Source organism: Aegilops tauschii, chromosome 4 (genome assembly GCF_002575655.3).
Source record: "Aegilops tauschii subsp. strangulata cultivar AL8/78 chromosome 4, Aet v6.0, whole genome shotgun sequence".
Lineage (NCBI taxonomy): Eukaryota > Viridiplantae > Streptophyta > Magnoliopsida > Poales > Poaceae > Aegilops > Aegilops tauschii.
The window spans coordinates 159,589,283-159,661,371 of record NC_053038.3 but is presented as its reverse complement, the minus strand read 5'-3'; positions in this window follow the sequence as shown (position 1 = coordinate 159,661,371).

The following is a 72,089-nucleotide window of genomic DNA, read 5'->3' as shown; positions in this document are numbered from 1 at the left end:
CCCTTGTGATGGTGTGTTGATTTTCGACATCTTCTTCTTGTGAGTTGCCATAGTGAGAAAGTATTTTCCCTTCACCTTCTGAAGAAGATTCTTGACCTGCATTTTCAATCTCCATCTTTTCTTCATGAATGGACAGTAGCGTCATGATCTCAACATAGTGAAGTTCGGCATAATCTGGTCTTTGCTTGATTTCAGCTACGATGGGATCGAAGGTTTCATCAAGAGCACTCAGAAGCTTGTTGACCACACCTCTATCGGTGATATCAGTTATTCCTCATTGATGAAGTCTTTCGACAATATTTGTCAATTGGTCAGTGAGTTCCATAGCACTTCCCTTACGCAGACTTCTAAAACCAGCAAACATGGCATGAAGCATTTGAGTGAGGGGATCCGTTCTAGCGATGAATTTTTCATGAGTATATTTTATAGCATCCCAGAGTTGCTTCACGGTGTCGAGCTTTTGGTACCGAAGGAAAATTTCTTTTGAAAGACTGCTTCGAATGAGATCTTTTGCTTGAGCATTCAATCTCAGATTTGCTTTGTCATCAGAAGTAGGATCATCCGGTTGCTGAATGGTGTATCCGTTTTCCATAATCTCCCACAAGTCTATGTTAATGGCTTGAATTCTGATTCTCATTCTTTCTTTCCAGAAGAGATAATCATTTCCATCGAAGATAGGAAATCTTCCAGAGTGCGAGGATCTACCTGCATATGACATACTAAAAACTCCAAGGATGTTAGACCTTTAATAAACAGAGACAGGGAGAACCTGCTCTGATACCAATTGTTAGGACCGAGAGTATATCGACCAGAGGGGGGTGAATGGGAGATTAGATATTTCTTTTGAAAGTTTCGAACTGATCCCAAACACAGCAGCGGAAATAAGGTTTGGTAGATATGAACTCAATCGAGCATATTATTGAGTAACAAAATCATCGATTTAGGATGCAATAATGGTTCGAGCATAGTCTACATCAGGCTTTATGATAATGATAGTAATGTAATATGCCAGCATATACAGTGTCATGACAGAGAGCTGGTAAAGAAATGCGATAGGTAACTTCGAGGAATAATCATAGTGAGGTATAAGTTTACGACACAGAAGATGACAAGGACTAAGATAACATAGCAGAATGAAGAGGGTGCAACAGTGTGGGCATCGAACAATAATTGATGCGAGTGACAGATGAAATAAAAATGAATGATATGCAAAAGAGAATGAATGATCAGATAAACTATCGTCACAGAGCATGAATGTAAACCGCTGAAGGTATTGAAGTGAAGTAAATTGAACCAATGTTGCTCGGTGTCGACAGAGAGATTTAGTAGACCTGTTCACCCTTCTGCCAAAGGGCCATGTCTGGTTGGAGGGGCTGTGACTTAACACGGAAGATAAACTCTCTTCACCCTATTCTCCTTTAACTCGAAGTTGATTAGACTCTAGTTGATTTCACTCGTGGTAGATACTTGTCGGCGATCTCCAAACCTTCAGTCGACCTTCGCAAACCACAATCACTCTTGGTTGCTGAAGATCTTGCTCGGTGAAGACAACAACTATTCAACGCTCGAGCCGTCACCTATCCATCTAGCGAGTGTGCATCTCTCAAGAGTAATAGGTACAAGAACTCTAACTCAGAACTATTGTGATGCTAAACCACAGTCTAAGTTTGGACTCTTGATTTTTCTCTCGGTGGATCTTAAACTCAAATCACTCGGAGATGGGGTGCTCAAATCAATCTTCTCAGAAATCTTAAGCGGATCAGCCAACGAACAACGTTAGAGTGGGGTGTCTATTTATAGCCGCAGCCTTCCCTGATGGCAAATAACCAAATTGGACATGTGGAGCAGCCAATGGCCGAACTACATGAGTCCAACGGTCGAAAATTGAGCACAACGGTAACATTACTTGCGAAGCAAGTAATGCTAACTCCTCAGTCCGAAAGATATCTCCTGTAGCAGAAAGAACAACTTCTACTACTGCGAGGTAATCATTCGGAGCATAAATATATTTCTCTCATATCTTTCATGGGTTTTGGGCTAAGCATCATAGTGGATCTAAGCTTCAAGAACATATACCGCTCTTAATAGTATGGAGGTCCTATGACTTAAATAACTGAAAAAAGAACAACGAAATGAATACTACATCTTCACTTTGTCTGCGACTTCCATTCACTGCAGTCAATTTCTTCGGATGATAGTACCGAACCAAATGCTTTGCTTCAGCAGTAAACCTCTCGTCTACATGTGTTCAACAGATGTCGCTCTTTCTTCTCTGCAACGTAGATATACTTTGGTCAAGTTCCTCAAAATTAGCAACCAGAGACAACATTGTCTTCGGTTCTGTATGGACTATTTCTCTCTATATGCACTAGCAAACAAATCGGTCCATACTTGTTTCTACCAACAATCTCCAAAACACAGGATGGACGATATTGCACCAACAAGCCTCCTTCTCACCTTACCATGAGGAGAAGGGGGCGCCTCTCTATTGGGCCCTGGTGGCCCAATACTCCTTCCACCACTTGGTCTTTTAAGTCCATTTGATATTAAATTAAGTATAAAAGCCTCCTAATTAGCAATTACTCAAGCCTTTTATTTTCAATTTAACACCACCAGAAACATTTTCCACCTATATATTATTTATCGGCAGTATCCGGTATTGCCCGATAAACTCTGAAACCCTTCCGGTCACCCCGAAACGCCTCCGGTTCCTCTCAAAACTATTTCGAATATCAATGAAAGAATTCCACAAATAAATCCTCGACACTCTCATCCTACTATCACTCGGCAGATCATGATTACCTAAATCTTGTGACCTCGTAGGTTCGGTAAAACATCGATATGAAAGAAAACCCTTCATTCAATGATCAATAGCGGAACCGTGGACGTCCATATCGATCCCAATGGTTATACGAATGACATTTGAGTGAACCTTTAGTTATCATGTGAATTTACCTTTACTTCATGATACTTTAAAAAACTTGGGGTGCATCAATATCCTCCCGAATCATGCACATGCACAGTATACCGTTGGTCTTCTTGCCGGTTTTGTTCTTCATTCTCGTGGAAGTGTTCCGGTATTCCCGTGACGTAGTTACTTGTGTCTGGCCAGAAGATGATGGATGCCATCACACCGAGAGGGCCCTAAGAATATCTCTCCATCGTCGAATAAGCAAATCCCACTCTCGAGTTATCTAGTCCCTTGTCAAACTTTCCGATGAACCCGTAAGTTGTCGTTATGATCACCTAGTTACAGATGACATTTGACCAATCCCAAAGTCCACCGTATTGTATGAAGTGATTACGATACTCTTATGGTATGAGGAACTACAAACACATACTAACACTCCGTGTTATAACAATTGATTTCAGATGATATTATCTCAAAGTATAACAAAGAAGATTGGATCGATTCAATATGATCGTTCTTCTAATGTCATACTCTCAATGTTGTTTTAGGACTATTGTTACACTTAACAATATCCTAAGATCTGGAAAACATGATCACCAACAACACTTGAGCCAGTCTTAGAGGCAAGATAGGAACCTATTCTTTACCATTTATTATACCACTGAATCACATATTTCATGATCATAGCAGTTATAGCATGAAACGTAACTTCTTAATTATGAACACAGAAATATAATAATACAATATTATTGCCACTAGGGCATATTTCCAATATTCTCCCAGTTGCACTAGAGTCACTAATCTAGTGAGCACATCTTCTTTTACACGAATGGCAATCCGGTGTATTGATACGTCTCGAATGTATCTATAATTATTGTTCCATGCTATTATATTATCCCTCTAGGACGTTTTATATGCATTTATATGCTATTTTATACGATTTTTGGGACTACCTATTAACCTAGAGCCCAGTGCCAGTTTCTATTTTCCCTTGTTTTTGAGTTTCACAGAAAAGGAAAATCAAATGGAGTCCAATTGACCTGAAACTTCACGGAACTTATTTTTGGACCAGAAGAAGGCCATGGAGTAAAAGAGTTGGGCCAGAAGAGTCCCGGGCTGCCCACGAGGGTGGGGGGCACGCCCACCCCCCTGGGCGCGCCTCCCTACCTCGTGGACAGCCCGGAGACCGCCCCTGACTTGTTCTCGACGCCAAAACCTCTTATATATACAGAAACTTCCAGAAAGAAACCTAGATCGGGAGTTCCGACGCCGCAAGCCTCTGTAGCCAACGAAAACCAATCTAGACCCGTTCCAGCACCCTGCCGGAGGGGGGAATGCCTCTCCGGTGGCCATCTTCATCATCCCGGCGCTCTCCATGACGAGGAGGGAGTAGTTCACCCTCGGGGCTGAGGGTATGTACCAGTAGCTATGTGTTTGATCTCTCTCTCTCTCGTGTTCTTGAGGTGGTACGATCTTGATCTATCACGAGATTTGTAATTATAGTTGGATCTTATGATGTTTCTCCCCCTCTAATCTCTTGTAATGGATTGAGTTTTCCCTTTGAAGTTATCTTATCGGATTGAGTCTTTAAGGATTTGAGAACACTTGATGTATGTCTTGCATGTGCTTATCTGTGGTGACAATGGGATATTCACGTGATCTACTTGATGTATGTTTTGGTGATCAACTTGCAGGTTCAGTGACCTTGTGAACTTATGCATAGGGGTTGGCACACGTTTTCGTCTTTACTCTCCGGTAGAAACGTTGGGGCACTTTTTGAAGTTCTTTGTGTTGGTTGAATAGATGAATCTGAGATCGTGTGATGCATATCGTGTAATCATACCCACGGATACTTGAGGTGACATTGGAGTATCTAGGTGACATTAGGGTTTTGGTTGATTTGTATCTTAAGTTGTTATTCTAGTACGAACTCTAGGATAGATTGAACGGAAAGAATAACTTCGTGTTATTTTACTACGGACTCTTGAATAGATCGATTAGAAAGGATAACTTTGAGGTGGTTTCATACCCTATAATAATCTCTTCGTTTGTTCTCCGCTATTAGTGACTTTGGAGTGACTCTTTGTTGCATGTTGAGGGATAGTTATATGATCCAATTATGTTATTATTGTTGAGAGAACTTGCAATAGTGAAAGTATGAACCATAGGCCTTGTTTCCTAGCATTGCAATACCATTTACGCTCACTTTTATCATTAGTTACCTTGCTTTTTTATATTCTCAGATTACAAAAACCTATATCTACCATCCATATTGCACTTGTATCACCATCTCTTCGCCGAACTAGTGCACCTATACAATTTACCATTGTATTGGGTGTGTTGGGGACACAAGAGACTCTTTGTTATTTGGTTGCAGGGTTGCTTGAGAGAGACCATGTTCATCCTACGCCTTCCACGGATTGATAAACCTTAGGTCATCCACTTGAGGGAAATTTGCTACTGTCCAACAAACCTCTGCACTTGGAGGCACAACAACGTCTACAAGAAGAAGGTTGTGTAGTAGACATCAAGGAGTTTCTTGCGCCGTTGCCGGGGAGGTTATTGCTTGAAGGTATATCTTTAGATCTTGCAATCGAATCTTTTAGTTTCTTGTTTTATCACTAGTTTAGTCTATAAAAGAAAACTACAAAAAAATGGAATTGAGGGTGCCTCATATGCTTCATCTTTTTAATGTCTTTCGTGAAAATAAGGATTCCGATAATTGTGCTCAATTGCTAGAGGAAGAATGCAATAAAATGTTTGGCACTAAATCTTTGTATGATGAGCATGATTGCAATGTTGTTAGTATGAATTCTTTGAATACCCATGATGCTAATGATATGCAAAGCCACAAGCTTGGGGATGCTATGTTTGATGAAGATGATATGTTTAGTCCCCCAAGTTTTGATGACAATATTTATTATGATGAAAGCATGCCTCCTATTTATGATGATTATATTGATGAAAGTGGGTTTGGAAGAGTGTCAACTTTAGGAAGTAATGATCCCACTATTTTGGAGGATGTTCAATATTATTGTGATAATTATGAAAGTAGATTTGGAGAGGTCATGACTTTATTAAGTGATGAATCCACTATTTCGGAAGAGGTTCCAATTGATTATGAGAACAAAGTTGCTACTTATGATGATTATTGTGATGACTTGTCTATTAAGAATAATGATAACCATGAAACTTGTCCTCATGATTTTAATTTTCCATTGGATTATGCTTCACATGATATTTATTTTGTTGTGTTTGCTCCCACTACTATTGATGATAATACATTTGCTTATGTGGAGAGTAGTAAAATTTCTATGCAAGTAGATCATGAAAAGAATGATTTATGTGCTGGTTATATGGTTGAATTTATTCGCGATGCTACTGAAAATTATTATGAGAGAGGATCATATGCTTATACATATTGCAATAACTAGCACAAATGCCCGTGCGTTGCAACGGGTTAAAAACTTAACGTGATCCTGGTGAAAAACCCTTTATATTGGACATGCATTCGGACCCGCTAATTGCGTTCATGAAATTTGCTAAGTGCATAAAAAGCAAAATAAACAATATAACTTTATAAAATCTAGCTTACAAATTCTGTCCAATATGTGTGTGGTTTCTTGATCTTTTGTTTTTTAATCACACTGACTTTATAAATAATTAGTTAAGGTTTGAGAAGAACTTTCTGCATTAGTCATATCAAATACTCATCATAGTAGAAATAATCGAAGCATTATGAATTATGAATAAGCACAAATATAATTCGAAGAACATGGGAGATATCATGCACAAAGCAAAATTAATGAGTAGAGGAAGCACCGAGACGGAGCTAGACGTGGCTACCATGTTTGTGCTGCTGGAACTCACCACATGTAGTACTCCAACATCATCTGTTCACCGCCCCTCCATATGGCAGCCGGTGCTCTTGGTAGAAAGAAAAGTCCCGTGAAGACAGTCACCATGGGGCTGCTCATGTGACAGGCCAGCACATCTACACGTCGCCATTGAATCAGGACATGCATGTCCTCCTACTTCAGGAAGAATGCCTGCCATGGCCCAGAGGCAACCATCATGCTGTCGTTGACGTTGTACAGACAGATGAGTCCCAGGACCAAAGCATGTTGGAACAGTGCTGAAGGCTGTGTCGTGGAACTCCTTATTTTGAAAATTTTGAAAACCCCATTCCAAAGTTTCATTATTTTCTAAAAAAATCACACACGTTCATACGGATGTCTACTCCATATGTGTAAACTTTGAAGATGGCACACATTACGGTGAGAACTACAAAAAAGATAGAATCATGATTTTGAAAACGATGAACAATATATATACTGTTTAGTATGGAAAATGCATGAATTTGTCTTTTTGTGTTCTTCTGAACATAATGTATGTCATCGTCAAACTTTATACACATGTAAAGCACATCCATGATGTATGATTTTTTCCAGAATGTTTTGAATCTTCAAAATAGGATCCAAATGCTACATGGAGCTCGTCCATCCAAATGCCATACTCCTCCTTCGTTAGCTAGCTTTCGTATACCACGAGCTCAGTTTTTTTTTGTGATGATTTAGCTCACATTGCAAACAAAGGTAGAAAAGGCAGCCCGTCGCGTCGAGTTTCCTCTTTCTTATTTATTTATTCCTCATGTGTGTCTTCTCGTTTACAGCCACCAATTTATTCCTCTGTGAGGTCCCGTTTGATTTTAAGAGTCCCACCACACACAATATATAGCCTCTTCCTTCCTTATTAATTTAGTCCATATATTAGCCTCTCCCTTTCCTTTCTTATTTTTGTCACCGTCTCTTTGATTTCCTTATTAGTAAGCCCACAAGTTTGCCTCTCTATTTTTCTTCCTTATTCCTTCCACGTCTCGTTTAATTTCCTTCCTTTTTAGTATAGCCCACAAATTAGCCTCTCTCTTTTCCTTTCTTATTTCTGCCAACGCCCGTTTTGATTCATGAGACGGTTTCGTGATACCTGGGGAATTTAAAGACGTATATAAATTGGTTAGATATGGTCTAAAATAGCGAGGTGGGACTAAGTTGACATCTGTATCAACGTTAATAAGAGCACACAACAGGATCTAGGTGGTTGGCTGTGTTATGATATTATCAACAGGAGGTCTTGAGATTGATTGCATTGGCCAGCAATTATTTTTGCCTTATACTGTCGGGGCAAAAGAAACCTTAGCTGGGCCACGATTTGTGGGCCAATAATTCGCCTTGGCTTATTACAGGCATTTAACGTAATGATAACACAAATTGATGGCAGTTTAGATGGTACACACGTGCAACATTTATCCAAAGGCCTCAAGTTCGATCCCCAGCATGAAGTTCTTTATTTTTTTGACGTCGTGGCCAAGGGGAGAAGCTTACCGTCAATAGCGCTCAAAGAATACAACGCTCGGTTTGACTCTTTTTTTACCGGATAAAGATATAGATGTCTCTCAAAGATTAGGTAAAGAAACGCACTGTTGAAGAAATAGATAGTACCACCTCAGTTATTAAGAAAAATATCGAAATCAAGAAAAAACGGACATGAAAAAGCGTATTATGACATAGGAAGAAAGCGCATTGTGACGGTGAACACATGGAGTCAATCCGTGCTTTATTATTAGGGAGACATATCAAGTTTCCTCTCTATGTGTTGAAATTTTTGAAGATTTGCTTGTTTTACCTTCCTATTCTAGTTGTTTCATGTTCCCATAAGTTGTTTGCTCACAAAATCTCTATGCATAGGAAGTGGGTTAGACTTAAATGTGCTAGTCATTTTCTTCATGATGCTCTCCTTATGTTTCAATTCTTATCTTTTATGTGAGCATCATTGAAATCATCATGGCTAGCTAGGGGCGTTACGATAGCGCTTGTTGGGAGGAAACCCAATTTTATTTTTGTTACTTGCTTTTTGTTCCTGTTTAGTAATAAATAATTCATCTAACCTCTGTTTAGATGTGGTTTTATGTTTTGATTAGTGTTTGCGCCAACTAGAACCTTTGGGAAGACTTGGGTGAAGTCTTTATGATCTTGCTGTAAAAAACAGAAACTTTAACGCTCACGAGATTAACTGCCATTTTTTACTGGAGAGTGCTTTTACATTGATTCTTTTTGAAGATAATTAATATACAAATTACTCAGGTCCACCAATTTATTTCAGAATTTTTAGAGTTCCATAAATATACGTTTGATAGAGATTACTACAGACTGTTCTGTTTTTGACAGATTCTGTTTTCATCGTGTTGTTTGCTTATTTTGATGAATCTATGAGTAGTATCGGAGGGTATGAACAATAGAGAAGTTGGAATACAGTAGATATTACACCAATATGAATTTAGAATGAGTTCACAAAAGTATCTAAGTGGTGATTTATTTTCTTATACTAACGGAGCTGACGAGTTTTCTGTTGAGTTTTGTGTTGTGAAGTTTTCAAGTTTTGGGTAAAGATTCGATGGACTATGGAATAAGGAGTGGCAAGAGCATAAGCTTGGGGATTCCTAATGCACCCCAAGGTAATATTCAAGGACAACCAAGAGCCTAAGCTTGGGGATGCCCCGGATGGCATCCCCTCTTTCGTCTTATATTTTTATTCACCACATGATATGTGTTTTGCTTGGAGCGTAATTTTATTTTATTTTGTTTTGCTTGTTGTTTGAATAAACTACCAAGATCTGAAATTCTTAAATGTTATAGAGTCTTCACATAGTTACATAATTATTCAACTACTCATTGATCTTCACTTATATCTTTTGGAGTAGTTTGTCATTTGCTCTAGTGCTTCACTTATATCTTTTTAGAGCACGGCAGTGGTTTTATTTTGAAGAGATAGATGAACTCTCATGCTTCACTTATATTATTTTGAGAGTCTTTAGAACAAGACGGTAATTTTCTTTGGTTATGAAATTAGTCCTAATATGATGGGCATCCAAGATGGGTATAATAAAAACTTCCATAGAGAGTGCATTGAAAACTATGAGAAGTTAGATACTTGATGATTGTTTTGAGATATGAAGATGATGATATTAGAGTCGTGCTAGTTGAGTAATTGTGAAATTGAGAAATACTTGTGTTGGAGTTTGCAAGTCCCGTAGCATGCACGTATGCTAAACGTTGTGTAACAAATTTGAAACATGAGGTGTTCTTTGTTTGTCATCCTTATGAGTGGCGGTCGGGGATGAGCGATGGTCTTTTCCTACCAATCTACCCCCCTAGGAGCATGCGCGTAGTGCTTGGTTTTTGATGACTTGTAGAGTTTTGCAATAAGTATTCGAGTTCTTTATGACTAATGTTGAGTCCATGGATTATACGCACTCTCACCCTTCCATCATTGCTAGCCTCTTCGGTACCGTGCGTTGCCCTTTCTCACCTTGAGAGTTGGTGCAAACTTCACCGGCGCATCCAGCCCCCATGATATGATATGCTCTATCACACATAAACCTCCTTGTATCTTCCTCAAAACAGCCACCATACCTACCTATTATGGCATTTCCATAGCCATTCCGAGATATATTGCCATGCAACTTTCCACCGTTCAGTTTATTATGACATGCTTCATCATTGTCATATTGCCTTGCATGATCATGTAGCTGACATCGTATTTGTGGCAAAGCCACCATGCATAATATTTAATACATGTCACTCTTGATTCATTGCCCATCCCGGTACAGCACCTGAGGCATTCATATAGAGTCATATTTTGTTCTAGTATTGAGTTGTAATCATTGAGTTGTAAATAAATAGAAGTGTGATGATCATCATTAATAGAACATTGTCCCAATAAAGAAAAAAAGGCCAAATAAAAAAGAAGAAAAAGAAAGGACAATTAAAAATAAGAAAGGCCCAAAAAAGAAAAAAAAGAAGGGACAATGCTACTATCCTTTTTCCACACTTGTGCTTCAAAGTAGCACCATGATCTTTATGTTAGAGAGTCTCTTATTTTGTCACTTTCATATACTAGTGGGAGTTTTTCATTATAGAACTTGGCTTGTATATTCCAACAATGGGCTTCCTCAAATCCCTAGGTCTTCGTGAGCAAGCAAGTTGGATGCACACCCACTTAGTTTCTTTTGTTGAGCTTTCATACATTTATAGCTCTAGTGCATCCGTTGCATGGCAATCCCTACTGCTCGCAATGACATCAATTGATGGGCATCTCCCTAGCCGGTTGATTAGCCGCGTCAATGTGAGACTTTCTCCTTTTTTGTCTTCTCCACACAACTCCCATCATCAAACTCTATTCCACCGTTAGTGCTATATCCATGGCTCATGCTCATGTATTACGTGAAGGTTGAAAAAGTTTGAGATTACTAAATGAAACAATTGCTTGGCTTGTCATCGGGGTTGTGCATGATGAGAGCATTCTTGTGTGACGAAAATGGAGCATGACCAAACTATATGATTTTGTAGGGACGAACTTTCTTTGGCCATGTTATTTTGAGAAGACATGATTGCTTAGTTAGTATGCTTGAAGTATTATAATTTTTTATGTCAATATTAAACTTTTTCCTTGAATCTTTCAGATCTGAACATTCATGCCACAATAAATAAAATTACATTAAAGAATATGCTAGCTAGCATTCCATATCAAAAATTCTGTTTTTATCAATTACCTACTCGAGGACGAGCAGGAATTAAGCTTGGGGATGCTGATACGTCCCCAACGTATCTATAATTTTTATTGTTCCATGCTATTATATTATCCTTCTAAGATGTTTTATATGCATTTATATGCTATTTTATATGATTTTCGGGACTAACCTATTAACCTAGAGCCCAGTGCCAGTTTATGTTTTTTCCTTGTTTTTGAGTTTCACAGAAAAGGAAAACCAAACGGAGTCCAATTGACCTGAAACTTCACGGAACTTATTTTTGGACCATAAGAAGGTCATGTAGTAAAAGAGTTGGGCCAGAAGAGTCCCGGGCTGCCCGCGAGGGTGGGGGCGCGCCCACCCCCCTTGGTGCGCCTCCCTACCTCGTGGACAGCCCGGAGACCCCCCTGACTTGTTCTCGATGCCACAACCTCTTATATATATAGAAACTTCCAGAAAGAAACCTAGATCGGGAGTTCCGCTGCCGCAAGCCTCTATAGCCCTCGAAAACCAATCTAGACCCGTTTCGGCACTCTGCCGGAGGGGGAATCCCTCTCCGGTGGCCATGTTCATCATCCCAGCGCTATGTACCAGTAGTTCACCCTCGGGGCTGAGGGTATGTACCAGTAGCTATGTGTTTGATCTCTCTCTCTCGTGTTCTTGAGGTGGTACGATCTTGATGTATCGCGAGATTTGCTATTATAGTTGGATCTTATGATGTTTCTCCCCCTCTACTCTCTTGTAATGGATTGAGTTTTCCCTTTGAAGTTATCTTGTCGGATTGAGTCTTTAAGGATTTCAGAACACTTGATGTATGTCTTGCATGTGCTTATCTGTGGTTACAATGGGATATTCACGTGATCTACTTGATTATGTTTTGGTGATCAACTTGCGGGTTCAGTGACCTTTGAACTTATGCATAGGGGTTGGCACACGTTTTCATCTTTACTCTCCGGTAGAAACTTTGGGGCACTCTTTGAAGTACTTTGTGTTGGTTGAATAGATGAATCTGAGATTGTGTGATGCATATCGTGTAATCATATCCACAGATACTTGAGGTGACATTGGAGTATCTAGGTGACATTAGGGTTTTGGTTGATTTGTATCTTAAGGTGTTATTCTAGGACGAAATCTAGGATAGATCGAACGGAAAGAATAACTTCGTGTTACTTTACTACGGACTCTTGAATAGATCGATCAGAAAGGATAACTTTGAGGTGGTTTCGTACCCTACAATAATCTCTTCGTTTGTTATCTGCTATTAGTAACTTTGGAGTGACTCTTTGTTGCATGTTGAGGGATAGTTATATGATCCAATTATGTTATTATTGTTGAGAGAACTTGCACTAGTGAAAGTATGATCCTAGGCCTTGTTTCCTAGCATTGCAATACCGTTTACGCTCAGTTTTATCATTAGTTACCTTGCTGTTTTTATATTCTCAGATTATAAAAACCTATATCTACCATCCATATTGCACTTGTATCACCATCTCTTCGCCGAACTAGTGCACCTATACAATTTACCATTGTATTGGGTGTGTTGGGGACACAAGAGACTCTTTGTTATTTGGTTGCAGGGTTGCTTGAGAGAGACCATCTTCATCCTACGCCTCCCATGGATTGATAAACCTTAGGTCATCCACTTGAGGGAAATTTGCTACTGTCCTACAAACCTCTGTACTTGGAGTCCCAACAACGTCTACAGAAGAAGTTTGTGTAGTAGACATCATGTATGTGCATGCTTTGCTTGTGGTATAGCCTTCATCCTATCAGATCTTGAGAATTTCATATCCATGTGTATCGTTTGCATATTTATGCACCTATCATCCTTTCAGAAGAATTCATAATTTATTGGAAACAGACTTACTATATATTGGATCACTGGTAGTACCTTTGATTACTTATATTGAGCTATGGAACCACTATTGAGAATCATGTTCCATTTGCAGAAGCATCTAGAAACCATACCAAGTTCATAAATGAACCTTTGGTTCATCACTCTCCATTGTTGCTTCTAATGCGACAACATACTCAGCCTTCTGTTATAAAATTCACCAAAGTTAATTTCTTCGATCAATTCGAACTTATCGTGCCACCATAAATCATTTAACTAAAAGCAAAAATTGCTTGGAGCAATGATGACAATTTTATTGATGTACTACTTACAACGAGCCTATATTGACGTAACTCCTTACAATGAGCCTATAGTTCAACAGCCTGGAGAGTCAGCCAGGAAATTCGGGACTAGGTTCCTAACCAAAAAGAACCAGATCGTCGATTGTCCGGATGCCGAAGCCCTAGCAGCCTTTAAACATAGCATCCGTGATGAATGGCTCGCCCGCCACCTCGGCCAGGAAAAGCCGAAGTCCATGGCAGCCCTCACGACACTCATGACCCACTTTTGTGCGGGAGAGGATAGTTGGCTGGCCCGTAGCAAAAATACAGCAAGTGACACGGGCACCTCCGAGGTCAAAAATAGCAACGGCAAGCTCCGACGTAGCAGACACAAACGCCGAAGCAATGGCGACAACACCGATGACACGACAGTCAACGCCGGATTTAGTGGCTCCATGTCCGGCCAACGGAAGAAGCCATATAAAAGAAACAATCAGGGACCATCCAGCTTGGACCGCATACTCGATCGTCCATGCCAAATCCATGGCACCCCTGACAAACCAGCCAATCATACCAATAGAGATTGTTGGGTTTTCAAACAGGCCGGCAAGTTAAATGCCAAGAACAAAGATAAGGGATCGCAAAGTGAGGACGATGATGAGGAGCCCCGGCAACCGAACACAGGAGGACAAAAGAAGTCCCCCCCCTGGTCAAAACAGTGAACATGATATATGCTACACACATCCCCAAGAGGGAGCGCAAGCGGCGCTCAGGGACGTCTATGCGATAGAGCCAGTCGCCCCAAAATTTAATCCATGGTCATCATGCCCGATCACTTTTGATCGACGGGATCATCCGACCAGTATCCGTCATGGCGGTTCAGCCGCATTGGTCCTTGACCCAATAATTGACGGATTCCACCTAACGCGAGTCCTTATGGACGGCGGCAGCAGCCTGAACCTGCGCTAACACGATACAGTGCGCAAAATGGGCATTAACCCATCACGGATCAAGCCCACAGAGACTACCTTCAAAGGAGTCATACCAGGTGTAGAGGCCCACTGCACGGGCTCAATTACGCTAGAGGTTGTCTTCGGATCTCCGGATAACTTCCGAAGCGAAGAGTTGATCTTCGATATCGTCCCTTTTTGCAGCAGCTACCACGCACTGCTAGGACGAATCGCATTTGCTTGGTTCAACGCGGTGCCACACTATGCTTATCTCAAGCTCAAGATGCCCGGTCCACGCGGCGTCATAACAGTCAATGGAAACACGGAACGCTCCCTTCGTACAGAAGAGCACACCGCTGCCTTAGTAGCAGAAGTATAGAGCGACCTTCTCAAGTAGAACATTAATTCGGCTGAGGAGCCCTCGGACACCGTTAAGAGGGTCCGGAATATTCTGCAGCAGGACAGCTTGGCTCGTCAGGAGCTCGACTAGCAATATGGCCTCCGTCCCAGTCCCAATCAAGTGGTGGCATTGGTACCACGCGTACATAACTACACACTCAAAATACCATGGGCACAGACGGAGGCATACCTACCTTGTGATCCATAATACGGCTTGACCGCTCCCGGACACATTTACATTCACCGTTTCCTTTTTCCTTTTCAGTTTCCTTTTCCACCGGCCTTCCCTGATGGCTTGATCGCAGTTCCTTTCGAAGGCCAAATACACCAAGACGGCAGTCAGCCAGGACGTAGAGGGGAATTTTTAGTTGGTTTCTTAAACAACCACTCCACCTGTCTCCAGGGTCCCACACACAGCTCTCCCTTGGTGATGGCATGTCAAATAGCCCGTTTCTTATCGCACTACTTGCATCAATGCGCCTTGACGTATTAATCAAGTCATAATTGAAACAGTTTGCGGCCCAAATTTTAGGGCCCCTGCTTATTGCTTTTACTCCTTTTCTGTTTTTCTTTTTTAGTATTAATAAGCTTATCAGATAGCACCCGTACACTGTGGTACGTTTCAATTTGCCAGTGGCTTCATAGCGCCCCACACTATGGCAACAAAGTCCGAACACTTTTTACAGTATAGTTCGGCACCCCCAATTTAGCACTATATGCATTGGCTCCGAATCATGTCTTTGGTCAATAGTTGGGTTGCACGGCTCCTGTGCTTTCTACCTTATGGTCTGCTATATTGGCTAAGGTAGTAAAGGGAGCACTACTGCGATTGTGCCCTGGTTTACCCGAAGGAGCACCTCAGTAGAGAAAGCCGAAAATTGACTGTCATGATGCGGCGAGAGCCGATCAGCTCTTCGGAGGTTTCAAATCGATAGAGATTTTTTCCGCATTGCGCGAAGGATCGATACTTACCCGGTCAGGTGCCTATAGCATTCCTATTTCGGATACTAGGGGCTGCGCCCACATTTTTATTGTCAAACTCCTATGGCTAAGTGAGAGTGCTAAAGCCGCATAGTCTGATTGCCTAGTTCATTGCGCTAAACACCTCCTTCAAGGACCAAACTATTGGATAAAGAGTGTTTAGATTCCATCCCGAACACCCCCGTACTACCTACGTGGGGGCAGTAGCCGACCACTGGCCAACTCTCAGATTTCATACAAAACGGCCGCACAGGAGGTAAATTTTTCACATAACAAAAATTATATTACATAACAACTTTGTTTCATCATACATGGCAGCGACAACATGAATGTATTCATTCAAAGATAATGTCTTTTTCACATTGCATCACTACAATGCGAGAACCCTCCAGGACGTCTTCAAAATATCGCTCTGGCGTGCGGTACTCCTTGCCCTCAGGCGGCCCTTCGGTCACGAGCTTGACGGCGTCCATCTTCGCCCACCAGACCTTGACGTGGGCAAAGGCCATGCGCGCGCCCTCCATGCAGATCGGCCGCTTGATGACATCCAGCCGAGGACAGGCGTTCACCAGCCGCTTCATGAGTCCGAAGTAACTGCCGGCTATAGCTTCGGCAGGCCACTGCCGGATTATTAAATCCTTCATGGCCAGTTCGGCCACCCTATGCAGCTCGACCAGCTGTTTAAGTTGATCGGTGAAGGGTACTGGATGTTCTGGCGCAAGATATTGCGACCAGAACAGCTTCTCCGTTGAGCTCCCCTCTTCGGCTCGGAAGAACTCCGCAGCGTCTGACACACTGCAGGGCAGGTCCGCAAACGCCCTTGGAGAACTCCGAATCCGGGTTAGCAAGACATACTTTTTCTTCACATACTTGCTTTGCATACTAAATGCCTTACCCGCCGCGATCTTCTTGGCCTCCTAGATCTCCTGGAGGGCGGTCTGAGCCTCCACCCGGGCCTCTTCAGCGCTTTGGCGAGCCTTGGCGAGTTCGGCTTCTCGAGCCGACACATCGCACTCCAGGGCCTCGCATCTCTTCACAGCGTCCTAGAGCTCTTGTTGGACCTCGTTGACCCGGGCCTTGAGCTTCTTATGGGTGGCTTGCTCCTTGGCAACTTTCTCCTCTGATTCGGCCACGGCCTTTTTAAGGGCCTCGACCTCGGTCATCGCTCCTACACATATCATAACGCTATGATCAATACCCATCCTTTATTCTTTCCGAATATATAGCAAGTCATTGCATACCTTGCTGGTCTGCCAACTGCTTCCTCGCTTGGCCGAGCTCCTCCTCGGCCCGCTCTAGCCTCTGCTTTAGTCTGGAGACTTCGGCATCTTGTGAGGTCATGGCCAGCAACGTCGCCTGCTCATTTATACAAGACACATTTAGTTAGTTTCCTGCAGAAATGAATTGATCCACTGTCTGGTTTTTGCTTTACGCACACCGGGCAGTGTCTCAGGGGCTAGTGTCTATATGGGGATTCTCTCCTTTGCGTCGCTTACCTCAAAACCTGTCAGCAGGGTGCTGCATGCTTCGGTCAGTCCGCTCTTGACGGATTGATCTCTCTCAATCACCGTACCCATAAGGATACGGTGTTTTTCCACAATGGAAGCGCCTCGCAGCGCTTCCAGAAGATCGTCCAATGCCCCTGGTTGAAAAGAGGTCACCGGTGGGATAGGCGCACCTCCGTCTTTCAAAGGAGGCTGCACGCCGGACTCCGGAGCCGTGTAGGTCTCCGGAACCGTATCCGGACGGGGGCCGAACTGAATACGACCCCCATCGCCAGTCTTCATGGGGGACTGCTCCCCCATGTGTCCGGCGGCGGTTTCACCCTCTGGCGCAACCCTGACGGCCTCCTGAGACTCTCCCTGGCCTGGGAAAGTCCTTCGCGACAGCACCTCGGTGTCGCCCTCGGCCGTGGGAGAATAGGCAGCCGGCAATGACTCGCTGGCCATCGCCTTTGAGTCCAGCGAACCTCCTGAGGAGGATCGCTGGGAGCTATCGTGGGCCGGACTGCAATAGCACAATTAACAATGTTAATACAATGAGGAGGAAAGGCCGGATACACGGGCAAGTACGAATTTGTCAGTACTTACGATGCGGCCAGGGGCTTGTTCCGGGGGGGTCGCTCAGGACTGTTGGCGACGTCCCACGCGGTTTTATCCGTGATGGAGCCTTTCCCCTTCTTGGGCGCCTCCGCCTCCAGATTTGTGGAGGCCGCCCTCTTCTTCCTCCCCCATCAGCGGGAGGGTTGCTTTCCTCCCCCTCGTCCTCATCGTCATCTTCGGCGGCAGAGGAGTGAGTCTTGTCCTCGGACATCACGTCCGAAGTGCCCTTGCGGCGGGGGCCACCCCGGCCCCCCTTGGCCTTCTTCTTGGACTTCTTCTCTGGTGGCTGATAGGGCGCCTGGACCAGCATCTTCGCCAGGAGTGGGATGACTGGTTCTTCGGGTGGCAAAGCTGAACAGTGAATTCGCTCCGCCTTCTCCGTCCATTGCTGAAACGATAAATTAGCAAAGTTCAGTTACCCTCCTCGGACAAACAGGTAGAGGGTACGCCTTGAGATGTGAAGGACTTACCGCGCTGGCGGGGTGGGCAAGATTGTGCCCACGATCCGAGTCTATGGCCGGCAGCTTCTCATCACCTTTGAAGAGCAGCTTCTAGGCATCTTCGTGAGTGGTGCCGAAGAGCCTCACCAAGGTCTGGTGCTTCTCCGGATCGAACTCCCATAGAGGGGAAGTTCGGCTTTGGCAGGGGAGGATATGGCGAACCAGCATAACCTGGATCACATCGACGAGCTTGATGTTCTTGTTCACCTTGGTTTGGATGCACGTTTGCAGCGCCATCAGCTCATCCGACGAAGACCAATTTGGGCCCTTCTCCATCCAGGAGGTCAGCCGCATTGGAGCCCCAGACATAAATTCAGGGGCGGCGGCCCAAGTGGCACCGCGTGGCTGTGTGATATAAAACCACAGCTTCTGCCACTCCTTGACAGTCTCCACGAACATGCCTTGGGGCCATGTGACGTTGGGCATCTTGCTCGCCATGGCTCCCCCGCACTCCACGTGTTGGCCATCCACCACCTTCGGCTTCATGTTGAAGATTTTGAGCCACAGTCCGAAGTGGGGCTGGATGCGGAGAAAGCCTCACACACGACAATGAATGCCGAGATGTTGAGGAAAGAGTTCGGGGCTAGATCATGGAAATCTAACCCATAATAGAACATAAGTCCGCGGACGAAGGGGTGAAGTGGAAACCCTAGCCCGCGGACGAAATGAGGAAGGAACACCACCCTCTCGTTGGGTTTTGGTGTGGGGACGAATTGTCCCTTGGCCGGGAGCCGGTGGGTGATCTCTTTCGCCAGATACCCGGCCTCCCGAAGCTCGACAATATCCTTCTCCTTGACGGAGGAGGCCATCCACTTGCCTTGCCCTCTAGAGCCGGACATGGTTGAGAGCTTGCTCAGATTGGAAAACACGAGAGCTAGGGCGCTGGAACTCGAGAATGGAGGGGCAGAGGAAGAAGGAAGGCATGGGTGAAGAAGGGGAATCCTTATCCCCTTATAAAGGCAGTAAATATTGAACGCCTCCCCACTCGCCTTAAAACTCGCCTATTCCCAAGGGCTGCGTAAACGACACGGTTGGGTTACCCACGCCCGTATTGATGAGAATCCCGCAATAAGGGGACACAATCTCTGCTTTGACAAGACGTGCCAATGAAAACCGCATCTCCAAACGTGGAACGGCAGACGGAAACGGTTCGAAATAATGATCGGGCAGCCGTGATCTCATCTTGCGAAAAGTTGTCAGCGGATGGGACTCGTGAAATATTATACTCTCTACGGCTGTGTGTGTGGTACTTGTGTTGCAGATCCGAACATGTTCGTTGCGTCCGAAGATTATCTTGGAGTATTCGGAAAGGAGAACCCGCCTTGCAACGCCGAAGACAATCTGCGCGCCGGACGCATCATCATTGAAGCCTGGTTCAGGGGCTACTGAGGGAGTCCTGGTCTAAGGGGTCCTCGGGCGTCCAGCCTGTTGGACATGGGCCGGACTGATGGGCTGCGAAGATACAAGACCGAAGACTCTCTCCTGTGTCCGGATAGGAATCTCCTTAGCGTGGAAGGCAAGCTTGGCGACCGCATATGAAGATTCCTTTCTCTGTAACCGACCTTGCACAATCCTAGTCCCCTCCGGTGTCTATATAAACCGGAGGGCTTAGTCCGAATAGGGACAACGATAATCATAGTCATACAGGCTAGACTTCTAGGGTTTTAGCCATTACGATGTCAGGACCCCGATTCTAAGTCATACCGATCTAGCATGTAACACATCATATCACTTTGCGGCCTCACGCACGGTATTCCCACGGGTGTCGCCTTACAATGGCCTGGGACCGTTTGCGCCTTTTGGCTCACGTATATGATAGTGTCGCTAGCATCCATATGACAGAGAACCCGGGCCGACATGACTAGTCGTGAACCCAAAGTGGCACTAACTTACGGGGACAGGCATACATGAATCAACATCGAGCATGTCGGTCGGCAGCGTGTGAATCCGGGCTGTAGCACTAGGCTAACAGGACTCCGGGAACCCGGGCTGTAGCAGGCTAGGCAGGACTCTAGATGTCAGCGCGTGACATTTCCCCGAAGGGACAGACACAGGAACGAAGTGAATCACATGTCGGCCAGTCAAGTGTTCCAGAGCAGTAGTGCTAGGCTAGCAGGACTCCGGTGAACCGGGCTGTAGCGGACTACTATGGCTCATGGAAGCACAAGACTACACTTCCCCATAAGAGAGGCTACCAAGGATAAACAACTAGATTGTCGGATCCCACACATACCAAGCATTTCACTCATACACACAATATGCTCGATATGTGCAAATACAACATGGCATCACAACAAGACTCTACGAGTCAGAGTATTTATTCATTAGGCTCCGAAGAGCCAGATATTACAAACATGGGTCTCATGACCCAACATTCGGAGCATACAAGCATCAATCACATGCAGAAGCTTAACATGTCTGAGTACAGACATCTACAAATGAAAAAGGCTGAGAAGCCTAACTATCTACAAGATCCTGCCGAGGGCACAAGATCGTAGCTGAGGTAACAAGCTAAATGTCAAAGTCCACGTGGAACTACTAGCGAGACTGAAGTCTCTCCGCAAAAACATAAATTAAGCAAGCGTGTGAGTACAAATATACCCAGCAAGACATACATCAGAACTAACTACATATTCATCGGTATCAACAAAGGGGGTGGTGGAGTTTAACTGCAGCAAGCCAGCTTTGACTCGTTGGCTATCATAAACTACGACTGCAAGTAACACTTTTGAGGTGGCGCACACGAGTCCACATATTCACCATATCAATACACCACTATGGATCCGCTCCCGTCTCCCTATGAGAACGCCATCCATAGCACTCACGCTCTGCTTGCGCATTTTAGAGTATCCACTTTCTCTTGTCTATGAACTGTTATAGGCAACCCAGAAGTCCTTTACCGCGGACACGGCTATTCGAATAGATGATGTTAACCCTGCAGGGGTGTACTTCTTCACACACGCTCTGGCCACATACCGCCATGTACACGTCATGTATCTCGGCAACCTTCAAGCGGAAGCCTGGCGAGGGTGTCGGCCACGGCCTACCTAAACACTCAAGTCTCTAGTCCAGGTTTATCGCCTATTCAGGTTCCATCCACAGGGAGTCCAGCCGAGGTTTCCATATACGGCCCCGAACGATGTGTGCATGGTTCCCGAGACACCAAACGGGCGCCCGGTACACCGTGCCCCGTGCGTACCGCATCACAGCCCACCCCTCGGGTCAGCGCTGCGCACGGCCTCCAGCATACTACAAACACCAGAAACTACTTGCAACATCTGGACAGAGGACGAGGTTGATTAAGAAGCCGAGAGGGTCAATTAAGGATCCCAATGAGTGGTAGTAGCTGTTCATGGATCACAAACACATAACTCAGTTCCTGAGGACGGCTTCAATGAGACAACCCACTATGTACTCCTACATGGCCTCTCACCGCTACCTTTACCAAATCGTGTTCACACACTTAGCTCACACACAGTAGGACATGTTTACACACCTCCGATTCATCCCTGATGAATCAGACCTGACTCAACTCTCAGCAGTAGCAGGCATGACAAACAAGCATGAATGAGTAGGCACATCAGGGGTCAAACAACTCTTACTCATGCTAGTGGGTTTCATCTATTTACTGTGGCAATGACAGGTCATGCAGAGGAAAAGGGGTTCAACTACCGCAACAAGTAGCAGTTGAATCGTTGTTGTCCTAATGCAGTAAAAGAGAGCAGGAGCAAGAGAGTAGGATTGTATCGGAATGAACAAGGGGGTTTTCCTTGCCTGGCACTTCTGAAGATCATATAGCTCTTCATCGGTGTCATCGAACTCATCGTCGGAACACGTCTACTGAGAGGGAACAAATACCGGCAACACAGATGGAAACACAATCAATGCAATGCATAATATGATGCATGATCATGACATGGCAATATGTTGTGGTTTGAGCTAATGCAACTAGCAACAATTTAAATGGAGTTGGTTTGAATCTAAGATTCAAATTCAAACTCCATATATGACATTTCAAATGCCATTAATTCAAATTGGTGTGTACAGCAGCTTTAAGTTGTTCAAACATGCATGATAATGCCATAAACAAATTCTTTGATTTTTCTGATCATTTTTCATATATAAATCTTTGCATTTGGAGTTACAGATTAATTTCTATGAATTTTAGAAGTTTTAGCTATTTTCTAGAATTTCCTGAATTAAAATAAATCCAGACAAGGTTATCTGCGTCAGCATGACGTCGGGGTGACGTCAGCAGGTCAAAGGCGCCAGCCCAGGTCAAACCTGACGGCTGGGACCCACAAGTCAGTGTAACAACTAACTAACAGGGTTAGTTAGTGTTACGTTAGCACTAACCTAGGTTAATTAGGGCCTGGGCCCACTGGTCAGTGACTCTGGGGGGTCAAACAAGGTCAAACCCGAGTCAGCGGGGTCAAACTCGCCGGCGTTGAGTCGCTGGCGAGGCCAGACGCGGCAGAGCGCGTCGGAAATCCTCCTCCGGCGACCAAATGGCCGGCGGATGGCATCTACTAGCTGCTGGTGAACTCGCGCATCCAGTGGTTGTGGCGGTTGGGCCTGGGGTGGCCAGGGTTGTCGCCGGCATCGTCCTTGGAGGTCGCCGGAGCTTGGGTGAGCTCGGGGTCGACGCTACGGTGGCCGGGGAGGCTTGTGCGGGGCACCTACGTGCTCTACGTGGCGCGGGAAGGAAGTTGAGCACAACGGCCGGACCGCTAGGTGGCCGGAGGCTCGTCGGCGGCGGTCACAGGCGGCGGCGCGTGCAGGCGAGCAAGGTGCGGCGGCTACGGCGCACGAGCGCGAGAACGGAGAGGGGGAAACGGTTTGGTGGCTCACGGCGGTTGCAGCAGGCGTCGAAGCGGGCTCGGGGAAGGCCGGACGACGACGGGTCGACGATGGGTATCCGCAGCGGCCGACGATGAAGAAGAGGTGGGGACGGTATTTTGTGGCGTCTGGCGTCAAGTGGGTCGACGAGGAGGACGAGGGCGTCGAGGCGGAGGCCATGGACACGTCGGCGAGGCGAGGGAGGGCCTGTGGCCGTGGCTACGGCGAGCGGTGCTGACGGCGGCGCTCGCGTGTGTTCGGGAAAGAGCCAGGGAAGGGGATGGGTTGAGGAGGTGAGCGAGGGGGTTCCACGGGGGTGCGTGGCACCACCCGAAGAGGCCAGGGCCAAGCGGCAAGTAGGAGGTGGCCGGGCGTGCGCCGGTGTGCGTCGGCCACGCGCCCATCCTCCTGGCAAAGGAGGAAGACGACAGGGGGAGGGGGCCAGGTGGGCTGGGCCGGCCACTTGGGCCGCCAGGTGGCTGCACAGGTGAGGTAAGCCCAGGTAAGTTCCTTTCTCTCTCTCTCTCTCTCTCTCTCTCTCTCTCTCTTCTTTTGTTTTAGTTTTTCTATTTTTCTGTAATATATTTGGCTTTTCTAAAAATACCTAGACCCTTTCAAAAATCACCAAACTGGACATGCCCACTGTATAGAATAAATCCAACATGGAACATTTCAGTTTAGGATTATTTGGGTATTTAAAATGTTTACTAGCATTTAAATGCCCAAATTAAAATAACATATGATTTAATCCAGTGACCTTTGGATGACCTAGAAATTTGTGCACCATTTTTTTCAGAGGTTCTAGACCAAGGCAAAGATGATGAACATTTTAGAAGGGCATTTTGGGTTCATTGAAAATGATTTTACTAAACCCTAGTTGGTTTAAGGGGGGCTGGGGGTTCTGTCATCCCCATTTCATGTTTCTGAGAAATTTAAACATGATGCAACACCAGATGCTAGCACTAAGCAGTACCAGAAGCTAGGGATGTGACAACTCACCCCCACTAAACAAGAATCTCGTCCCGAGATTCAAGGTGTGAGGTAAGAAGATAGAGAGACACAAGCTAACACGGTCTTCATGATACAATTGCCCTTCTCGAAGATGTTGATTCATTGATTGAAATGGATCTTGACGTCTTTGCTTGCGAGGTCTTCATCCAACACGATGACGATAGAAGGAGACTCTACAGAAAACGATCTCCTCGAAGATCGAGTATTCAAGATCAACTCATGGAGTGAGAGGTAAGAACATCTCTCGAGCTGAGATACGAAGCATTCATCCAAAGGGATGGAGTGGAACAGAAGTCGAAGGTTCACTAGGTAAACAACAATTCCACACTTAAGAAGGTGGTAATCGGTTGTCAACGTAGCGAGGAGTTGAGTTGCCATGATACCACAATGACACCTTAGGGACGGTGACTCGTAGATATATCCCCTTAAGTGGCAAAAAGAATTACCTTTGATTCAGAGATCATTGAAACTCTTTATACCAGCCTAAGGCAAATCACAATCGATCATTTGAAGGAGTTCGAAAGAATGACATATCCAGACTAGTATGGATGATGTGGACTACCTTGTTGAAGACAACACAAGGGATGATTTTTCTTATCATCGGAAATGGATGGAACCCATGGTAGGACCACTTTGAGGATGATCCCGATCAGTAATTACTGAGAAGGGTTGTCCATAGTAGGATGGCACAATGGCAGTGCAAGCTAGGAACAAGGTGCAAATGCTGGGAATGATTATAGTAACTGGGGAGAGGCTCAACAGTAGAGAGTGAGTCCACTTTTGAAAAATTTATAGCATAACCGAGGAAACGGGAAGCAATCCCAGTTGGTGCCGATGATAACACCTAGAGCTTCCGCGTGCTCTCAAGAACTTGAGCATTTGCATATTCATCAAAGTTTTACCAATATCCGTGTCAGGAATCCTGGCAACACAACATACTACCATGACGAATGGTGATGGAGGATGCAGATGCAAGAAAGATAACACCTTCTCAGCTTTCACCTTAGCGAGGCCAAGGGATCAAAATCCGGATGATCGACCGACAGACATTTAGCACTCCGCGGCTAATGTTCTCCTTGATGTGCTAGTGCAACCCATTTATTAAAATGGTTTGGTACATAGAACATCAAGTAAAAGGTCGGTGTTCGGGAGCACAAGAATCCATAAGGAATAACTACGGAAGTAGAATCCTATGAAATCCTTATGGGGAGGTGGCCAACTTCCTCAATCAAGATACTATAATAATAGGTCTTCTGGCTGGGTGCGTTGGCCACGACATTCACTTTACCGATTACGGAGAGACCAATATTATAGTTCTTGGGAAACGTTCCAACCATCATATCTGCCCGAGATTCAGATCTGGTTGGTGTCAGGATATTCCAGACTCATCAAGTCTAGAAGGAAAAATGAAAGTTTGCAACACAAATCGACGAGATGACGTTGCGAGATTCTTGGGAGATGAACTATGATAGCAAGCTCCAAAACATGAGCTGGTTCTGCTACACACCCATGAACACACTGTCCTAGACAAGCATGACCACATCGTAGTCTTATAATAAAACACTACCGAGTTCTGGTTGGGAACCATCATTCCGGATAACGAAGTCCTTACATAAGTCATATGATTAGCGTGAACTTGGAGAAAGTCACTTCTTTCACCAAAACATATACCTCATGAGCGGAACACGAAGGCAATGCTTACAAAATTTCCAATACTAGCTGGATGTTCAACACGAATCATGGAAAGGATAACAATGTTGCTGATGGGCTCAACAACAATTCATCCAGGTTTCCATATAAGTGGGGTTCCACAACTATGTGAACAAGGTGATAGCATTGGTCAAACCCAAAAGATATAATGGTGTATGCTCGAGGGAACATCCACGAGTAAGACAACATTATGGACATCATTGGTTCTGATTTGATTTGATGATAGCCCATACTTAAATCAAAGATTGGATAAGATGATAGATCCATTAACTGGTCACAAGGGTCAATCGATGAAAATATCATCTTTCTTTAACACACATACAAGATATCCCTTAAGATGAACTAAGTCGGACAAGCTTTCATCCTCCAACTCTCCAAGTTGTTGTTCAACTTAACCAACTAGCTCAGGGGTACCCAACACAGATTCTTGGAGAAGGGGTGATTACAAGAAACCAATTTGATCACAATTCAACATAGCGGTCACGCGACGACCTGGTAACACTTCCGAGAAGATATTCGAAAAATCACGAACCACTGATATGTTACTAAGCTCGAGAACAATCTTGCTTTTCAAGGCAAAATGATGTGATCAAAAGAGCAAGGGTTGACACTATACAAACTCATTGATCAAAAAGGTGCACCGGGAATAAGGACTAGGTAGCACGACCAACCTTAGGATGGTGATTCAATAACCAACACGCTAAGGATGAAATTATTGTCCTTTAACTACCAAGCAACGGAGTTGCTAGGAGTATTGATTTCACACATCATGATTCACTTGTCGGTATTCCGGTTGCAGCAACACAGGAACCGAGGAATGAACAATGATGGCGAGAGGTATCACTGTATCAAGAATTCATAAGATGGTGTGCAATTCCCATGACATTCTTGACATAAGACGGTAATACTTCAGGGTAGAACAGAATCAAAAGCTGGATTGGCATTTTGATCTGCGATACACAACTATTTTGACCCAACCCTGCATATGGATGAGGTACCGGAGTTTGTTTCTCCTAGTCATTCTGAAATAGGATGGCTTGACGGACCACAGGAATAATAAGCATCGATAACACGGATGCACAATTACTCCTGACTATCAATTGATAGACGATGGTCGGAATACAAATGAAGAGGGACAACTCAAGGGGACATATATCTTTCTAAGTTGTGGATGCATAGATTAATATGTCGAACCAAGTTCAACAGGTTTCTTCCAGATAACCCATGCATAAAGGTAGAACTGGCAGAATCACAATTATGAATGGAGAACTCCTCAAGAGTACTCTGATTGTGAGTTTTTGGTTCAAAGAACTTCTGCCTTAATGGTTCATGGTATTGGAGGAAGGATTTACCATGGACCTTGAGGACTATCGCAAAGGTTACTAATATCCTAAAGGAACTAGCAAACACTATCAACATGAAGTAAGTAGGGTGAATTTTGGGCTCAAAAACCCATGAGTAGAATAGCTACTACTAAGTAGCATCACGGGATGCTTTTGAGAGTAATGGCCAGAATCATCACACTGGGGATACAAAGCATTGCTAGATTACTGAGTGGTTCTCTAACATGACTGGGGTCATAATAATAACTCCAACATATATACCGAGGCAACGGAGTACCTCAACAGACCGTTTGGTGTGCTTAATCTGGCCCAAAAGGACATCGGAAACGGGAAGAAGGGATTTGCAAATGCATCAGACTATTTAGAAACCTGGGATGATTCGGACAGCATAACGGCTGTAAATGCTCAAAAAGATTTGAGACATCATGCAAAAAGGTGGCATAACCACTTAACATCACAATATCAAGGTTCTGAGATCACCTAACAACACACAGAAGTAGTAGGAACTAAAATGAAGCTTAAATCCAACAGTCCTATGAGTCTATGGATTAGTAACACGTGATCCTGAAAGAAAGGCGAGAAGCCTAGTTCTTAATCCCCGTAGAAGAGAAGAGGTTGACTCAAATCAGAAGGGCATAAGGTATAAGGAGTAAAAAGAGCCTTATGTTCCCATCCACAATCACTTCCCTTATATAACTAAAGCATTTCTAGACTCAACTTTGACTAGTTTGACTTGGTAGACCTACAGGCAGTCAGGCTCTGATACCAAAGCTGTCAGGACCCCGATTCTAAGTCATACCGATCTAGCATGTAACACATCATATCACTTTGCGGCCTCACGCACGGTATTCCCACGGGTGTCGCCTTACCATGGCCCGGGACCGTTTGCGCCTTTTGGCTCACGTATATGATAGTGTCGCTAGCATCCATATGACAGAGAACCCGGGCCGACATGACTAGTCGTGAACCCAAAGTGGCACTAACTTAAGGGGACAGGCATACATGAATCAACATCGAGCATGTCGGTCAGCAGCGTGTGAATCCGGGCTGTAGCACTGGGCTAACAGGACTCCGGGAACCCGGGCTGTAGCAGGCTACGCAGGACTCCGGATGTTAGCGCGTGACATTTCCCCGAAGGGACAGACACAGGAACGAAGTGAATCACATGCCGGCCAGTCAAGTGTTCCAGAGCAGTAGTGCTAGGCTAGTAGAACTCCGGTGAACCGGGCTGTAGCGGACTACTATGGCTCATGGAAGCACAAGACTACATTTCCCCATAAGAGATTTTACCAAGGATAAACAACTAGATTGTCGGATCCCACACATACCAAGCATTTCAATCATACACACAATGTGCTCGATATGTGTAAATACAACATGGCATCACAACAAGACTCTACGACTCAGAGTATTTATTCATTAGGCTCTGAAGAGCAAGATATTACAAACATGTGTCTCATGACCCAACATTCAGAGCATACAAGCATCAAGCACATGCAGAAGCCTAACATTCTGAGTACAGACATCTACAAATGATGATGTTAACCCTGCAGGGGTGTACTTCTTCACGCACGCTCTCGCCACTTACCGCCATGTACACGTCATGTATCTCGGCAACCTTCAAGCGGAAGCCTGGCGAGGGTGTCGGCCACGGCCTACCTAAACACTCAAGTCTCTAGTCCAGGTTTATCGCCTATTCAGGTTCCATCCGCAGGGAGTCCGGCCGAGGTTTCCACATACGGCCCCGAACGATGTGTGCAGGGTTCTCGAGACACTAAACGGGCGCCCGGTACACCGTGCCACGTGCCTACCGCATCACAGCCCACCCCTCGGGTCAGCGCCGCGCACGGCCTCTAGCATACTACAAACACCAGAAACTACTTGCAACTCCTGGACAGAGGACGAGGGTGATTAAGAAGCCGAGAGGGTCAATTAAGGATCCCAATGAGTGGTAGTAGCTGTTCATGGATCACAAACACAGAACTCAGTTCCTGAAGACGGCTTCAATGAGACAACCCACCATGTACTCCTACATGGCCTCTCACCGCTACCTTTACCAAATCGTGTTCACACACTTAGCTCACACACAGTAGGACATGTTTACACACCTCCGATTCATCCCCGATGAATCAGACCTGACTCAACTCTAAGCAGTAGCAGGCATGACAAACAAGCATGAATGAGTAGGCACATCAGGGCTCAAACAACTCCTACTCATGCAAGTGGGTTTCATCTATTTACTATGGCAATGACAGGTCATGCAGAGGAAAAGGGGTTCAACTACCGCAGCAAGTAACAGTTGAATCGTTATTGTCCTAATGCAGTAAAAGAGAGCAGGAGCGAGAGAGTGGGATTGTATCGGAATGAACAAGGGGGTTTTTGCATGCCTGGCACTTCTGAAGATGATATAGCTCTTCATTGGTGTCATCGAACTCATTGTCGGAACACGTCTACTGAGAGGGAACAAATACCGGCAACACAGATGGAAACACAATCAATGCAATGCATAATATGATGCATGATCTTGACATGGCAATATGCTGTGGTTTGAGCTAATGCAGCTAGCAGCAAGTTAAATGGAGTTGGTTTGAATCTAAGATTCAAATTCAAACTCCATATATGACATTTCAAATGCCATTAATTCACATTGGTGTGTACAGCAGCTTTAAGTTGTTCAAACATGCATGATAATGCCATAAACAAATTCTTTGGATTTTTCTGATCATTTTTCATATATAAATCTTTGCATTTGGAGTTACATACTAATTTCTATGAATTTTAGAAGTTTTAGCTATTTTTTGGAATTTCCTGAATTAAAATAAATCCAGAAAAGGTTATCTGCGTCAGCATGACGTCGGGGTGACATTAGCAGGTCAAAGGCGCCAGCCCAGGTGAAACCTGATGGCTGGGACCCACAAGTCAGTGTAACAACTAACTAACAGGGTTAGTGTTACGTTAGCACTAACCTAGGTTAATTAGGGACTGGGCCCACTGGTCAGTGACTCTGGGGGGTCAAACAAGGTCAAACCCGAGTCAGCGGGGTCAAACCCGCCAGCGTTGAGTCGCCGGCGAGGCCAGACGCGGCAGAGCGTGTCGGAAATCCTCCTCCGGCGACCAAATGGCCGGCGGAGGGCATCTACCAGTTGCTGGTGAACTCGCGCATCGAGTGGTCGTGGCGGTTGGGCCCGGGGTGGCCGGGGTTGTCGTCGGCGTCGTCCTTGCCGGTAGCCAGAGCTCGGGTGAGCTTGGGGTCGACGCTACGGTGGCCGGGGAGGCTCGTGCGGGGCACCTACGTGCTCCACGTGGCGCGGGAAGGAAGTTGAGCAGAACGGCCGGACCGCTAGGTGGCCGGAGGCTCGTCGGCGGCGGTCACAGGCGGCGAAGCGTGCGGGTGAGCAAGGTGCTGCGGCTACGGCGCACGAGAGCGAGAACGGAGAGGGGGAAACGGTTCGGTGGCTCACGACGGTTGCAGCAGGCGTCGAAGCGGGCTCTGGGAAGGCCGGACGGCGACGAGTCGACGATGGGGATCCGCGGGGGCCGACGATGAAGAAGAGGTCGGGGACGGCATTTTGAGGCGTCCGACGTCGAGTGGGTCGACGGGGAGGACGAGGGCGTCGAGGCGGAGGCCATGGACACGTCGGCGAGGCGAGGGAGGGCATGTGGCCGTGGCTACGACGAGCGGTGGTGACGGCGGCGCTCGGGTGTGTTCGGGAGAGAGCCAGGGAAGGGGATGGGTCGAGGAGGTGAGCGAGGGGGTTCCAGGGGGTGTGTGGCGCCACCCGAAGAGGCCAGGGCGAAGCGGCAAGCAGGAGGTGGTCGGGCGTGCGCCGGTGTGCGTCGGCCATGCGCCCATCCTCCTGGCAAAGGAGGAACACGACAGGGGGAGGGGGCCAGGTGGGCTTGGTCGGCCACTTGGGCCACCAGCTGGCTGCACGGGTGAGGTAAGCCTTGGTAAGTTCCTTTCTCTCTCTCTCTCTTCTTTTGTTTCAGTTTTCTATTTTTCTGTAATATTTGTGGCTTTTCTAAAAATACCTAGACCCTTTCAAAAATCACCAAACTGCACATGCCCACTATATATAATAAATCCAACATGGAACATTTCAGTTTAGGATTATTTGGGCATTTAAAATATTTACTAGCATTTAAATGCCCAAATTCAAATAACATATGATTTAATCCAGTGACCTTTGGATGACCTAGAAATTTGTGCACCATTTTTGTCAGAGGTTCTAGACCAAGGCAAAGATGATGAACATTTTAGAAGGGCATTTTGGGTTCATTGAAAATGATTTTAGTAAACCCTAGTTGGTTTAAGGGGGGGCTGGGGTTCTGTCATCCCCATTTCAAGTTTCTGAGAAATTTAAACATGATGCAACACCAGATGCTAGCACTAAGCAGTACCAGAAGCTAGGGATGTGACATACGATCTCAAGGTAGATCAACTCTTGTAATACTCATATTTATCAAGATCAATCAAGCAGGAAGTAGGGTATTACCTCCATAGAGAGGGCCCGAACCTGGGTAAACATTGTATCCCCCGTCTCCTGTTACCATCGACCTTAGACGCACAATTCGGGAGCCCCTACCCGTGATCCGCCGGTTTTGACACCGACAAGTGCCACCCTTGACGACAAATAGGAAAGTGCGGTTGTTGCCTTCCTGCGGGCGAATATCGATGTGTTTGCTTGGCAACCATCTGATATCCCCGTTTTCGCAGGGAGGTAATCGAGCACCACCTTGCTGTCTGCCCACATGCCAGACCCGTCAAGCAGAAGGTCTGAAACCAAGCCATGGAGCAGCAACAGTTCATTGCCGCGGAAATCAAGAAACTTGAGGAAGCTGGTTTGGTAAGAGGAGTACTACATCCATAGTGGTTAGCAAACCCGGTGGTCATACGCAAAGCTAATGGTAAATGGAGGCTTTGCATAGATTTCACGGATCTGAACAAGCCATGCCCAAAGGACCCATTTCCCTTGCCGCGCATTGATCAGATTGTGGATTCCACTTCTGGGTGTGATTTTCTCTCCTTTCTGGATGCATACTCGATATCATCAAATCTTTATGTTCAAGGAAGACGAAGAGAAGACCTCATTCATCACCCCATGTGGCACATACTGCTTCGTGCGAATGCCTTTTGGGTTGTAGAGTGCCGGATGCACTTTTGAAAGAGCAGTCCAGATTGGTTTTGAATCACAATTGTCGGTGTTCTGGGAACGGGGGTCCCTAGACTTGCCTGCCTGCGGCCCACGGCGTGGCTATGCGAGTAGGCCTGTGCGACCCATCTTCATCAACAAGGCATTCAAGACCCTCGTGAGGGGCCAAGCCTCGCGAGGCGGACAACACAAGACATCCTCGGGAGCGGCCTCACCAGGCTGCCTCCCGAGGAGCGGAGATATCAAGGCGGGGCAAACCTCGCGAGGCTCTTGTGACGTGAGCCATGACGATCGACACCAGGCGTGCGCCAGGCGGCCGCCAGCGCGCGCAGCGTCCTTGTTTCCTCTTTGGTGCTAAGGAGGCAAGCGCAGGCGCGGAGTACCAAGGCGTCAAGCAAAGGTTTCCATATCGGTGCAACAAGACCAAGACTAGCAGGACGGCAAGACGGAGGTCACCATGGAGCCCAAGACGGCGTCATCATCAGAACCTTTTGCAGGCGAAGACCACTTTTGTCAAGATAGCTTGTACTAGCTGTCCCCTTTCAAATTTGCCCACCGTTGTTGGCTCCCTTCCCGCTCAATATTTGGGAAGAGGACCAGGGCCTATATAAGTAGAAGTAGCCACCACAGTAGAGGCATGTTGAACTGATCGAGTTCCCACCCCCACAAGTTCGACAGGCACAAGAACACGTCAACTTCAGGAGGTTGTTCTTCCCCTTGTACTGTTCTTCATCAGCCCAAGAGGCAATCCAGCACCACCACACTGGAGTAGGGTATTACACCACAACGGTGGCCCGAACCAGTATAAATCTCGTGTCTTCCTATGTTGTGAGTTCATCGAGTTAGTCCGCGAGATCTTAGCAAGGTAGGGCGAGGATCGGTAGGAGGGAAAGAACTTCGCGCGCACCCTAGAGTTCGAACCTGAAGGGTTTTTTCGGAACCCTGCATCCGACATTTGTCGCGCCAGGTAGGGGTGCGCCGTAGCTTCCCTTCCATCGATTCGTCACTCCATCGTCTCCATGGCGGACGCTCGCCGCGCTCGAGCTGAGCACCGGGCTGCCTTCACCGCCCGCGTTGCTCAGACGGCTCCCGTCGGAGGGCCACCTCGTCGTTCTCCGTCTCCTGCCGCCAACGCCGCCACCGGCCCGGCAGGGAACGAGCAGCAAGCATCCTCACTGCACCCATCGGTGCGGCAGGACGGCTGCACCGCCACTCCATCGCTGACCCCGGCCGGTTCCTCGTCCCACAAACGGCGCGCTCCCATGGACGCGCAGGCCGAGCTCCTCATGGGGAACGAGCTCCTACGCTATCGCCCGGTCGATGACCTCTACGAGGACTGGCTCGACTGCGTCGCCGAGCTCGTCTGCGCCGCAGGGGGCTCCCCGGCGCCGTCCCTCTCTCTGCCACGCCCTCCGCCGGCCACGGGCGACGTGGCTCATGGAGCGCCTCCACCACCTCTGCCCCAAGATGGTGCCTTGGCACCAAGGCGCGCAGCCCCACGGCGTGATCCACCACGCCCGGTGCCCACGCGTGAAGAGAGAAGCTGCCAAGAAATTCCTCGGCCGCGAGAAGCTGCACTTGCGCTCCTTGCGCCACCTCGCCAAGACCGCGCGCTACCTGCAGTAGCGGCACGCGGGCCTCACCAAGACCAAGCTCCACCTCCGAGATGGGCCTCGGCAACCACAGCCGGCTGCCGCACCTTCACCCCCGAGCCGCGTAGCGTCGCCTGGCCGGGCAAGTTCAAGCCAGATCTGCCTCCTCGCTACGACGACACCGCCGACCCCGCGGAGTTCCTGCAGCTCTACGAGCTGAGCATCGAGGCAGCCAACGGCAACGAGAAAGTCATGGCGAACTGGTTTCCTATGGCTCTCAAGGATGGTGCCCGCTCCTGGCTCCTAAACCTGTCACCGGGCTCGATCTCCTCCTGGGAGGAGATGCGCGACCGCTTCGTCGCCAACTTCCAGGGCACTCGTGACCGCCCGCTGGCCGCGGGTGACCTATGCCGCATCAAGAAACAACCAGGAGAGACACTCCAGAAGTACATCCATCGCTTCAATAACACTCGCCTCAAGATCCCCAAGGTCACGGACGAGGCCATCATCTCCGCATTCTCTAACGGTGTCCGCGACATCAAGATGAAGGAGGAGCTCGCTATCCACGAGGAGCTGTGCACATCTCAGGAGCTGTTCAACCTGGCGACCAAGTGCGCGAGAGCTGAGGAGGGGCGCCTCTCCCTCCTTGAGCTACAGTCGGATGTGGGGCTCTGGCAAACCCTTAAGGTTCGAACACTGGGGTGCACGCGAAGTCTTTCCCTCCTACCGATCTACGCTCTAGCTCGCTAAGATCTCGCGGACGAACTCGACGAACTCGCAACATAGAGGGACATGAGATTTATGCTGGTTCGGGCCACCGTTGTGGTGTAATACCCTACTCCAGTGTGGTGGTGGTGGATTGCCTCTTGGGCTGATGATGAACAGTACAAGGGAAGAACAGCCTCCTGGGGTTGAGGTGTTCTTGTGAGTAGGCTCTCGATCTGGTTGGATCGAGCTAAGATCAGATGCCTCTACTATGGTGGCTAGCTCTACTTATATAGGCCCTGGTCCTCTTCCCAAATATCGAGCGGGAAGGGAGCCAAGAATGGCGGGCAAATTTGAAGGGGGGCAGATAGTACAAGCTATCCTAACAAAACCGGTCTCCGCCTGCGAAAAGCTCTTGTGGTGACTCTGCCTTGGGCACCACGATGACCTCCATCTTGCCGTCCTCCTGGCCTTGGTCTCATTGCACCAATATAGCCACCTTTGCCTGATGCCTCGGTACTCTTCGCCTGCGCTGGCCTCCTTAGCACCAAAGAGGAAATAAGGGCGCTGCGCGCGCTGGCGCCCGCCTGGTGTCGTTCGTCATGGCTCACGTCACGAGAGGCTCGTGAGGTTTGCCCCGCCTTGATATCTCCATTCCTCGTGAGCCTGCCTCGCTAGGCCACTCCAGAGGAGGTCTTGCGTCGTCCGCCTCACGAGGCTCAGACCCTTGCGAGGGTCTTGGATGCCTTGTTGATGAAGATGGGACGTAGGGCCTGCTGGCTTAGCCACACTATGGGCCGTAGGCAGGCAAGTCTGGGGACCCCCATTCCCAGAACGCCGACAGTAGCCCCGGGGCCCAAGGTGTGCTAGGGCTTGGCTTCGCGGGGAAGCCAAGGGTCATGTTCGGAGCACCGCGGGCCCCAAAAGCCTGCTGCCTCGGTTGACGCTTGGCGGTTGATTGGACGTGGGCGCCTCCGCTTCCCCACGCTGCCCTTGAATCCGCCTGCTATGCGGCCCCTGCGGCCTACACAGTTATTCCTCCATCGCCTGCGCCTTGCTTCCCCAATTTCCCTGCTTCCTTGTGGCTCTGCTTCCCTTCTCCGATCTGACTTGCGCTCCGCCTGCTCCATCGCCATGGCGCCAAAACAAGTTGGAAAGAGGAAGAGACCTCTGTCTCTACCAGCTGCGCCTCCGTCCTTTGCGCCGGCGCCCGATGCTTGCTACCAGCTTCAATGAGTGGGGGAGACGGTGGCTTGGCCTGCGTCTCGCACTCGCACGGCTCAGGTGGCCACTGAGGTCCCAATCTTCATAGATGCCCTCTGGGCTGGCCTGATTCCTCCCTTCTCCGCCTTCTTCAATGCGGTGCTTGAGCATTATCAGATCCACATGCTGCATCTCGACCCTCAGTCTGTGACTCTTCTTGCCGTCTTCGCCTTCGCGTGTGAAGCCATGGCTGGCATAGCCCCTTCTATTGCCCTCCTTCGCCATTTCTTCTCATTGCACCTGACCGACCCTCAACAAAGCTCAGGATGCCTGAGCTTACATGCCGTGGCTACGACGGCGGGCGAGGGGATCGACCTCGAGCTTCCTCCATCCACGAGCGAATTCCGGAAACGAGGGTGTTCGTCGATGCTAGCGTGCTCAGTCCTCTGCTCCAGGCTCCGTCGGGGCCCGCTGTTCCTAACTCCGGTTGGAGCCATCAGCGGCTCACGGGCCCCCACCTTGCCAACGTCTGGTTTAGGTTGAGGTTGCTGAAAGATCACGGCGTAACTGCGCCGATGTGGGTGAAGGAATTCGTCAAATGCCGGGTCGCTCCGCTTCAGTGCCATTCTCGCCCAATGTGGACCTTGCTCAGCAGCCACGACCACATGAGGTTTCAGGAGTCTGGGCTCCTCCTTGGGACGCGGCAAACAGTGCTCAAGGTCCTGACAGGTGTCGGTTGCTGAGGAGATGCAGCATGCGACTCCCGAGGCCAAGGCTTCAAGGGCCTTGGGAGGTTGTGGTGAAACGGTGCATGGCTATTCACCGCCACCTGGCACCCTTGAAGACATCCTTCCACGATCTTCTTCGTCTCCGTCGCGCACCAGCCGTCACGTCCAGCGCTTTGGTCGGCTTTGCATGGACTTCGAAGAGCTCCGCAAGAGGAAAGGGTCCCCTGGCGCCAGCAATAGCTTTGGGCCATTGAAGCGAAGGAAGTACATCGCCGTCGACGTGTAAGTACCTTGCCGCCATGGCTTATTATGCGCTGCTTTCTTCTTCTGATGCCAGTCTTTCAGGGCCCCTTCCACTGAGGCTACCGAGTCTCCTGGGAAACGGCCTCCTTCTTCCTCAACTCTTCCGCGGGCCTCGAGCGCTCCGAGTCCGCTTGTCGCCCCGGGAGCAGGGTTGGTTGAAGGGGCACTCCTGCCATCTTGGCATGCCAATCCTGCGGCCTTGTCGCTCCTTCCCCTCGATTTGGTGTGGAGCTTGGCAGGCGTGCCCAAGACTCCTCCGCTGGTCATGGACGGCAATCTGTTGGCCTCGATCTTCGTCTCCTCTTCATGTAGTGGGCCCCGGTCTGCTTGGGCTCCTCGCGAGGACCGGTTGACGTCACGCCCGGTGTCAGCCCCCAGCCCCCTGCCTGGAGGGGGCGCGCCACTTGGTGCCACGCCCGCAGCCCTCGAGGCAGAGGACGAGGTGGGCCGAGCGTTCGAGCTCGAGCGCGGGCGGAGCGTGGTTCGTCACGAGCTCTTCCAGGAGGCGATGGGTGCGATGTGTCGACTTAGTGAAGAGCTCGCGAGTGTCGATTCACGTCTTGAGGCTGAAGGTCTCCGGCTGGCGAAGGAGCGGTGCAAGCTGAAGGTGGCCATCAACCTCGGCCGCTATCAACGCGAAATTGAGAACGCGAAGGCCGAGGCGTCTCTCAAGGTTTACCATGAAGCCCGCTCACAAGGACGAGGCTCGCGAGGCTGACTGCCGCCGCGAGGCTCCGGAGAAGCGTGCGTGGGAGCTCCAGGCCTGGAGCGCGTCTCTTGAGCGGCAGGTGGAGGCGCGCAGGGCCGCTCTTGCGTCGCTGAGGGGGACGCCCGAGGAGGAAGAGGAGGTCCGAAAGCGTGAGGAGGCGCTGGCCCTGGAGGCCATGGAGCGCAGCCTCGAGCTCGAGCAACTCGAGACGAGGGAGCATCAAGTTGCCCAAGCAGAAGATGCCGTCGGGGCTCGCGAGGCTAGAGTCGAGGAGGAGGTTGATTGCCGGGTGGCCGAGGTTTGCGCAGATCTGGAGGGTAGGTACGACATGAAGCTGAAGCTAGCAGGTGTGGAGATTGAGGGCAGGGCTGCTGCCCTCAGGCCCAGGTTGGACGAGGCTGAGAGGCGTGCGGAAGCCACGGCCGCCGCCTTGGTTATGGCCCAGGTGGACTTGGCCTCCGCCCGCGCCGAGCTGCGTTCCCTCCGGAGGCGGGTTGGTGATGCAGAGGCCGCCGCGAGGCAAAACACGGAGGAAGTGCTCCAGCGACGAACGCTGGAGCGCGAGCATGCCCCTATGCTTCAGGATCTCCGGAACAGGGCCAATATCGCCCTGGGCCATATTTGCGACGTGGAGGCGCTGACCCCTCACTCGAATGATTATGCCAGCCACCTGACCTTCTTCACCGATGTGGTGACGCGCCTAGAGGCTCGATGTGCCAGAGCCTGCCAGCTTGTGGAGGAAAGGGGGCGTGGCCTGCTCGAGCGTGTTTCTCCCGTGTCTTCAGCCACCTCCTGAATGCCGACCCCAACTTTTATTTCGACGCCGCCATCGCCCCCACACCCACGGCTTTCCGGGGTGACCTAGCGCGTTGGTTTAAGGACAACGTGGACGCGTTGGACAGGGCCTTCACTTCGGAGGATGACGCGGTGGTGGTCGTCGCAGACGAAGGCGACGTGGTTGACGACGGCGTCGGGGGCGTTGCCGGCGGTGGCGACATTGCCGATGAAGACGATGATGACGCGAGCGACGCATCCGAGGGTGACGTAGCGAGCGACATTTCTGGCTGATCCCATGTTCTCCTGTCATTTCATCCTGCACACGAAGCTCGGGCAGGGCCCTTGGAAAACTTGTAAGAGCATTTTGGGAGGGGGAGCCCCTCATGTAAGCAAATTGCAGTTTTTTCTTTCCCATGCGATGTGAGTTTGTGTACTCATGAACTTGTGAATCCGGGTGCGAGTTCTTTGCCTTGTTTTACCTTAGTCAGCGCCAGCTTTGAGCTGGGCTGCGACGTGTCGAGTTCCTGAGAACCCTACGGAGCTCGTTGCCCCGTCAGAAGGGGCCCCACTAGAGCTGAGCACCAGTTGTAGTGCTTGCGCGCACTTGGCGTGCGCGCTTCGCGCTGTCCCGCTCGCGAGGAGCTCGTGAGGGGAAGGCGATGGACATGAGTCCCAGTCAAAACGAGATCCAGAAGGCAAGAAATTGCTCGAACAAGAAAAGGCTCCCCCCGCGCGCCCCAATAAGAACTCAGCTTCAACTCAAATCTTGATCCAGAAAGCAAAGCTACAGAGAGAGAGATCCAAAGCAAAAGGCCGCGTCCGGCACCTAGTCTAGTCTTCTGGTCTTCGAGTCTTCTCACCAGCGCGAAGCTAAGTGCTGCCACTAGGTGTGGGAGGGAGCCCCTGGGCCTGAGGCCGACACCCCTAAGACTCCGGGGCGTGTAGAGCCCCAACTCATTTGTAACGCCCACGATGCGGCTATATCTCCCACGTGTCGAGGCACGACTTAGAGGCATAACCGCATTGTGGTTTTGTCACAAGAAGGGTCATCTTCACACAATCCCATGTAAAGAACAAGAATGGGATAACGAGAGTTGGCTTACAATCGCCTCTTCACACAATACATAAATATAATTCATACATCATCCAAAATCCACACATAGACCGACTACGGTCAAATCCAAATGAAAATAAGATAACCCCAAATGTTAGATCCCTGATCGTCCCAACTGGGCTCCACTACTGATCATCGGGAAAAGAAACATAGTAACGACCAGGTTCCTCGTCGAACTCCCACTTGAGGTCGATTGCATCATCTGCACTGGCATCGTCGACACCTGCAACTGTTTTGGTAGAATCTGTGAGTCACGAGGACTCAACAATCTCACACCCACGAGATCAAGACTATTTAAGCTTATAGGAAAGGATGGTGAAGTGAGGTGGAGCTGCAGCAGGCACTAAGCATATATGGTGGCTAACATACGCAAAAGAGACCGAGAAGAGAAGCAACGGAATGGTCGTCAACTAGTAATGACCAAGAAGTGATCCTGAACTCCTACTTACGTCATTCATAACTCAAACCGTGTTCACTTCCCGGACTCCGCCGAGAAGAGACCATCACGGCTACACACACGGTTGATGTATCTTAATTAAATCAAGTGACAAGTTCTCTACCACCGGACATTAACAAATTCCCATCTGCCTCATAACCGCGGGTACGGCTTTCGAAAGATAATACCCTGCAGGGGTGTCCCAACTTAGCCCATTATAAGCTCTCACGGTCAACGAAGGAAAAACCTTCCCCCGGAAAGACCCGATCAGTCTCGGAATCCCGGTTTAGAAGACATTTCGACAATGGTAAAACAAGACCAGCAAAGCCGCCCGATGCGCCGACAAATCCCGATAGGAGCTGCACATATCTCGTTCTCAGGGCACACCGGATAAGTCAAGCTACGAGTAAAACCAGTCCTCGAGTTTCCCCGTGGTGGCCCCGCAGGCTGCTCGGTTCGGACCAACACTCGAAGGAGCACTGGCCCGGGGGGGTTAAAATAAAGATGACCCTCGGGCTCGCGAAAACCCAGGGGAAAAGGCTTAGGTGGCAAATGGTAAAATCAAGGTTGGGCCTTGCTGGAGGAGTTTTATTCAAGGCGAACTGTCAAGGGGGTCTAATAAATCACCCAACCGCGTAAGGAACGCAAACTCAAGGAACATAATACCGGTATGACGGAAACTAGGGCGGCAAGAGTGGAACAAAACACCAGGCATAAGGCCGTGCCTTCCACCCTTTACCAAATATAGAGATGCATTAATTAAATAAGAGATATTGTGATATCCCAAAATATCCATGTTCCAACATGGAACAAACTTCAACTTCACCTCCACCTAACAACGTTATAAGAAGGGCTGAGCAAAAGCAGTAACTTAGCCAAACAACGGTTTGCTAGGAAAAGGGTGGTTAGAGGCTTGACATGGCAAAAATGGGAGGCATGATATAGCAAGTGGTAGCTAGCGCAGCATGGCAATAGAACGAACAACTAGCAAAGCAAAGTTAGAAGTGATTTCGAGGGTGTGGTCATCTTGCTTGCAAGGTTCTCAGAGTTGTCGAAAGCTTGATCCCCGTAAGCGTACTCAACAGGTTCCTCATTCATGAACTCGTCTCCCGGCTCTATCCAACGCAAGAAAACAAGCAACGGAACCACAATCAATCACGGGAGATGCACAAGCAACATGATGCAAAACATGTATGATATGCGGGATATGATATGCGATGCATATGCGTGCTCCGGAAGAAAAATGATGAACAAGGCAGTAACTTGGCAAACCAAGCATGCCACTAGAAAGATGAGATGATTTCGGTCGAAATCGATATAAAGTTCACCGGAAACGGATGCACGGTTTGCAAATGGCAAGCAAAACAAGAATGACACGATGCTGCGATTAACACCATGATAGCACTTAGAAAACATCAAGTAACAATGCTACAGCACCCCAACATAGCAAAAAAGCATATGACAGTAATCTACGGGAGATGCTTGACAAAAGATGAATACCGAGATATGGCTAGATCACACCACAGCAGGTTCAAACAAGCGTGCCAAAAGTGCAAAAGATAACAGGTTAACAGACTTGGTGAAAATTACTGGACATGCCTGAAACAGCATCAGGTAGCAATGTTTAGAGCATGAAATCAACATGCTACAGGAACTTAACATGGCAAAACAAGGCATGAAAGTATTCTACTAAATGCATACGACAAAAGTCCCTTACTGACCATAAGCCAAAAAGGATTAGAAGATATGATGGCAACCATGTAAACATAGCTAGTTTCGTCAACAGGTTTCAGACTTGGCAGAAAACAGAGCATGGCAGAAACAGACATTATGAGGGCATCTTTGTGAGCTTGATGCACTCACCACAAAGCAATTCATGACAAAAAAAGCATACCTAAAGCAAGATGGCATGTTTATGAAGCTATCCATGGCAGGAACAAAGACATAGCATGAAAGGAACAACTACAACAAGCTTTGCAAAATTGAATATCATGTTAACAATCTGCCAGAAATATTTTATAGCAAAAGTAGAGCAAGATTGAGTCATGCTATGGCACTCCATAATTGCAAACAAGGACATGAATGGATCAATTACAACAATATCTAGAAAACATCCTTACTGAACATCACCAAAATAAGTATGGATCTCTCTCATCCACATGGATAGATAGCAACAAAATAACAGCAGTCACAGACTTGGTAAAATCACTAAGTCCCTGAAATCAGAAAAACGGAGCCTAGTTTGCATGCTTGTGCTAGTCACCACCTAGATCACAAAAATACATGGCATACACCCCTGTAAATATGGCATGGCATACATCAAAACACATGTAGAGCTCGTGCCCATAAGATGCACATATTAAATGCAAGAAAAATAACAAATCCTCAAGTTCTGATAAGTAACAGCAGATAACAGCAACTAGCACTCTTGCACCAGAGATTTGGGCATCAAGATGGACTCAAATGAACATGGTGCAATGGAAACAAATGTAGAGCATCTCGAGACGAACAGTTTGATATATTATACGCACGAAACGCAGCTATATGCAGAGAGTTATGATGCAAAGAACATGGGCATGATCTAGATAGGGATCTGGCCGGGGCTCGTCGGAGAACTGGCGGGGACGGCGGCCGGCGACGGAGGGGAAGAGGAGGCGGCGAGGAGGAGGAGCTCCCGGACGGTGAGGGGACGGCGACCCGGCGGCGAGGGCGCGGCGGCACCGGCAAGAGGACAGGCGGCGGCGCGCGTCGGAGCCGAGGAGCAGCGACGGGCGGCGCCGGCGGGCACCGAGGGCGGGGCGGCGACCGGACGGCGTCTCGGGCGGCGATGGCGGCGGAGGGGCGCGGAGAGGGCGCTCGGGCGGCAGGGAGCGGGGACCCAGGCGGCGGGCGTTGCGGGCCGTGGGGACCGGCCTCGGGCTCGCGGGCTTCGGCGGTGGCCGGCATACGGGTCGGTTACGTGGCGGTGCGCTACTGGTCGGGGCAGCGGCCGGACATGTCCGTCGGTGAGGGAGTGCGCCGGAGGAGGTGGGAGTGCCGGATTGCAAAACGGACAACGGGGAAAATGCTCGGATGCATGAGACGAACACGTATGCAAAATGAGATGCACATGATGACATGATATGAGATGCATGACATGAACAAAATGCAAAACGAAAACAAGACCCGACCACGGAGGGAATATCATAACACATAGCCGAAAATGGCAAGAGTTGGAGTTACAAATATGGAAAGTTACATCTGGGGTGTTACAACACTCCACCACTACGAGAGGATCTCGTCCCGAGATCTAGGACTGAAAGAACTCCGGATATTCGGAACGGAGGCGGTCCTCGCGTTCCCAGGTGGCTTCTCGGTCGGAATGGTGCGACCACTTCACTTTCAGGAATTTGATTGACTTGTTGCGAGTCTTGCGCTCAGTTTCTTCAAGAATAGCAACGGGGTGCTCATGATAAGACAGATCTTCTTGGAGGTCAATCTCTTCGAAGTTGATGGTGCCCTCAGGCATCTTGAAGCACTTGCGGAGCTGTGACACGTGGAACACATCGTGCACGTTCGCGAAGTTGGAAGGAAGCTCCAGTTGATAGGCGAGGTCGCCTCTTTTGCCAATGATCTTGAAAGGACCCACGTATCTAGGGGCAAGTTTCCCTTTGATACCGAAGCGATGAGTGCCTTTCATTGGAGAGACGCGGAGGTAGACATGGTCTCCAATCTCGAAAGCCAAATCACGGTGCTTACTATCATAGTAACTCTTTTGGCGCGATTGCGCGGCTTTGAGATTTTCACGGATGACTTTACACATTTCTTCAGCTTCTGTGATTAAGTCATTGCCAAGAAGTTGGCGTTCACAAGTCTCTGACCAATTGAGAGGAGTACGGCACTTTCTGCCATAGAGGATCTCCAATGGGGCCTTGCCCGAACTCGCTTGGAAGCTGTTGTTGTAGGAGAACTCGGCATATGGAAGACAATCTTCCCATTTCATGCCAAAGGAAATGACACAAGCCCTGAGCATATCTTCCAGGATTTGATTTACTCGCTCGACTTGGCCACTAGTTTGAGGATGGAAAGTTGTGCTGAAGCGAATGTTGGTGCCCATGGCCTTCTGAAAGGAGTCCCAGAACTTAGAAGTGAAGATGCTTCCACGATCTGAAGAAATCAATTGTGAAATGCCGTGCAAGGAGACAATCCTGGAGGTGTATAGCTCTGCCAACTGAGCTGCTGTGATAGATTCTTTGATTGGAAGGAAATGAGCCACTTTAGAAAGCTTGTCGATGACAACGAAGATAGCATCATTTCCCCGCTTGGACTTTGGAAATCCAGTCACGAAGTCCATTTCGATATGATCAAACTTCCATTCTGGGATAGCAAGAGGTTGGAGGAGACCCGCTGGTCGTTGGTGTTCTGCTTTCACTCTTCGACAGACATCACATTCATTCACGAATTGAGAGATTTCTCGCTTCATTCGAGTCCACTAATACGACTGCTTGAGGTCATGGTACATCTTCGTACTTCCAGGATGAATGGAAAGAAGAAAATTGTGCGCCTCGTTCATAATGACTTTCCTTAGATCACCTTTAGGAACCACAATCCGGTCCTCGAAGAATAAAGTGTCTCTGTCATCAATGCGGTAGCACTTGTATTTGGAAAGACCCTTGTCGATACCACGTTTCACCTTCTTCACCATGGTATCCAGGAGTTGTGCCTCACGAATCTGATCTTCCAAAGTAGGAGAGACTATGAGGTTGGCAAGAAAGCCTTGAGGAACAACTTGGAGATTCAGCTTGCGGAAAGCTTCACAAAGATCCGGTTGGAATGGCTTGAGGATTAAGCTGTTGCAATAAGCCTTCCTGCTCAAAGCATATGCAATGACATTGGCCTTGCCTGGAGTATATTCAATACTCGGATTGTACTCTTGAATCATTTCGACCCATCGAGTCTGCCTGAGGTTGAGGTTGGGCTGAGTGAAGATGTACTTGAGACTCTTGTGATCGGTGAATATGTCCACTTTTCTTCCCAACAAGAGATGTCTGCAAGTTATTAATGCATGGACAACTGCCGCCAACTCAAGATCGTGAGTGGGGTAGTTCTTTTTGTTGGGCTTCAACTGACGAGAGGTATAGGCCACAACTTTCTTCTCTTGCATTAACACAACACCGAGGCCTTGGAGAGAAGCATCACAGAAAATTTAGAATGGCTTGGATTCGTCAGAGGAGTTAAGACAGGAGCTGTGACGAGTTTCTCTTTGAGAGTGTTGAAAGCAACGTCACACTCAGGAGACTAGACATACTTCACATGCTTCTAGAGGAGGTTGGAAAGAGGCTTTGCAATCTTAGAGAAATTCTCAACGAATCTTCGGCAATAGCTTGCAAGACCAAGAAAACTGCGGAGCTACTTGACATTCTGAGGAGGTTCCCAATTCACAATTGCAGACACCTTCTTGGGATTAACAGCGATGCCCTTGGCAGAGATGATGTGACCAAGGTAAAGAACTTCATCGAGCCAAAACTCACATTTGGAAAACTTCGCATAAAATTGATACTCTCTGAGCTTGTCGAGCACCAATCGCAAATGTTTGGCATGTCCTTCTTATTCTTGGAGAAAACCAATATATCATCGAGATACACCAGCACGAATTCATTGTATAGGGGTTGAAGATGAAATTCATCATCCGAGAGAATGTTGGAGGAGCATTGACAAGGCCAAAAGACATGACAGTATATTCATAAGAACCAAAGCTTGTTCTGAATGTTGTCTTGGGAATATCTTCTTCACGAATGCGAATCTGATGATAACCCATACGAAGGTCAAGCTTGGAGAATACTTTAGCACCTTTGAGTTGCTCGAATAGCTCATTGATGTTGGGAAGTGGATACTTGTTCTTGATTGTCTTCTTGTTCAATGGACGGTAGTCGACACAAAGTCAGTCCGTGCCATCCTTCTTCTGGACAAAAAGAACACCACAACCCCACGGAGATGAACTCGGACTGATCAAACCCAGACACTCTTGTTCATCGAGTTGTTTCTTCAATTCCTTCAGCTCCTTGGGTCCAAGCTTGTATGGATGCTTGCAAACGGGTTCAGTGCCCGGCTCAAGATTGATAACAAACTCAACTGGCCGGTGAGGAGGCATACCCTGAAGCTCTTCTGGAAAGACATCTTGGTACTCACAAACGACTGGAATTTGAGAGATGGCATTCAATTCGCCCTTCTCATTGAGAGAAAATAACCGAATGGTTTCATCACGAGCGGCATAGACGATGACATCCTCAGAAGAATGTGTCAATTGAATTTCCCTGGCAGCACAATCAAGTTGAGCCTTGTGCTTAGAAAGCCAGTCCATCCCGAGAATAAGATCAATATCCGAGTCACCAAGAACAATTGGAGAAGACAGAAATTTATAGTTCCCCATCTTGATGGAAACATCCGGAACCACCAAACTAGAACTCAAACGTTTACCCGGAGAAACGACATCCATGGGTTTACTCAGATGTGAACAAGTGAATTCATGCTTGGCAAAAAACGGTCTTGACATGAAACAAAGCGAAGCACCAGTATCAAATAAGACTTTTGCAGGAATATCATTAACTGAGAGATTACCCATTATCACATCAGTAGATTCCTCCGCTTGAGCTGCATTCATCATGTTCACCTTAGCAGACTTGGGATTATGCTTGACCACTGCATTGCTGGAAGATCTGACAGGAGGAGGAGGCGGAAGGCGCCTTTGGTTGAAGCACTTGTTAGCATAGTGACCTTTCTGCTGACACTTGTTGCAAGTCACCTCTGAGAGTGGACGATGATAAGGAGCATTCAACTTTGGAGCTTGATTCTGAGACTTGTTCTGATAACCAGAGTTGGAAGAGTGGGAAGATCCATGGCCACCTTTGTTCTTCTGCTGGTAAGGCTGACGAAACGGAGGAGGAGGAGGCAACCAGAACTTCTGTTGCTTAGCAGCCACAAGTGAGGAAGAAGAAGACTGAACTGAATCTCTGACTCTCTTCTTAGAAGCCTCACACTTGAGCTGAGCAGCCTCTTGCTTCAGTGCCATGTTATAGAATTGATCAAACTGAGTAGGCTCAACAGAACGAGAGCTAACTGCAGGTCCTCTCTAAGGCCACCTCTGAAATGATAGATCATGCTCTTTTCATTAGGAACGTCTTGTTTAGCAAAGCGAGCAAGTTTCTGAAACTAGATGTTGAATTGATACACAGACATGTTGCCTTGCTTGAGATTGCGGAACTCCTCACGCTTGCTCTCAACAACACTTTGTGGAATGTGGTGAGCTTTGAAGTCTCGACGGAAATCATCCCAGGTAATCACACGACCTCCTCTGGAATCTTTGTATTGTTGATACCAATCAGCAGCTTGGTCCTTGAGCTGAAAAGAAGCGAACTTGACAGAGTCCTCGGGCCTAACATTGCTACATTCAAAATGCTTGTTGATGTCCACGAGCCAATCATCGGCATCTGTGGCCTCGGCACAGTAGCTGAAAGACTTGGGCTGATTTGCGAGAAACTAGTTGAGGGTAGCGAAGTGAGGCTGATTGTTGCCTTGACCTTGATTGCCTTGCCGTTGGGTGCATTCTTGCAAGAGTTGCAGAATCATCTAAGCATTGGCGTTGGTGGTTGCCATGATAGCTTGCCATGCCTCCGGAGGCGGAGGTGGTGGCGGAGGGTTCGCCTGACTCCCTTCATTGCATTCCGGATTCTGACGCGTTGGCGGAGCCATCCTGAAGAGGGTGACATCCGTTAGCATCTTGATAGACAAATAGACAAGTAGAATCAATGGATAGAAATTGCAACATATAGTCTTCACAATAAACATTCGAACGAGGATGAACGAATGAATTCCATAGTAAATCATCACACTTCCATTAAGTTGAGAAGCCACTTAGAAAAAGGTATGGAATCAACATTTGACTTCGAAGCAACTCGAATACCACAATTCAAAAAAAAAACAAAGTATTGACTTGCAGAATAAGCCGGAACAAACATATGATAGAGATTTTGTATGAAGTTTTCGTGGTGGGGCCCACACGGGCTCGATCGTACAGCACCATCATGTACAAGGCAGTGCACATGACATACGAAGCGTCCTCGAGTCGGCATAGCCAAGGACTCTTTAAGACACTACGAGACCACTATAAAACCAACCGTGGAAAGGCGGACCACAAGACGTCGAACCCCAATCTCATACCATGCGTCTGTCGGAAAGATATCCTAGGAGCTACTTGAATTCCCACTTATAAACTCCTGAAACTTTCTGGTCATGCAATCTGGTGTTGGGGATATAGGGGACACAAAATATATCACCCAAACTAGCAATCCCTAGATCCAGCTGTATCCATCCGACAACACATAACCAAGAAACCTTCGGAAATCGTTTACCTCAACCTTCGAAAAGCATCCGTTATACGAGTTATGGCAATACTCCCGAACTCCCGCCCTAGTATTGGGTGGCGTCGAGGTGATCTCACCAACAACTGCATAAAAGAGATTTCGATGTCGGCGAAACTCAGGTATTCCAGAACTGCAACGATAATATTGTGACGACAACACCTCGGAGCTCAACTCCCCGGGACACTGCCACAACCCCTAAATGTCAGGAGGCACCAAGAACAATGTTCTCGTCACAAAACCATCAGAACGATTCTAAGATACCCGCGTGATCCTAAATTTTTTTTGTGAAATTTGAGGAGAGAAGAGTCAAAACTTCTACGTCAGGAGACCTCACCAGAGCGACGAAGGGACTGAGGAGTAAAAAGAATCCTACTCTCCGATATATATAATCCTAAGACTCAAAACATTTTTGTTCTAGACTCCACAACGCCAGAGATTCGATCAAGCAGGGGGCTCCTAAGTCGGGGATGGCTCTGATTACCAACATGTAACGCCCACGATGCAGCTATATCTCCCACGTGTCGAGGCACGACTTAGAGGCATAACCGCATTGTGGTTTTGTCGCAAGAAGGGTCATCTTCACACAATCCCATGTAATGAACAAGAATGGGATAACGAGAGTTGGCTTACAATCGCCACTTCACACAATACATAAATATAATTCATACATCATCCAAAATCCACACATAGACCGACTACGGTCAAATCCAAATGAAAATAAGATAACCCCAAATGCTAGATCCCCGATCGTCCCAACTGGGCTCCACTACTGATCATAAGGAAAAGAAACATAGTAACGACCACGTTCCTCGTCGAACTCCCACTTGAGGTCGATTGCATCATCTGCACTGGCATCGTCGACACCTGCAACTATTTTGGTAGAATCTGTGAGTCACGAGGACTCAGCAATCTCACACCCGCGAGATCAAGACTATTTAAGCTTATAGGAAAGGATGGTGAAGTGAGGTGGAGCTGCAGCAGGCACTAAGCATATATGGTGGCTAACATACGCAAAAGAGAGCGAGAAAAGAAGCAACGGAACGGTCATCAACTAGTAATGACCAAGAAGTGATCCTGCACTCCTACTTACGTCATTCATAACTCAAACTGTGTTCACTTCCCGGACTCCGCCGAGAAGAGACCATCATGGCTACACACACGGTTGATGTATTTTAATTAAATCAAGTGACAAGTTCTCTACCACCGGACATTAACAAATTCCCATCTGCCTCATAACCGCGGGCACGGCTTTCGAAAGATAATACCCTGTAGGGGTGTCCCAACATAGCCCATTATAAGCTCTCACGGTCAACGAAGGAAACACCTTCTCCTGGAAAGACCCGATCAGTCTCGGAATCCCGGTTTACAAGACATTTCGACAATGGTAAAACAAGCCCAGCAAAGCCGCCCGATGCGCCGACAAATCCCGATAGGAGCTGCACATATCTCGTTCTCAGGGCACACCGGATAAGTCAAGCTACGAGTAAAACCAGTCCTCGAGTTTCCCCGTGGTGGCCCCGCAGGCTGCTCGGTACGGACCAACACTCGAAGGAGCACTGGCCCGGGGGGGTTAAAATAAAGATGACCCTCGGGCTCGCGAAAACCCGGGGGAAAAGGCTTAGGTGGCAAATGGTAAAATCAAGGTTGGGCCTTGCTGGAGGAGTTTTATTCAAGGCGAACTGTCAAGGGGGTCCCAGAAATCACCCAACCGCGTAAGGAACGCAAACTCAAGGAACATAATACCGGTATGACGGAAACTAGGGCGGCAAGAGTGGAACAAAACACCAGGCATAAGGCCGAGCCTTCCACCCTTTACCAAATATATAGATGCATTAATTAAATAAGAGATATTGTGATATCCCAAAATATCCATGTTCCAACATGGAACAAACTTCAACTTCACCTGCAACTAACAACGCTATAAGAAGGGCTAAGCAAAAGCGGTAACTTAGCCAAACAACGGTTTGCTAGGAAAAGGGTGGTTAGAGGCTTGACATGGCAAAAATGGGAGGCATGATATAGCAAGTGGTAGCTAGCGCAGCATGGCAATAGAACGAACAACTAGCAAAGCAAAGTTAGAAGTGATTTCGAGGGTGTGGTCATCTTGCCTGCAAGGTTCTCAGAGTTGTCGAAAGCTTGATCCTCGTAAGCGTACTCAACAGGTTCCTCATTCACGAACTCGTCTCCCGTCTCTACCCAAAACAAGAAAACAAGCAACGGAACCACAATCAATCACGGGAGATGCACAAGCAACATGATGCAAAACATGTATGATGCGATGTATATGCGTGCTCCGGAAGAAAAATGATGAACAAGGAAGTAACTTGGCAAACCAAGCATGTCACTGGAAAGATGAGATGATTTCGGTCGAAATCGATATAAAGTTCACCGGAAACGGATGCACGGTTTGCAAATGGCAAGCAAAACAAGAATGACACGATGCTGCGATTAACAGCATGATAGCACTTAGAAAACATCAAGTAACAATGCTACAGCACCCCAACATAGCAAAAACGCATATGGAAGTAATCTACAGGAGATGCTTGAAAAAAGATGAACACTGATCTACGGCTAGATCACACCAGAGCAGGTTCAAACAAGCATGGCAAAAGTGCAAAAGATAACAGGTTCACAGACTTGATGAAAATTACTGGACATGCCTGAAACAGCATCAGGTAGCAATGTTTAGAGCACGAAATCAATATGCCACAGGAACTTAACATGGCAAAATTCCCTTACTGACCATAAGCCAAAAAGGACCAGAAGATATGATGGCAACCATGTAAACATAGCAAGTTTCGTTAATAGGTTTCAGACTTAGCAGAAAACAGAGCATGGCAGAAACAGATATTATGAGGGCATCTTTGTGAGCTTGATGCACTCACCACAAAGCAATGCATGACAAAAAAAGCATACCTACAGCAAGACGGCATGTTTATGAAGCTATCCATAGCAGGAGAAAATACATAGCATGAAAGGAACAACTACAACAATCTTGGCAAAATTGAATATCATGTTAACAATCTGCCAGAAATATTTTATAGTAAAAGTAGAGCAAGATTGGGTCATTCTATGGCACTCCATAATTGCCAACAAGGGCATGACTGGATCAACTACAACAATATATACACAACATCCTTACTGAACATCACCAAAATAAGCATGGATCTCTCTGTAGCCACATGGATACATAGCAAGAAAATAACAGCAGTCACAGACTTAGTAAAATCACTAAGTCCCTGAAATCAGAAACATTACGGAGCCTAGTTTGAATGCTTGTGCTAGTCACCACATAGATCACAAAAATACATGGCATACACCCCTGTAAAGATGGCATGTCATACATCAAAACACATGTAGACCTCATGCCCATAAGATGAACATATTAAATGCAACAAAAATAACAAATCCTCAAGTTATGATAAGTAACAGCAGATAACAGCAACTAGCACTCTTGCACCAGAGATTTGGGCATCAAGATCGACTCAAATGAACATGGTGCAATGTAACAAAATGTAGAACATCTCGAGGCGAACATTTTGATATATTACACGCACGAAACGAAGCTATATGCAGAGAGTTATGATGCGAAGAACATGGGCATGTACTGTAAAAACTTAAGACTTAATGAAATTTCGGGAGAGAGGAAAGTCAACCGAGGCGATCTGGATCGGGATCTGGCCGGGGCTCGCCGGAGAAGTGCGGGGACGGCGGCCGGCGACGGAGGGGAAGAGGAGGCGGCGAGGAGGAGAAGCTCCCGGACGGCGATGGGACGGCGACCCGGCGGCGAGGGCGCGGCGGCGCCGGCAAGAGGACAGGCGGCGGCGCGCGTCGGAGCCGAGGAGCAGCGACGGGCGGCGCCGGCGGGCACCGAGGGCGGGGCGGCGACCGGACGGCGTCTCGGGCGGCGATGGCGGCGGAGGGGTGCGGAGAGGGCGCTCGGGCGGCGGGGAGCGGGGACCCGGGCGGCAGGCGTTGCGGGTCGCGGGGACCGGCCCCGGGCTCGCGGGCTTCGGCGGCGGCCGGCGTACGGTCGGTGACGTGGCGGCGCGCTACCGGTCGGGGCGGCGGCCGGACATGTCCGTCGGCGAGGGAGTTTTGTCCGGCGGCGCGGAGGGGACGAGGTTAGGGTTTGATCTGCGAAAAATTCGGGGGGGGGGGGGGGACTCACATATATATAGCTAGAGGGAGCTAGGAGACTCCAAATGGAGCGCGGTTTTCGCCCACACGATCGTGATCGAACGACCTAGAGCATGGAAGTGAGTTTGCTGGGTTTTGGGCTGTTTAGAGAGGGTTTTTGCTGCAACACACAAAAGGACATTGCGGTTACCCGGTTAACCGTTGGAGTACCAAACGACCTCCAAATGGAACGAAACTTGACCGGTGGTATACCAAGGCCACTTGACAAGCCTCAGTCCATTCCGAGAACGTTCAACACCGGCTCACGAAAAGAAAACAGGAGGGGTGCGCCGGAGGAGGTGGGAGTGCCGAATTGCAAAACGGACAACTGGGAAAATGCTCGGATGCATGAGACGAACACGTATGCAAAATGAGATGCACATGATGACATGATATGAGATGCATGACATGAACAAAATGCAAAACGAAAACAAAACCCGACCACGGAGGGAATATCATAACACATAGCCGAAAATGTCAAGAGTTGGAGTTACAAATATGGAAAGTTACATCCGGGGTGTTACATCATTATTACGTGAGAGTGTCACGGGCGGCGAGCTTCACAGGCACTGGGCCTTCTTCACAGGTACCGGCCTTGCTTCATATCGCCAGACGAGGGCCCCTCCATTGGGCCAACCAGTCACCGGTACAACACAAAGGAGGGAAAGGGGAGGCCAGCGGTGCCCCCGGCGACCACAGGTCCTCTGCCGGGGGAAGGGTTGTCGAGGCCTCCCCGGCATAGGGCCTACCTCCGGGTGTCGCCAAGCGTCGCGCGCCGCGGGGAGGAGCCTTGCTCCTGGCTTCCTCCCGGCGGCCCCCAGCGTGTCTCCCTTGTTGTAACGGATGCTGCCGTGCCAGGGTCGTCAATCGAGGCTGCAACCTGAGTCATCTGCAGCCCATGGTTAGCATAAGCCTGTTCCTGAGAGATTAGCGGTACCCTGTAGTTGCCGTTGCCAGCGTGACTGTCGTGGTTCTCCGTTGGTTCTTGGAAGGCTTCGACTCCTAGCGCCCCCTCTCCCCAATCTTCTCCAATGAATGAGCCAGGGTCGTCCTCTGGTGCATACCCTTGGTCCATCATGCGGGGCATGTAGGCATCCGGGGTCGTCACCCCGAACACCTCGCCGTGGTGCCCCACGCTCCATGTAGCTCCGCCCATGGTGGCGTCCTGGGGATGACAGCACGGCATCCGGCTGGGACCATGGAGGGCGAGGCTTGCACCCGTGCGTGTCGCGGGCGGCATGGGGGAGCTGGAGCCCCCGGCGCCGCTGGCCGTGCTGATGTTGATGAAGCCCCCGGGCGTAGTTGATGGCGCGCGGATGTGGTGAGGTTCGCCGCTCGGCCTTGCAGTGGGCTGGGGAGGAAGTCGATAGCAGAAGGGTGGTGCTCCCGATGCCGCTGCATCCAGCAGCTCGGCAACACGCTCCAGCAGTGTGTCCTGGCCGCTTTCCATCAGCCTGCACCGCAGCAGCTCCCTTGCCACGGTGAGCGCTGCCCGCATGTTTGCTTGCTCCCGCCGTGAGTGTGGCGCCGTTGCTGCGGCGTGGCTCACTGCTCTTGCGGCGGCCCGTACCTGTCGTGGGGTGAGGGTGGATGATGCCTGGCCGCGCTGCCTGCGGCCGGCGGAGTTTGGCGGCGCCCGTGCCACCTGGAGTGCGGGGTCGAGAGCTTCATGGGCAGGCGGCGCTGCTCGAGCTGGCCAGGCTGCCCAGCTGTCGGAGCCGGCCCTTGAGTCGCCGGACATCGTGGCTGGGGAGCGTCGACGAGCTGGCCGGTGGAGGAGGAGCTCCGGCGCACCCCTACCTGGTGCGCCAAATGTCGGATGTGGGGTTCCGGCAAACCCTTAAGGTTCGAACACTGGGGTGCGCGCGAAGTCTTTCCCTCCTACCGATCTACGCTCTAGCTCGCTATGATCTCGCGGACGAACTCGGCGAACTCACAACACAGAGGGACACGAGGTTTATGCTGGTTCGGGCCATCGTTGTGGTGTAATACCCTACTCCAGTGTGGTGGTGGTGGATTGCCTCTTGGGCTGATGATGAATAGTACATGGGAAGAACAGCCTCCTCGGGTTGAGGTGTTCTTGTGAGTAGGCTCTCGATCGGGTTGGATCGAGCTAAGATCAGATGCCTCTACTATGGTGGCTAGCTCTACTTATATAGGCCCTGGTCCTCTTCCCAAATATCGAGCGGGAAGGGAGCCAACAATGGCGGGCAAATTTGAAGGGGGACAGCTAGTACAAGCTATCCTGACAAAAGCGGTCTCCGCCTGCGAAAAGCTCTGGTGGTGATGCTGCCTTGGGCTCCACGATGACCTCCGTCTAGCCGTCCTCCTGGTCTTGGTCTCGTTGCACCAATATGGCAACCTTTGCCTGATGCCTTGGTACTCTTCGCCTGCGCTGGCCTCCTTAGCACCAAAGAGGAAATAAGGACGCTGCGCGCGCTGGCGCCCGCCTGGTGTCGTTCGTCATGGCTCACGTCACGAGAGCCTCGTGAGGTTTGCCCCGCCTTGATATCTCCGATCCTCGTGAGCCTGCCTGGCTAGGCCACTCCAGAGGAGGTCTTGCGTCGTCCGCCTCGCGAGGCTCGGACCCTCGCGAGGGTCTTGGATGCGTTGTTGATGAAGATGGGCCGTACGGCCTGCTGGCTTAGCCACGCTGTGGGCCGCAGGTAGGCAAGTCTAGGGACCCCCGTTCCCAGAACATCGATAGCTACCAGCTAGGGGCGCAGAAGAGAAGAAGCCTAAGGCCAAGGACGTGAAGCACAAGGAAGCCGCATTGCTCGCAGTGGAGCCGGACACCAAGCAAGGCAGGGAGCAGCCCGAGTCATCCAAGGGCAGCCAACCGTTTAGCGCCTTAAAGAACCTGAACACCCACAGCACCAGTGACTGTCAAGAGCTCAGGGCCATTCGCGAAGGACGCTTCGGTCGATGCCCCGAGCGGAGCGACCGGGGCTACGGCTGAGGAGGAGGACGTGGAAGCAGACGCTGGGACGACCATGGCACGCGCCAGGAATGGCGCGATAGGCCTCGTGAGGACCGTTGGCAAGATCATCCTCGCGAGGGCACCTGGAGGGACCAGCGTCATGAGGATCGTCCTCAGGGCAACGCCGGTCTTCCCCCGCTGCCGCCACCATCAAGAAGGAATGATGATCACCATCAGGACATGGGGGCTGGTGGCTTCCAGGAGCCGCGTGCTATCGCCTGCATCTTGGGCGGCGCTCAGGCCCCAGCCTCTCAGCGCATCTTCAAACAGTTCGCTTGTGAGGTGAATGCAGTCCTCCCCAAGCTCGAGGCCACGCGCCCGGTCAGGTGGTCCCAGTGCGCCATCACCTTCAACTCGGCAGATCAGCTCAAGTGCGCAGCCACCGCTGGCGCCCTCCCAATGCTTTTCTCCCAGTCATCAGCAATGCGCATGTTACCAAGACCCTCATCGACAGCGGCACAGGGCTCAACGTGTTGTCCGTCGACACGTTCGACAACCTCCAAGTCCCGTATGAGCAGCTTCAGCCTACCATGCCTTTCTTAGGAGTGACCGACGGTTCCACCACACCGATAGGGCAGGTCCGCCTGCCTGTCACCTTCGGGGAACGCAAGAACTACCGCACCGAGCTCATCGACTTCGACATCGCGCACATCCGCCTGCCATACAACGCCATCCTCGGGTATCCGGCCCTGGCCAAGTTCATGGCGGTCACCCACCACGGCTACAATGTCCTCAAAATGCCGGGAAGCGGCAGAATCATCACGGTCCCATGTGAAGAGAGAGATGTGGTGTGCTCCCTCGAGCGCGCCTTCCAAGCTACAGCAATCGATGACCCCGACAGCAAGGGTGAGGGCCCTCCTGAGGCTCTCCCCAAGAAGAAGAAGCTGTTGCGCCGTGCAGGATCTCAGGAGGGTGGCGACGCAGCTGGAGCCTCGTCAGGATCAGCGCCCACTCCAGGGGCGCCTCCCTCCATCGCATAGGAAGGCGCGCCCGGCGCCCTCCTCGGGCAGGGCTCGGGGGCTCTCTTCTGGAGGGCCTCAGACCATGCCAACCTCACGAGGGAGGCGCTTGGGCACCACTTGGAGGCGTGCTTCGCGACACGTTTCCCTCAGGAGAACACAGGGCAAGGAGTGCCCACCACTCAGGAGTTCATCACCAAGACCACTCAGGAACTGCAAGACGCAAGGGCCATGCGCGGCGACCGCCGCTCACGAAGCGCAGCTCCCCATCCAGGCGAGGATGTCGGGCTGCACGTCAGCATTGACGTCCCAGGGCTCAACAGCGCCGCATCTCAGGAGCTTTTCTGGCCTTCGCGTGTGGGCCGTTGCGAGGGCCCACCACACAGCTACGTTCGCATGCCCTTCGGCTTGCCGAGCGTGGCGTCAGCCTATCAGCGCAACATGTGGCGTGTCCTGACGGCGTAGGAGGCCAGGTACCATGCCATCCTGGCAGAGATGGAGACGGTCTTCAGGGAACCACCCGAGCCCCCAGAGCCTCCCGAGGCTCAGGGCCCCGGTGGCTCGGGAGGAGCCATTCCTTCGCCGCGTACCTTCAGATGCCCCAACTCTCCTTCATCAACAGAACCAGGTGACATTTTCCAAGTTCGTTTAGCTGGGAGCGCCCCTCGGGCTGCATTATTCCTAGGCCGCGTGGGTCCGTCCCTGTGGCATGTATCCCTTTTTGTTATGTCTTTAGCTTACCTTGCTGGGGGCGCCCCTTGGGCAGCATCATCCCCAAGCCGCTCGGGCCTGACCCAGTGGCACATATCTTTTTGCATTTACCCAAGCTGATTTGACTTCCATGCTTAACCTACCCGATTACCACCTACTCGATCGGCGCCTCCCATGGGGCCTTCTGACACAGGCACGGCGCTGGCGCATGGGTCCGTCCCTGCCACGTCGACAAACCTGAGCGGTCGAGCTCTGGCTCGCGGCACACCCCGCACACGTCACCTCACCAGGCCCTCGGTGCCTTCACTTCCTCGCGGAGCAACCAGCGGCAGGCTGGCAACCCTAACGGCAAAACCGAGTTTCTCCTTGTGATGGATCGCATGGATCTCATGAAGAGGATAGCGGTGGCACTACGAGCTTCCTTTTTCCTCGTGCAATCCGCTTGCGCGTTAAAAGGGGGGCTCCTGACCATCGCGACTCAGGAGCTCTTACTGGCTCTCCAGCCCTCACCCCCGGCCTTTACCACGGCATCACGACCTGGCATACCAGCGGCGGCTGAGCTCGATCGAGGGCCGAGACCTGAGGACGTAGAGCACTAAGGAGATCACGGGAAGAGGGAGACTCGTACGGGCCTCACCTAGCTACGTTGCGGGTGGATGCGCACAGGCCTGGCGCAACACGAAGAATCGACCCTGAACTACTGAGATAAGTCTCGTGCTCAGACCGGCTAATCGATAGGACCTAAGGGTCGCGCTCGCCGCATCCTTGTTACAACCATGTCGCCTCCCTTTCTTGCCTTACCATTGTTGCTTGAGGGCTAAAGGGGACATCCTGAGCATCGTGCCTCAGGGGCTCTTACTGGACCTCGGGCCGCTCACCTCGTGTCCTTGACCACGACACGCGACCTGGCATACCAGCGACGGCTGCAGCCTGCCTGGGGACTGGGACCTGTCAGCGTAGAGCAACAAGCTATCGCGAGGTTGGAAAGGGGAGACCGAGCCAGAGCAGGACATGCGCTCGCAAATTTTCATAACAGGGAATATATACACAAAAGGCATTACAGATCCTTACACGCCCCCATGGTGCATTCCTTGATTCTTCACAGGGAACAAAACCAAGAACTAAGAGAAATCCTATCTACACCCTCCCATGGCGGACGCCATCCTCAACAGTGAGCCACGGGAGGCCGGCGCCAACCTCATCCAGATCAGCGACGGCGGCGGCTGGACGCCGCGGCTCTGCTCCGAGCCCGGCCAGAGCTCGGGGGCACGTAGTTGTCATCGCTCATCTCTGGAGTCTCGTAAAGCTTAGGAGAATCGCTAGACTCCCAGGGGCTGCTACTGCTGGAGGAGCCACGAGCGGAGCGCGCGTCAGCCTGGAGCTCCCCTCCAGGGCAACACTCCAGGCGACGGCCCTCTGTATCGAAGACCTTGAAGAAGAGCGTGGAGGTGTCGTCGAACTCAAAGTGAATCGCGAAGGCGCCCTCCGCACGGCAAACCCGTGCAACCTCGCCCCGGCCGCGGGTCATGAAGATCTTGCCGATGGGGACAGCTTTGATCTTTGCACCGGTCACCGGAGCATTGTAGTCGGCATGCTGCAACCAGAGCTCAAGAGGTCCCCTTGGCGGCATCACATCGGAGAAGAACCATGGGAAGCGGATCCAAGAGCTTGGGGTCATCGGCGCCCATAGCACAAGCTCGCGCGAGGAATCCGTGGCGTGGATTTCAGGAGCAACGGCACGCATCGCCATCGCGCGGCAACAATAGGGGCGGCGCGGGCGTCGCCGCTCGTCGCTCCGCCCTCCTGAGCCCTCGGCTCGGGCGTACAAGGGAAGCGGGTACCCTGGAGGAGGTCGCTCGCACCAAGGCGTCGTCACCACCTGCATCGCTGCCTCGTCGCGATGATGGACCGACATCTTCTTCGGCGGGAGTGGCCCCGTATCATCATGGGGGGCCTTTCCTTTCTCTTCAGCAGAGAACCTTCGGATGGGTGCCATTGTTGCAAGCAGAGGAGCAAGGAGGAAGAAGCGAGTAAAGCAAGGAAGAGATGGGCGACGGGGGCTCCGCCCCCTTCCCCATTTATAGCGAGAGAAGGCCAACCGGCGCCTCCCACGATCACAGGTAAGGATGGTTTTCCTTGCATGTCGCAGGGACTTGTCAAGTCGTGAAGTTGTCAAGGAAGCTTGGGGAAGTGGAGACGCCCACGTCTAATCAACGGCCACGCTTCGACCAAGGCCGCAGGCTTTTGGGCCCCGCGGCGCTTCGTGCTTGGCCTCTGGCTTCGCGTTGAAGCCAAGCCCGAGCGCACCTTGGGCCCGGGGGCTACTGTTAGCATTCTGGGAACGGGGGTCCCCAGACTTGCCTACCTGCGGCCCATGGCGTGGCTATGCGAGCAGGCCTGTGCGGCCCATCTTCATCAACAAGGCATTCAAGACCCTCGCGAGGGGCCAAGCCTCGCGAGGTGGACAACACAAGACTTCCTCGGGAGTGGCCTCACCAGGCTGCCTCCCGAGGAGCGGAGATATCAAGGCGGGGAAAACCTCGCGAGGCTCTTGTGACGTGAGCCATGACGATCGACACCAGGCGGGCGCCAGCGCGCGCAGCGTCGTTGTTTCCTCTTTGGTGCTAAGGAGGCAGGCGCAGGCGTGAAGTACCGAGGCGTCAAGCAAAGGTTTCCATATCGGTGCAACAAGACCAAGACCAGCTGGACGGCAAGAGGAGGTCACCATGGAGCCCAAGACGACGTCATCATCAGAACCTTTTGCAGGCGAAGACCACTTTTGTCAGGATAGCTTGTACTAGCTGTCCCCTTTCAAATTTGCCCGCCGTTGTTGGCTCCCTTCCCGCTCAATATTTGGGAAGAGGACCAGGGCCTATATAAGTAGAACTAGCCACCACAGTAGAGGCAGGTTGAACTGATCGAGTTCCCCCCACCCCACAAGTTTGACAGGCACAAGAACACCTCAACCTCAGGAGGTTGTTCTTCCCCTTGTACTGTTCTTCATCAACCCAAGAGGCAATCCACCACCACCATACTGGAGTAGGGATTACACCAAAACGGTGGCCCGAACCAGTATAAATCTCGTGTCTTCATGTGTTGTGAGTTCGTCGAGTTCGTCCGCGAGATCTTAGCGAGCTAGGGCGAGGATCGGTAGGAGGGAAAGAACTTCGTGCGCACCCCAGAATTCGAACCTTAAGGGTTTTGCCGGAACCCTACATCCGACAACAATTGCACAGGAACATTGAAGCTTACATAGATGATATTGTGGTCAAGACCAAGGACAGATCAACCCTCATCAGGACCTAGAAGAGACCTTTGCTAATCTGCCCAAAATCAACTTGAAGCTAAACCCGGAGAAGCATGTGTTTGGCGTTCCCTCTGGCAAGCTACTTGGTTGTTGTGTCCCTTTGCGGGATAGAGGCCAACCCCGATAAGATCAAGGCCATTGAGCAGATTCAGGCACCCAAGACAGTTAAGGATGTGAGGCGTTTGACAGCATGTGTTGCTGCGCTTAGCAGGTTCATCTCCAAGTCTGTCGAGCATGCCTTGCTGTTCTTCAAATTTTTAAAGAAGGCAAGACCCATGAGTGGACTCCGGAAGCAGAAACAGCACTACAAGATTTGAAGAACTACTTGTCCTTTGTACCCACTTTGGTTGCTCCCAAACCATAAGAGTCGTTGCCGCTATACCTGGCGGGAACTAATCAAGTGGTTAGTGCTGCACTAGTGGTGCAGTAGGAAGTGGAAGAGGCAGCAGCCTCAGCCAGTGTCCCTTCCGGAGGAGAGAGTGAGCAGAGCCCGGCAAGGCCAGATATGGATCAAGACAAAGAAGGGCACGATAGTGGAGGCAACCCCAAGGATGCGGCAAGGAAGGAAGTGGTGCAACGCCCAGTGTAGTTCGTCAGCTCCCTATTGCAGGGGGCTAGGTCCAGGTACTCTGGTGTGCAAAAGTTGATTTTTGGCCTTGGCAAGGCCTTAAGGAAACTGCGCCACTATTTCCAAGCCCACGAGATCACGGTTGTCATCTGCTTCCCTTTTCAAAGGATACTCTGAAACCCTAAGGCTATCGGCAGAATAGTGGAGTGGGCATTGGAGTTATCCAGCTTTGGCCTGAAGTTTGAAAGCACATCAACAATTCAGAGCAGAGCATCGGCAGAGTTTATTGTGGAATGGACACCAACCCCTGATGAAGAGGTACTAAAGACAGTTATTCCTGGCAAGGAAGCACCCCTAGAATGGATCATGTATTTAATGGTGTGCTTTCTTCCTACAAGGTGCGGGGCTGGCGTGCTTCGTGTTGCTCCCACTAGGGAGCACCTGTAGTACGTCATCCAGATGCATTTTCCCCGGGAGGACGCGACCAACAATACAACACAGTATAAAGGGCTCCTTGTCGGGCTCAGGATTGCCACAACATTGGGGATCAAGAAGCTAATCATTCGAGGAGATTCACAACTTGCGAGACAAGTCAACAAGGATTACCAAAGTCCATTGATGGAGGCATACATTGAGGAAGTGAGAAGCCTGGAAGAGCGCTTTGACGGATTGCAAACAGAGCACATACCCCATGTGGAAAATAGATTTCCTGATCATCTTTGAAAGTGCGCTGCGCAAAAGCTGCCTGCGGAACCAAGAACTTTTGTTCTCCATCCTACTAAGCCCTCCGTACCCCCGGCAACAATGGCCCAGAAGAGGAGGAACTGGACTCCGGCAAGCCTCTCCCGATAGAGACTTCCAGGGCTCCCGGCAGGGAGCTTGACGGGAACAACTCCCCTTCAGCTGCTAAGCTACCCCCTCCCACCAAACCACCGGTCCTCGTGGTCGAGGGGTGCACTCCGGCGAAGGCTGAGGTGCTGCTAGTCCTTGTTGCCGAGCCCCAGGCTCCAACCTAGGCAAGGCACATAGTCCATTTACTCCAAACCGGAGAACTTCCTGAAGAGAAAGAAGAAGCTGAAAGAGTAGCCCGAAGGGCCAGTATGTATCACTTTGTCAATGACACACTATACAGAAGAAGGCCCAACGATATGAAATTGAAGTGCATTTGTCGGGAAGAGGAAAGGAACTGCTGGCGGAAATACACAAAGGCATGTGCGGCTCCCACATTGGATCAAGGGCATTGGTTGGGAAAGCATTCCGGCAAGGATTGTATTGGCCCACAGCCCTCCAAGATGCGGTCGAGCTAGCCACCAAGTGTGAAGCCTACCAGTTCCATTCCAAGAATATCCATCTGCCTGCCCAAGCTCTTCAAACAATCCCTTTGTCATTGCCGTTTTCGGTCTGGGGGCTCGATATCCTCGGCCCTTTCCCCCGATCTGCCAGGGGCTTTGAATTCTTGTTCATTGCAATCGACAAGTTTACAAAGTGGCTGGAAGTAGAAGCCATGAGAAAGGTGACTTCTGAGTCAGCTATCAAAAGTTCTTGAAAGAATTGGTGTGCTGCTTCAGGGTCCCTGCCCGGATCATCATTGACAACGGCACCCAATTCGCGAGTCGAGCCTTCATGCAATATGTTCATGCCCTCGGAAGCAAGATCTCATTTGCTACTGTTGCACATCCCAGAAGCAATGAACAAGCTGAGAGGGCGGAGGCTGAAGTGTTGCGAGGACTCAAGACAAGAATATTTGATAAGCTGCAGAAGTGCGGCAGGCGATGGATTGTTGAGCTGCCAGTGGTTCTTTGGTCCCTCGGAACGACACCAAATCGACCTACAGGGCAGACTCCCTTCTCCCTAGTCTATGCGGTAGAAGCAATTATCCCCACGGAGCTCATTTGCGTGTCACCTCAAGTGCTTGCCTACGATGAAGTAGTGCAGGATCAACACCGACTTGACGACGCTGTGCTTCTCGAGGAGAACCGTCTCCGGGATGCTACGCGTGTTGCACTGTGATGCCCCGAGACCGATGTGCCAGATGTCTTCTAGTTATTCGCCATCGTTGCCATGTCATTCGCTTGCATGTTGCACTTTGCCATGTCATCATGTGCATTTCATCTGCATGTTTTTTAAAACCTGCATCCGTCCGGGTCTCCCAGTTCTCTCCGTTGTCCGTTCTGAGCCAACACACACTCGCACGTGCCCGCGGTACCTCCGATATACTATTTTAGAAGTGCATATAAATGTTCTCGGAATGGGAGGAAAGTTGGCGTGCGGTGTTGTTATGTTGTCACTAGGCCGCCTGCCAAATTTCGTCGCATTCGAAGTCCGTTTCATAGCCCAACCGTCATCCGTAGCAGCACCGTTGCCGGTTTATTCGTCGGACGTTTTCGTTCTCCGGAAACCCGTCCCGGGCTGCATTTCTCTTCTCCCCTCTCAACCCAACCCTCCTACACAGCCCACCAAACCAGCCCACTAACCCACCTAGCACCCCCCTCCTCTCCGAACCATCCGATGGCGATCGTATGGCTCCGAAAGCACCCAAAAGCCCCTCTTCTATCCTCCCTGCCTATAAAAGGAAGGCCTAGCCCCTCCACAATTGGAAACCCTAGCCTCACCTCGAAAACCGCGCCGTCGCCAGTCTCCTCCACTCCACAGCCGCCACCTACCACCTCTCCACCGCGCAGCCTGTGAGGCCCAGGCACGGCCCGCCCGGGCCCGAACCGGCGCCGTCGCAGCCCACTCCGCGCCGCCCGCTCCCCTTGCTTCCCCTGCGCAGCGCCGCCTCCCTCTGCCGCCAGGAGCCGCCCGCGCCTGCCTGCGCCGAGTTCTTCCAACCTCCGCCGGCTACCAGAGCTGCACCGCTGCTCGCCCCTGTAGTCGCGCCCGTCGTACGGACAGCCAACCCCGCCTCCTCGCGCCGGATCCGGCAGGATCCGGGCAGGGTCGAGCTCGCCCCGCCACCTCCGCCTCATCTCCGGCCAGGTCCGGCGCCCCATGCCCGGATCAGCGTGTCGCCGACCCGTCCCCGGCCTTCTCCGACCCTCGCATCGTGGGCCGCCACGCCGCGCGTCGCCGTCGCCGCAAGTGCCGGCGTTGACCTCCGCCTCGCCCTCGTTCAGGCAGAGGACGAGGGCTTCCTCCTCGCGCGTGGGCTTCATCCCCTCCGGCCGAGTGGTGCCCGGCCTACCTCTCTCCGCCCGGGCCGAGCACTTTGGTGAGTGCCCCTTTTCCCCGCCCTGTGCGCATAATATTTAACCAACGCTCAGTTTTTGGTCCAGCAATTTCGTCCAAGTCCTGAGATTTCAGCATCATGTATGCATCATGTGATCATCATAACTTTGTGCATGTTCATCCGATTTGAGCGTATGATATGTAAAAATGGTCTGGTCAGAGTGCTCTACGTGGTGGTGGTGGTTGCATTCATGTTAGGGTTCATCTTGCCATGTTAATCTCTGTTGCAAAAGTGAGGTGTTGTTAAGTGCTGAAAACTGATATAACTTGCCCTTTTATCATTTTCATGTGATTTAATGCATGCACAATATGAGCATCTTGTCAACATCAGTTTGATGGATAATCATGTCCTATTGCTTGTAGTATTTATCTAAAGCCATGATATGCCTTGTGCTGACTAGCACAAGTTTGAAAAGTGGCGTACTTGCTCTTTTATATTTCAGACTCTTCACTAAGTCTGAATCTGCTATATTATGTTGCCCTGTTTGCTTGATGCTACCATCCAATCCATGTCCTTGTTCAGTAATCATGTTTTCAAGATCATGTGATGCTCCATCAATCCATGTCCTTGTTTTCAATTGTGGCCTAACGTATCTTGTTGTCATCATGCTCTAAAATTACTAATTAATATTTCTGTCAGCCTGTTATCAGTAAGATTATTTTTGCCATGTGAATAGCTAGTGATCTATGCAACCTATGACCATGTTCTTGCCACGAGTAGCTGCACAAACATGTATTCTGCTGTTGGTAATATTCACATGCCATGATATGCTTTGTGATGGGTTGCAGAAGCTTGCAAACATGCCTACTAGTCGCTGTTTCCGCCATGATTAGTTTATTTCACCAAGTTTGAGAATCTGCTATCATTTCCAATCTTGCCATGATGTTTTGAGCATGTTCTATTGGTTTCTAGCAGTACCTCAGTTATCATGTTTTGCTGCGCTCTACCTGTACATCCCTGCCATTGTTTTCATGTTCGGGTGATGTAGCATATTTTTATGTTGCATCTCAAGTGCCTAGTTGATGTTTAGGTAGATTGTTGCTTTATCTTGTATTGAGTGTATGTGTTGAACCGTTGCTCCATTCTGAGCATGCTCTATATGAAACTTGCTTGGTTTTGCATGTAGATTCATCATGCCTTCTTGCATTCATGTTTTGGAGTGTTTGTGATTGTGTTTTGCTTGCATTTGCATCAATGTCTTGTTTAACTTGTTTCACTCATATCTTGTAGCGACCCGACCTCAAACGCTCAAGTCTCTGTGCTTTAGTGTCATCCCTGGATCGGTAATGCTGACACACACAGTACTCGAAGGATTTATAACAGAGTACCAGTCACACACTTATTACATCGAATGTCTCAAAAGAGAACTTATTACAATAAATATGGCTTAAGGCCACCTAATACGATAACAGCGGAAGGCTTGGAAGATAAAGTGAGTCCATCAACTCCAACGGCATAGCTGAGCTGCACGGCAACGACCTAGTGAACCTTACTCCTCGTCTGAAAAGTCTGCAACATGATATGTTGCAGCCCGAAAACGGGTCAGCACATGTAATATGCTGGAAATGTAACATAGTAGAGCAATGAACAGAATAATGCTATCACTATATGCATATATGTCTGGTGGAGGCTCTATGGTTATAAGGTTTTTGCGAAAAGCCAATTTTTCCCTACAAAAAAGGAATAAGTTTTATTTTAACTATCATGGTAGTTGAAACATCATTGAGAAGGTTCCTCCAACTCAATCCAATTAGAGTAATACATTAACCCAACAAATTAAATTAGAGTGATGAGATACAATAGGATAATCCAAGTACTAGATACTCAAGATGTCCATAACCGGGGACACGGCTAACCATGATTAGATTGTACACTCTGCAGAGGTTTGCGCATTTTTTCCCACAAGACTCGATCTCCTCCGTTGGATTTCTCGCAATACATGATGTTTGAGAAACGGATGACCGAGACACATTCTTTCGGAAGCATTAACTCTTTACTCTGGGTGGACAGTTACACCTACTTCCCCTCTACATCTGCTAGCCCACCACTGAAAGAGGTCACACAACATACTCAACTATGCCAGAGCCCATAATGGCTTGTGGCTGCACACGGAAGTTTCTAGCATTAATAATCTTAAGATCCCTTCGAGCCTGGGTGGCGGACCGTAGGAAAATCACACGGGTACTCCGGGATACCCTAGGACAACACTGAATTCTCCAGGTGCCCAAACAAGCAATCCACCCAGATGTGTATTAAAGTTGCCACCTTAAGTTGAACCATTAATTAACAATCTCACATCTGTCATGGATACACTCGAACCCAATCCACGTCTACGAGCATAGCATAGCAATAATAGCATAACGTAGAAGTAACTCCCAAGGTTTGATAACATAACAAGACAATAGGTTCTACCTCATCAAGTACTTCCCAAACCCACAATTTAATCACATCCTAATCATGTAGTGTTTGAGGATTGGAACTAATGCATAAAAACTGGGTATGAAAAGAGTATGATCAATGTGTTACTTGCCTTGGTGACGATCCACAAAACCTAGGGACTCGTAGTAGCATGCTTCGCACTCCGGGAATTCTATCGCAAACAAACAATAGCATACATAAGAAATCAATCAAAGATGCACGGGTAAAACTCAAATAAGATGAACTAACCTGAAAGTTTAAATTAAGAACACCGGTTTGCAAAAAGAATCAAATCAAATGGAGCAATGAAACTCAAACTGCAAAAGAAACAAGATCTATTTACTAATCTGAACTAAAATGTACCAAAATCTTGTTCAAGTTGGTTCAACAGAAAGAGGGTTTCAAGACAAAGATCTAGGCGCTTGAATCGCCTGATTCCGATAAACGAGCGAAAAGATAAACTACAACGAAAATCGGATCAGAAATCGCGATCGAAAATAATCGCGAAAAACCAGAGAAAAAGAAACGGACGAACAGACTAACGAACGAACGTTCATTGTCTGTGACTAACGGGCGAAAACCGTTCGTTAAAATGAACGTATGGGTGAACGTCCGCTAAATAAACTAAACCGGAAAAACCAACGAACCGAAAAAAACGTAACTAGGGTTTTTACCTAAACCGAAAAAACCGAACGACGAGATTTGCGAACTCCGGCGCGGCTCCGGCGGCTTCCGGCGAGCGGGCGGCAGGCAGCGGCAGGGCGTGGCTGGCGGTGGCTCGGCTACTGCTGCTGCTGCTTGCGGCGGCGGGGTGGCGATTTGGGGCGCGGGGCGGCGGCTTATAAAGGGAGGGGACAGGGCGGCTTGCGGGGGGGGGAGTCCCAGGCGGCGACGGCGGTGGCCCCATGTCCCGGCCGGACTCGGGCACAGCGGCGGAGGCGGTGGCACGGCGCGGGCCGGCCTGGCTCGGCTGGGCCTTGGCCCAGTCGGGCGCGGAAGTTTTTTTAAACATATTCCGCCGAAAAAATCCTAGAAAAATAAATAAAAATCCAAAAATACCAAAACAATTTTTCACCGTATAAATAAAATATTTAGAACAGGGTGAACATTTTCTTGGCCTAAAATGCAACTTTGAAAAAAATGCACCTTTTTTTTTCTAATTCAAATAAAATTCCAATAAAGACCCAATAAAAATACCAATCTGATTTTAATACTTTTCCTCCAATATTTCATTTATTTTGGGGAAGTCATATTATCTCCTCTCTTATATTTTTTTATGAAATATTTTGGAGAGAAAAATAAATAAACCAAAGTGATCCTTGTTTCAATATTCGATAAAAGTCAAATATGAAAAACATGAAATCCCCAACTCTCTCCGAGGGTCCTTGAGTTGCTTAGAATTTCGAGGATCGCGAAACGAAATGCAACAAAATATGATATGCATGAATGACCTATGTATAACATTCCAAATTGAAAATATGGGATGTTACATATCTTCTAGGTCGTAGCACCGAATCAAATGAACCTTATATATAACTTGACTAGAAAGTCGCGTAGATCATCATGGTGCAATTTAACTTGTTGTTTAACAACTTTAACATAATGTGATATTCAGATCCGGACCAATTTCGAAATTTGCATATGGGGACTTTCCAGAATTGTTGTATGTTGATTTCGGCATCATTTAAACTGGCTTTCATGTGGGGTTCTTATATGCATCATCTCTTGCCATGAGTAGCCTTGTCATGCATCATACTTGGATGGGCATCATGCCATGTTATGTGTTGTATTTTTACCGTGTTGTTTTCTTCTTTCTGGTTGTGCTTCTTCTCGATAGTCCTTGTTTCATTAGGATCGTGAGGATTCGTTCGTCTACATGGGTTTGTCTTCTTCATGGACTCGATCTTCTTCCTAGAGAAATTTCAGGCAAGATGAGCGTCACCTTGGATCTCACTACTATCTTTGCTATGCTAGTTGTCTCGATGCTATCACTATGTAGCGCTACCTACCACTTGTTTATCAAGCCTCCCAAATTTCCCTGACAACCTCTAACATTTTCCACCATCCTAGCAAACCGCTGTTTGGCTATGTTACCGCTTTGCTCAGCCCCTCTTATTGTGTTGCTTGTTGCAGGTGCAGTTGGAGGTTGTTCCATGTTGGGACATGGATATCTTGGGATATAACAATATCTCTTATTTAATTAATTCACATATATACTTGGTAATGGGTGGAAGGCTCGGCCTTTTGCCTGGTTGTTTTGTTCCACTCATGCCGCCCTAGTTTCTGTCATACCGGTGTTATGTTCCTTGATTTTGCGTTCCTAACACCGTTGGGGTTTATGGGGCCCCCTTGACAGTTCGCTTTGAATAAAACTCTTCCAGCAAAGCCCAACATTGGTTTTACCATTTACTCAACATAATAACTAAACCTGATAATAAATTTGACACATAGGGGGTCACATCCCCGAGGTTCGTTAATCAACATAATACAGGGGGGCCAGTGCGGATGGTGTTCGTCCAAATGGGCAGACTGCGGGCCCACCACGGGGCAACCCGAGGATCTGGTTTTACTCGTAGGCTGACCTATCCGGTCGTGGCCTGAGACAAGATATGCGCGGCTAATATCAGGGTGTCGGCACGCCGGGAGGTCTTGCTGGACTTGTTTTACCATTGTCGAAATGTCTTCTGAACCGGGATTCCGAGCTTGATCGGGTTGTTTAGGGAGGAGGATTTTCCTCCGTTGATCATGAGAGCTTGTCATGGGCTAAGTTGGGACACCCCTAAAGGGTTTAAACTTTCGAGAGTAGTGCATGCTGTTATGTGGCAGATGTGAATTTTTAATATCCGGTTGTAGTGGACTTGAACTGAACTCTAGTTAAAGTACACCAACCGCGTGCGTAACCGTGACTGTCTCTTTTCGGGTGCGTTCAAGAAGAGAACACAGTGGGGTTATGTTTGAACATAAGTAGTTCAGGATCACTTCTTGATCATTATCAGTTTGCGACCAGTTGCGTAGTTTCTCACCTAACTCTTGTACTCGTAAGTTAGCAACTATACATTGCTTAGTCGCTTGCTGCAACCTCACCACTTATCCTGTCCATACCCATTAATCTTGGCTAGTTTTGATACCCATGGTAATGGGATCGCTGAATCGTCTTGGCTCACAGATTACTACAACAACAGTTGCTGGTACAAGTAATGCAATGATCATGACGTGAGAGCAATGTTTACTTGTTTTGGATTTCTTCTTCTTCTCCGTTGATCGGGGGATAGGTTCCGGGTCGGCAGCCTGGGCTAGCAGGGTGGATGACGTTTGAGTTTCTGTTTGTGTTTCATCCGTAGTAGGATGTTGTTCTCATGTATGATGTTTGATGTATTCTTGTGGCATTGGTATCCCCCTTTGTATGTATGCCCATCTATTATGTAGTGGTACTATGTAATGATATCCACCTTTCAAAAGTGTTTCAATATGCGGCTCTATCTTGGTGGGACCCTCGAGTTCCTCCCGGCAGCCACCCTTTTGTACAGGCCTTGCCGCAGTTGCATGTAACCCCTTGTACAAAGCCAGGCGCAGACCCTGAGCAATTGATAAATAAATGAAGCGCTGGGGACCCCCTGGCAAGTTGCATGCATGCATAAGCATATCATGAGCATTGCTTGTTCATGTAGATAAGATCGCATATGGCATCATTTTCATCTGCACAAACTGCAGGCTCCCGCCGTGGACTTGGTCCCCAAGAGGAGATAAGTTCTTTCTCTTATCCATATGTGTTCCGTGAGTAAAGACTTGTGCATAATAAAATCTCGCTGCCTTTTCGAAACTTAGGTGCTCCCATCCTTTGACTCGAATGTTGCTTCGGTCAGGATGGTCGCAGTGGCCTTTGATGCTAAAGGAGTGGCGGGGGCTGGTCCCTCTTCACGATTTGTGCCCGGCAGGCCTCACTTCGCGGTAACAAGACTGAGGGGACCGGTAGGATAGCTTTCCAGGGGAAACTTGTTTACTTAAAAGTATAGAGGCATCCCACCTATGCATGGACATACTACATGCACGAGCCCCTGGCAAGGTTTATCTTTTTCATTAATATGTTGACCAAAAAAGTACAGACCTTACAGGACACAACCATGGACTAAAGAGATTACATAATTTGCACTAAATTTGGCAAGTGCCTACAGATTTATAAGATTGAATAAAGATAAGTGCCCCATGATGCCCTTTCATGTCCCTCTCCTCCTAGGCTCTGCGGCTGGAGATGAAGAGGGAAAAAGGAGCGCATGGGCAGAAGCCCAGCCTGACCCTGTCGGGCTCCATGAGAGGTAGCCCGGCGGGAGCGGGAGGGCACGAACGAAGGCGATGGTGAAGAGATCGGCAGAGGCGACCCCGTCAACCGCCACCACCAGGGCCAGCAGGACGCGGCAAGGCGAACGATGCTGCAGCCCACGAGGAAGCCTGCCGGGGCCTAGCTGGAAGGCTGCTGGAGGAGTCGGAAGCACCACCTCCACCCTTGTTCCCAAGTCCCCAACAAATCACCTTGCCAGAGAGGAGGTGCAGATGCAGATGGTGCTGCTGCCGCCTAACGGTGACGGTGCGGGTAATGCTCAGCCGGAGTCAAAGTCGTCGCCCTCCCGGTCGATGCCGTCGTCATCACCGTCACAGTCCTCCTTGTCGCTATTGCTCAAGGAGGAGCTTTCGTCGTTGGTTGAGTTCTCCGCGCAACACCCTAAGCGAGCACCCAAGCTCCCAAAAACCTTGACGGAAAGGAAACCGGCCTTCATTAATTTAAAATGGAGGACATGCCCTTCCGACAGGCTATGGGTGCGGGCAAAAGTCTTCTAGCCTCGACGGAAGTACATGAATTGAGGCGCGGGGAAATCTACATCCACATGTATGCTGCCATTCCCACAGCCCCTCATGTGATGTTTCAATGCATGCGGCTACTCGAGCTCCATCGCCCTTGCAAATGGGGTGGGGAGACGGAGACGGCCATGCAGGGGCTTGTACAGCCGGAGTCAAAGTCGTCGCCCTCCCGGTCGGTGCCGTTGTCATCACCGGCACAGTCCTCCTCATCGCTATCGCTCAAGGAGGAGCTTTCGTTGTTGGTTGAGTTCTCCGCGCAACACCCTAAGCGAGCACCCGAGCTCCCAAAAACCTTGACGGAAAGGAACCCAGCCTCC